Genomic DNA, 53,998 nt, shown 5'->3' with positions numbered 1-53,998 from the left:
TAATGTAATGTATTGCTTGCTTTTCCTATTGTTTTTACCGTTTTTTTTTGTGATGTTGAATTGTATGTTAGGTAAGCGCCCAGATCTTTGTTTTGAACTGATATTTAGTGACGTGCGAGGTCCTTTATAACGATTTAAGCGCGCCTCAGTGGACAAGTATTTGCAACACTGTGTTATGAGTTGTGAAGTTTTTATGGTGTTTTAATGAGTTTATGAGTACGGATTATGATGGGAGGAATGATGCCCCCACGAGTTTTTCAGAGTTTTGAGATTTGTCGAGTACAGTGATACCGACGTTTTAAGAGTTGTTTTTGTTTATGTGTTGTTTCCGGAATACTTCTGACGCTTTTTGAGTTGAGAGCACTTTGTAACGTTTTTTAATGTCTTTTTGGGATGAGTTTGGTGCGCTTATATATGTATTGTTTGATAACGCAAGCTTTTGTTCATGATTGACAGGATTATATGTAACTTAGTAGTTTCTATCGTTTTGCCTTTTCCGTCTTTTTGCCAGAGGAGTTATGTGTTATGAAAGCGAATTTGTCTTTGCATTCTGTTTCCACGCCGTATGACTTGTGTCTAGATTGACGAATTGTGAGTTCAGTTGAAGTTTATAAGCGTATATGACAGGAGTTTGATTAATAGCTTTTTATTCATTGTTTATTAGTTACCGCTTTGCAATGCTTTAACCAGAGACGCATCCCTGGTAATCACGTGATCACGCTGTCGACTGCAGCGATTGGCTGATCGCATGGTTACACCGCCACGCCTTAGTTTTTTGACCTTTTGATATAGAGTTTGTAACCTTAGTAACGGAGAAAGTGAAGCGACGGGTTACCTCAGCGAACCGTTTTGAGAAAAGTGAGTCGATTGGTAGCCTTTCCCTTGTTTTTGATTTATAACCGTTGATGTTTGTGACTTTATAACCATTGTATTTAGACTTTATAATCATTGTACTTAATTAGTGTGTTTTACTCTTATTGATTTATACCTTTTATTATTAGTATTGTATTTAACCCGTATGACGATGAGTGGCTGACGGTATCTTTGATTTATGAACGTATTATGCCGAGAGGCATATCTCAGTTTGGGTGAAGGGATGTGTCATGAATTTGTTTTCGCGTATCTGTTGACCGACTTAATTAGTTGATTATTAGCGAATTGCTGTGTTATGTCTGTCATCGTTCAGGTCTATTTGAAGTTTTGGACGGAACTTGGCTCAGTGATTTGGAACTAATTACGAGATATCCGTCGCGATTCTGACAGTTGGTATTCCACAGTTATTAATGTAGTGAACGATTAATCAAAAGATATGACGTATTCAGTACTTAGTGTGATTGGCTTTATGATTGAAGGTTACGCCCTAGAGTCTTTTTACTGTTTTGTAATTGGTTAGAGTTTTGAAAATGAATAAAGAGAGTTTGAGTTGGTCTTGGCGAATACTCTACGATAGACGCAGTAGAGAGAGAAGGCAGTCCTGGGCAGTCGAGTCCAGTCCAGGGGCGAGCCTTGAGGCAGTCCAGTCTTGGGTGAGTCTTGGTTCAGCCTTGTGAGAGTCTTGGGGACTTTTCCCCAGAGCACTATGTCTTATAGAGTGCTCCAAAAGATCGACTAAGACGAGAGCTGAAACGTATTTCGTTGTGTGTGCCTTATTTGATTGTAAAGTTAAAGTGACTTTCCCGATCCCGTACCTCAAGGGGACGATATAGAGACGAGACGAGATTCCCCCCTGACAAGTGTGGAGATCCCCGAGAGAAAGAGATTTACCCCGTGATACGTGAGTGGAGATCCCGGGCAGGTGTTTAACACACATTGACATCCTGTGAAGAAAAGTGAAATGACGAAGATGTGTCTTTCTTGTGAACCGAACTAACTGGCTCCATGGCAGAGACGAAACCGCGCTTGACGACTAACACCGTTAACAGTATGGCACCGATGAACGACGCTGAAGAGATGAAGACCTCTGAACCCCTTATGAAGGATGAGTACCGGATAGGACAGTATAATTAAGAATTGAGCGACATTAAAGACAAGAAGATGATGATAAAGAACGACCCGGACTAACGCGACAAGAGAAGAGACGCTTATAGACTTTGATTAGAACTTTAGCTATCTGTGAATTGCTTAGAGAACTGCTCGCTGGACACTGTAACTGACACTGTGTAACTCAGGACGTTGAACTCTTTTCCACAATCCTAACCCTATTGTTCAGTAATGTAATGTATTGCTTGCTTTTCCTATTGTTTTTACCGTTTTTTTTTGTGATGTTGAATTGTATGTTAGGTAAGCGCCCAGATCTTTGTTTTGAACTGATATTTAGTGACGTGCGAGGTCCTTTATAACGATTTAAGCGCGCCTCAGTGGACAAGTATTTGCAACACTGTGTTATGAGTTGTGAAGTTTTTATGGTGTTTTAATGAGTTTATGAGTACGGATTCCCCCCTGACAAGTGTGGAGAACCCCCGAGAGAGAGAAGATTTCCCCCTGATAGTAGAAGACAAGTGCTGTCGGGATAGTCAGTATTGTGGTAGTAGTGGATGATTCAAAAACATGAGTAGAAGTGGTCTGTGAGCTTGCATTATTTCTGTTTTTACTTGAGACACCAGTGTTATTCTTTGGTGCGCAGTTAATACCCTTCAGAATATTCAGAATTTGTGCTTGAGTATCTTGCACTTTGTTCACAAGCTTTCTTATCCCTGTTACTTCACTGTTGGTTTTATTTAGATCACCTTGAATTCTAGCAAGTGATGTTGCTATCTCATTCAGTGTTCTCCCCAGGGCCTTGAAGGATCACGGTACCGTGACGCTTGGTCTCTCGCCCGTGATCCTTGACGGCTGGCCGTGACGCATGAAAAACACTCCTTCCCCCAAAAAAACAATAGCAAGGCACGCGACTGGCATCACTGTCGTGTGCATTTCCGTTGTGAAAACAAAGAGTTGATGTACAAGTATCGGAGACATGTTAACGAGTTGTCTGCAGGCAACCTATCACGTAATCTTACTGGTCAAGTGCTATCATGGTGTCTCATTAGGTGCGAAGTGACCCAGTGTTCGTTGGAGCTCGTGTATTGTCATGGGTCAGACAAAACAAGATTTTCTGTCTGGAAATAGGCATAAAAGTAGCCTGGCTAACAGGTACTCTCAGTTTTTGCCGTCGATCGCCTTGAGAAGACATCACCATGCATCGTCGTGACATCGCTAGTTGGTTTTCTCCACGCCCGCCGCTGCAGGCTGTTGTTGTGTCTACCGATAACACTGTTGAAGTTGGTCCGGTTGTTGATCGTGATGTGATCTTATCCACCGCTGCACAGAAACGTAAATGGTGTAATGAAGCTTCGAGAGATTCGCAGAAGAAACGTAGAACTGGTATCGACCCACAGTGGTTTAAAAAATATTCATGGTTAAAAGAAACTCCAGATAGCAAAGGTTTGTACAAATATTTTTGCCGGGTATTTTTGTTGACGTTTCATAGCGGGTCAAGAGGTTATCTGAACACGAGGTCACGTACTGTGGATCTCCCGGGGTCACTCTAGGTTTATAATTTTCCAATGCTATCAATCATTTATCATTAATTTTCTTTCGAATTATGCACAATCTGTTGTTATCTTCACATTGTTTATACTTGTTCGAAGAAATGATTGTTTTCTTTTTTTTTGATTTGCGACTACCTCCCGTGACGCAATTCGGTTCAAAAAAACCGGTAAACAATGAGAGGTCAGCCTTGTATGTTGGTCTCGTGTACGTCAACAAACTATTTCCGTGTCGTTTGTAAGCTGTTTAATGTTTTCAAGATAATTCAGTATATTAATTTTATTTTTAATAGGAATGTTGTGCAAAGTTTGTGGTCGTTTTAACTTAACGGCACAGAGTGGATCTAAAGTCTGGAGCTCCGTCCCGTGTACGACGTTACGGAAGGCCAGTCTCGATAAACATGCAAAATCGGATATGCACAAGACTGCACTGGGGTTAGAATGTGATGCTATTGAGAACACTACAGTTGATGAGATATTCAATGTCCAGAAAAGCATGCAAAGGATGGCACTTGAAGGAGCACTAAAATGTATTTATTGGTTAGCCAAAAATGAGATTGCGCACACAACTAACTACAGTTCACTGATGGAGTTGATGAAAGGCATGGGTTGCTCATACTTGCAACATTTAGACCAGGTAATTGTTTTCACAATTATAATTCCACTTATTATTAAACTATGCTAGTGTACATTTTGTTGGAATTTTAAATTTAATTTACATGCCATTAATATTGAATGTTTCTATATAGGGTGGTAATGCAAACTACACCTCAGAGAGAGTTCTTCAAGAATTCTTGGATGCAATTTCTGAAGTGGTCAAACAAGAAATATTTGATGATATAAGACGCAGTCCTTGTTTCAGTATACTCATGGATGAAACTACAGATATAGCTATATTAAAACAGCTCATTACCTATTGTAGATATGTCAAGATAACTGGAAACCATTGTGAAGTAAGTATTCTTAAGCATTTTTTATTTATTTATTTTTTATTTCTCAGTGATTTTATTAATGAAAACATAAATTTATATATTTTATTTTATTGTTAGGTAAAGACATCATTCATTGATATTGATGATTTACCAGATGGCAAGGCAGAAACTATTGTGCAAAGTACTGAGAGAATGTTTGGTGCCAATGATTTAAACTTCAACCAGTGTGCAACCTTAGGCTCAGATGGGGCAGCAGTGATGGTTGGAAAAAGGTCTGGTGTAAGTATTCAGTAGGCTTTAAATACAAACAAAAGAAATGATCAATTGATGCCAAAATTATTTGGCAACTCTAAAAATTAGCCATGTTTTAGAAAATTACAATCCACTCACAATAATAAATATGGTTTTTTTAACAGGTTGGTCAGAGATTGAGAGAAAAAAATGAGAAATTGTTAAATATTCACTGTGTCGCCCACCGATTAGCACTGGCAGCAGCTCAAGCTATGCGGGACATACCGTACATGAAAAGATTTAGTAACACATTGCAACAGCTTTATAAATACTATCAGAATTCATCTGTACGTATGGCAGGCCTCACTGAGATTCAGGTTGGTTTTATATAATGTTTCAGTAAAATTTTCTTGTATTTAACAGTTTATTGTTGTAAATGAATTGAAGGTATAATTTTTTTTTTATGAGCAGATGTAAGTATTTGTTTTATTTTTTGTAGAAAATATTGGGTGATCCAGAACTATGACTCAAAGAAGCAAAGGCTGTGAGATGGCTTTCACATCACAGAGCAGTGGAAGCCATAAGGAAGTGTTTTCCATCCCTTATTTTAAGTTTAGACAGAGAAGCCTCAGAAAGAGATGATCCAACAGCTGCTGGTTTGCTATCTTTTGTGAAGAATTACAAGTTCATATCTACATTATACATGCTGTGTGACATTTTACCACATTTGTCAAGACTGTCACTTGTATTTCAGGTAAGAACTAATTTGTGATATATTAACTCAGCTTTGCTTATTCAATTAAATGATTTAGAATCTCTGTATCCTAGTGTTGCACTATGGCTGTTTATTTATGTATTTTTATTTTATTTTGCCTTCAGAGAAAAAACATTGACCTGTCTCTTTTGGAAACTATGCTCAGCAGTACAATATTCACAATCAAACAGCTTTTGACACATGATGGACAACATATGCAGAGTCTTGACAATGTAGTGGAGGCTGAGAATATCAATGTACCTAGACAAGGAAAAGAAGATTTTAGAAGTCAGGTTAGTATATTGTTGTTAATTGTACCTTTGATTTTAATTGACAGGACAATCAAAGATCTTGGTGAAATGTTGTGCAACAATTTTCTTAAAATTAATATTTTTATTTTATTCAGATATACAACAAATACATGGAGAATGTTTGTTCTAATCTGAGTGAAAGGTTTCCAAACATGAATGTAGTCTCATCATTGAACTTTTTTGACCCAAGCTCAATTGATGTTGAAAATGGTGTTGTATTAGATGCTTCACACAGAGAAAAACTTGAGGTAAGTATTCATTGTTTATTTACTAAACTGGTTTACATGATGTGCATATAGGTTGTGAACTATACTAAATGGTTGTTTAATTACTTTTTTCTCTCAGGTATTATCTGCTCACTATGAGATGGATGAGGACATTGTATTTTCTGAGTGGGATATTCTCAAGAATGTCATCACTACAGCCTATAAAGATCTAGATTATAGGTCCATGCTAGATGTTATTATCACCAAATATAGAGATATAACTCCAAATATGTTTGAGCTGGCATGTGTTGCAGTCACACTACCACTATCTACTGCAGGTAAGTCAAATTACTAAATCACAGTGCACTGTCTGGTGATTGCTACCATCCTAAATGTGATTATAAAAAAAAAAATATTGTCCTAATTTCCCCTAATCTTTGTTGTCAACAGACTGTGAGAGAGGCTTTTCAGCTGTTGCAAGGATAAAGACTATATTAAGGAACAGACTCAGTGAAAAGACCCTCAAACAGCTTTTATTCATTAGTGTGGAAGAACAGAGTGTAATGGACTTCAACTTCAGTAAAGCTGCAGATATATGGGCTGCAAAGAAGAGAAGATTGGAGTGCTGAGGTGTGATCATGAAATCCAGAAGTCATATAAATATAATTGTAAATAAAAGATCACTGCTTGATATGTACATAACAGAATTTGGAATAAAAATAGATTTTGTTTCTTTGAAATCGGTAGTCTTTTTTTTTATTGTTAATCAACTAATTTGCATATGCAAATTTTATGCAAATTAATTATGCAAATTTTCCGTGATGCTTGGCATAATTCCTGGGGAGAACACTGTCATTTGTAAATAAATCTTGGCAATTTGCAGCCAGTTTAGTTTGATTATTTACCTGTGTCTGTATATCCAGTTTATCCCGATGCATGAAGTCCAGTTTGCTGTTAATGTCGATGTATTTCGATTCTATTTCTAATATTGCGTCCATGAAGCTTGATTCTTTGTGCAACATAATATTACGTGCTTTGTTGAGGAAAGATGACTTCATTAGTAGCGGGCTTTCTGTGGAACCTGAGTTGATCGGGGGACTTTGATTAGGGCTGTTATTTTTAGCCGGGATGCCTATAATCTGAGTTGTCTGTACTTCTTTTAGTGTATTCCCTGTCGTCGTTGACATACATGTATCACGTGAATAGTGGACGCCGCCATCTTGCTTTGTTTGCTTACATACTTCCGGTTGTTAGTTATTGGCGACTTTCACTGCGGGTTTCAAGCACGAGTTATCAATTTTCGATTTCAGAGCTTGGAATTCTCTATCTGCCCACTGACGTATATATTTTCCTTGAATAAATATAACTGTTGTAATAGAAACTGACAGTGACTTGTTTGCTGTAGTCGTCGTCTCGTAGACGGCCAATCCATTTCATTTGAATACCTCCGTGATATCACACCACTGCACGTTAATATTTTTATCGTCTAGAAAAGACTTATCGTACCTTTGTTTCGCTGCATCTATCCAGGTTTTAATCCTTATTGGGGTTGTTCTGTAGCATATGTCGTTTATATCATGTAGTTGACCTTGTTTACCATGCCTCCAGTGTGGGTGTAACACAGTCAACCTCGTTCAAAACGAGGTCCCTGGTTTTGCGTTGTTGTTGAGGCAATGGAGGGAATTCTTCTTCTTCATAACTGTCACATTGATTTTTTCCAGTATCATACTACTTGAAGCTATCGTCTTTGGTGGAACGAACAATACGTTTCTTGTTCTGGTTCAATGCATTTCCTTTGTCTTCAATGGCGTCGATTTCTTTGCTGCCATTTTTAGTCACTGAGGTCAGTCGTGGGAGACAACCAAAAGTGTCAAAAATCTCTACGTAAACGTAATAATATAGGTACCTGGAGTTATCCGTGTCATCAGATGTACTTTATAGATGTATAGATAATGTTTTAGACCTAGGTTGGTATCCAAAACGCAGAATTTGATTACTCAAAACAGAGCGATGAATGACCGTGTGCTTTCATTACGTAATTTGCATAACATATGTAAATGGCGTAAATGGCGGCGCACATACGAATGATTTCGAGCGTTCCATTTGAAATCAAGGGAGGTCCTAGTGTTACAAGAGCCCACTTAGCAACTACTGCAGATCAAATGGAGTTGTGGATTACTCACGACTTGACGCCAAAATTCCTGCGTCCCACAGGACGCACTGCTGATTTTTATGAGGGTCATACGGTCATAATTATGCGTCAATGTCGCAATATTGCGTCATGTAAAACCCTGGATGCATTCGATAAATTACCTTTTCTGTTATAATTACCCCCCCCCCACTTGGTTGAATATATGGGTACCTTTAATAACTTACAACGTTGTGTGAATTCAGAGTGTAAACATTAGATTACTCACGGTATTACGACCTATCAGGCCACGTCACGTGAGACGTACTTTGCATTCTGGGACACTTCCTGACACCTCGTCTAAACTCATTTTGTTGGTTTAACTTGTTTGCAGTTGAATACAGAATAAGAATTATCAATCCAGTTGTTAGTTTAACTCACAAAATTGTTAAAGTATACTACAGCATATCCTAGTTAGTACATATACTTTCTTCAGCGCTTATCGGTGTAGAAAGCCCTAACCCTACTTTTCAACTACGGACGGAGGGGACGTTCACTGCATGCAAATTATTGACGCGTGACGGTGCCATATACCAGTATTCACCTCACTATTACATACAACACTGCCAGTTCGTAATAAAATGAACAATGAATATATTTCGCTGTCCCGTTATCGTTCAGAATATCTGTACTCAGTATCTTCCTATATGTAATTCATAATCGATACTAAAAACTCAACCTACCGCAATAAATCGTCATATTCATACGAACAAGCAGAGTCCGTAGAAATACGTGGTACAGTGGTGCGCGTCTTGGCAACGTGGAACGTATTGTGACGTAGCTCCACCCCCGAGGATAGGGGCACCCCCCCCCCCTAATAGCCTTCCTATCTAAATGTGATTTCACACAAACTACACTATATCGCTATATTCTGAAAACTTAGGTCGGGAAAAACATACAATTCAAGGAAACGTATAACGCAAAAACAGACAACTGTCATGGCCACTTAAATTGGCGGCTACAGTTGAGGTGAATTAAATAAATAGAAGGTATGACATACTCAGAAATTCTTAGTAATGACGTGGTAATTCTGGCGAATTCACAACGTGATTCTAAGTAACATTGTATAAAGTGAACTTTGACCTCGGTAGTCAAACAAATAATTCAGTAATATACTGTTCGCTGCTGCAGTTAGCATGGGGTTCGCAAATATACTGTCACTCGGGCTGATCGTGACTGTTTTATACATGGCTAGCGGTGAGTACCACGTACGCATTGATTATATAGGAACCACGCTATCAGTTCCATCAATTAGTTTATATATATTCAGCGGTAAAATGTATGCCCCAAGCTGTGAGTTATGACTAATGTTTCAGCCTTATGTGACCGTCGATAGCAAGCGCGGTTTTCAACACGATTCTTTCTAACAGTCAGTGGCGGATCCAGGGGGCGGGGGTTGCACTTTGATCACCACTTTGGTCGGGAATCATAATAAAATATGATCGCAATTGGAAACAGGTTTTACTGGTTATCCCTTGTTTTGCGAACCCGCCGAATGAACAGTAGCCGAAAATGAAATAAAAATAAAATTTTATTTCTCGCGTCCAAGCATTTTTGTGGGAGTACCATGACCAACGTACCGAAGTCACGTGCAGATCTATACTTTATGTGCGTTGGCTGACAGTGAATCTCAGGTATTGACTACTCTGAGGGGTGTACCTGGTACAGTGTAAACACACAACACATTATACTGGTGTGCCTGGTACAGTGTAAACACACCACACATTATACTGGTGTGCCTGGTACAGTGTAAACACACCACACATTATACGCGTGTACCTGGTACTGTGTAAACACACAACACATTATACTGGTGTACCTGGTACTGTGTAAAAACGCAACACATCATACTGGTGTACCTGGTACAATGTAAACACAACACATTATACTGGTGTGCCTGGTACAGTGTAAACACACCACACATTATACTGGTGTACCTGGTACTGTGTAAACACACCACACATTATATGGGTGTACCTGGTACAGTGTAAACACACAACACATTATACTGGTGTGCCTGGTACAGTGTAAACACACCACACATTATACTGGTGTGCCTGGTACAGTGTAAACACACCACACATTATACTGGTGTACCTGGTACAGTGTAAAAACACCACACATTATACTGGTGTGCCTGGTACAGTGTAAATACACCACACATTATACGCGTGTACCTGGTACTGTGTAAACACACAACACATTATACTGGTGTACCTGGTACTGTGTTAATACACCACACAATATATGGGTGTACCTGGTACTGTGTAAACACACCACATATTATACTGGTGTAGCTGGTACTGTGTAAACACACCACACATTATACTGGTGTACCTGGTACAGTGTAAACACACCACACATTATACTGGTGTACCTGGTACTGTGTAAACACACCACACATTATATGGGTGTACCTGATACTGTGTAAACACACCACACATTATATGGGTGTACCTGGTACTGTTTAAAAAGGCAACACATCACACTGGTGTACCTGGTACAGTGTAAACACACAACACATTATACTGGTGTGCCTGGTACAGTGTAAACACACCACACATTATACTGGTGTACCTGGTACTATGTAAACACACAACACATTATACGGGTGTACCTGGTACTGTGTAAACACACCGCACATTATACGTGTGTACCTGGTACTGTGTAGTCACACCACTCAATATACTGGTGTACCTGGTAATGTGTAAATACACACCACAATATACTGGTCACTTATTTTGAACAGTGAGGGGGAAGTTGCACTCTACACTCGAATAAAATAAAAAAGCAATTCGCTTACTGGTAAATGCGAACACCGTGAACGGACATTATTCAGTACAAAGAAACCAGTAACCGCGGAATTCATTTAACAAAAAAGTGTACTTTTCTAGTAAAAAGCTGACAAAGATAAAATTTCCTCTAACACAGGTAAACACCATGCAGACAACAATGGGCTTGTGGCAGAGAGTCGTATAAATTCTAGATATGGATACATAACTTTCTTTTATTACTTTATTGCTGTAGACTGATAGAAAGATTGTATTTCTAAGGATGCAATAAAGATTATTATTGTTTAATATGCTTGCCTTGTTACTTAAACATATGATATGAATATGTTATGTTTTTGTCTACTTTTCTTAGTAACCGTGGTCATCAAAGATCAAGGAGTAGAAAACGTTCACAAAGTAACCTCAACGACACGGTTTGCCGGTCACCTAAACTATTGTCATAAATTCACGTAAAATCCTGTGCATATATTTTACTTCACATTGACATTATGATTCGTAATGACTTAGCGTTAAAATCGTGACCGAATGTTTGTTTTTCGAGCACAATTGCGCTTTAACCAATCACGCCTTGCAAGTCGGATAATGTTCTTTGGTAGATTAGGTACTCCGTTCACATTATTGACGTCCATGTTTTTATGTGTTTCTAGATGTGCTGACACTCGACTGTCCTGAAAACTACCCCTTCCCGAGTTGTCCCCGCCCTAATGTGACAACAGACACGGACAAAGACACTATGTGTTGCGAAACCGAGGAAGCAGGATTCCACTGTTGCCGTAAGTTCTCAGTTATTTGTCACCATGAAGGTGGTAAAAGATAACAAATGTTGTCTTGAAATTATAGTCAATTGTTGGGCCTTGTGATTAGCTTTTTAAAATACACTTGACTTTTCGGCAATGAAACAACACTTAATTTGTAAAACTCAGTTGCCTCAAACAATAATATATATACTAGTATAGTAACGTGATTTTAACACCATCGAAGGTTATTGTTTTTTTCTTTCCATTCTGTGTATTTTTTTTCATGATTGATTTCAGAGCCTAGCTGTCCGGAACCGTTCCCATTCCCATCATGCCCTCGTCCTGACGTAATGGATGACGATGACAGCGACACAGTATGTTGTTACACGGAGAACCAGGGGTACTACTGTTGCACAGAATATTTAGGGTAAGTAACCAAAATATATGGAGAGTGTTTGGTTGCAGTTTGCAAAATTGGGAGGTGGAGTATTGTTATGTCTCAGCTGCATGTACATGTACTGTGGTAAGTCATATATTTAACGTGCTACGAATTGCATTTCCAATGGCGTAGAGCACAAAACAGAGTGATTATGCATATATACATTACTTAAACAATAATAACGACCCGCCAACCCATAATGGGCGGAAGCCCACTGTGTGCAACATATATGGGTGAGGCAAGAGACGAGTACATATATGGGCATAAAGTGTGCTTGAGTCCATTATGGGTTGCCGGGTCGTTCATTATTGTTATTATTTTTTAGCGTTGTCAATACAAGTGAATTTGCCACCACTAAAAAGGGGGAAACTTGGAGATAAATCCACAATGTACAAGACAGTTCCTCAGTCACAGGCCCGTGAATCTGTATAATTTAAAATCTTTCTGGAAATTGTTTCCACTATCTCATATGACCAACTAAGAAAGAATTAAACTAGTTTTAATTCATCAAATATTATTTTACATGTATTTAAATCTTTTACATTGCGAGTGGACGAGTGACTGTAGTGATCGCCCGAGCGAACATCACAACGTGACTGGTATGCCGTTTCGGTGTCCGACGCGGTTGTGGGCTAAGGTATGCTAGATCGCCACTGCGATCGACTGTATGTAGTCATATCGTTACCCCTTCACTAAAGTGTTTTCAAATCATCAAGGTAGATGTTATTGACACCTATCCTGTCTGTGTGATAGTTATTTTCAAATTCTACGAGAGGCAAATGAATTTAGAGGCGTAGCGAGAGAACAAATATGGCTGGAAACCTCGTGGGTGTTAGCCATTCTAGAAGTAGAAACAACAGTTGTTTTAATATGACTGTATAAATTAAAAAACACACCTGAGAACATTGATACCTTCATTTGTTTATTCAAACGCTGAGGAAATACAAGTCACGTCAGCCTTTCTTCGATCTCGTTTTGCAAATGGTGTAGTAACTACTTGTTAGGCTTTAAACTTCAGTGTTAGTGAAAGACGGTATCTTATTGGTCCATGAGTTTTTGTAAGTTCACTTTTTGCATTTGCGCTTAATAAATGAGGGAAAATGCCTGTATCCCGTTAACCGTCAAGACGGCTCGTGTTTTTGTTTTAGAGTATCCTCTTCTTATTCCCCCCATCGACGCGAGTAACTTCGTGAATAACCAAGTATAAGTAGCTCAACAGGGTATGGGCCCAGGCATTGACTCCTTTTTGATGGGGATGAACGAAAAAACGAACTTGGGGGGTAAAAAGTTTGTCACTTGTTTTTCGAGACGCTAAATACGATGGACGTAAAGCCCTAAGAATACTTCGTGAACACTATCTGTCGAAAGGTAAGCCTAGAATAAATGCCTTGTACACGGAATTGACATCGTTGGTGAAAGACCCATCGGAGTGCATTACTGACTATATGTTACTTGCAGAAACTGCAGCAGCATCCTTGAATGATGTAGACGAAACCATTAGTGACGGTTTACTCGTAGCCATGGCATTGAAGGGATTACGAGCAGAGTTCAAACACGTTACAACTGTGATAACTCAAAGGGAAAATGCATTAACTTTCTCGGATTTTAAAGTGTTGTTGCGAAACTTAGAGAACACTGAGAAAGCTGGGAGCTGGAGAGAGTACTGGTAGTATTTCAGTAATAAAAATGAACAGCACGAGTTCAAAGGGCAATAGATACCGAAGAAAGCAAAATGATAATCATACAGCTCGATTCCACGGGAAATGTTTCTTATGCGAAGGACACAAATCTTCTTTTGCAGGAAGTTAAAGTCAAGGGACACTGTAAAATTTGTTGACCATAGCGAAACAGAACTTTCTCCACATCCGGACATTGATGCTAGTGAAAATCATTTAATTGTTTCAAAATAGGTGAGGTAGAATTGAGTTGACTACCATTGCCGATGTGATTGGGTTGCTAGTTGATTGCGGCGCAACTACTCACATCGTAAATGATGAGTTAAAGTTTGTTAGATTCGATAGTGGTTTTGATGCTTCACATCATTTTATTGATCTTGTCGATGGCAGCAGGCCAAATGGTCTTGCACTTAAGCGAGGTGATGCATGTGTCAGTTTAATAGATTCAAAGGGTGATAGTCAGAGTGTCATTCTTCAAGGTACTTTGTATGTGCCTACTTTTGCTCAGAATATTTTTTTCTGTTCAAGCAGCAGCTTGTGTTGAGTTTGGACCAAATTCTGCGGAATTACGTGCAAAAGGCACAATATTCGCAAAAGAGAGAATTTTTAAGCTCGTCATTCACTAGGAGAGTGGCATAAAATTATGGGCCATTGTCATGTTAAAAATGTTTTGAAATTAGAAAGTGTAGTTGAAGAAATGGAAATACTTGAATGATAGAAAACAGTTGTGGAGTGTGTGCGCAGGGTAAAATTATCCAGTATAGAAACCAAAAACCGGACAAACGAGCTACATCAGCAGTAGATCTGGTTCATTTCGATTTTGCAGGCCCCATTGAGCCAACTGCAAAAGATGGTTTGCGATATGCATTGAGTTGTGTTGATGACTATTCAGGTGTCAATATAATTTACCTTTTGAAGCATAAAAGCGACACAATACGAGCAACTGAGAAGTTTTTTTGCGGATGTAAGCCCGTTTGGAACAGTGAAATGTATTAGAAGTGGTCAGGGAGGGGAGTTTATGTCTGACGCGTTTGAGTCTTTCCTAATAAGCAATCACATGAAACATGAGCAATCTGCTCCATGTTCTCCTCACCTATACAGTGCAGTGTTGTTACAATCGGGGTTACCATAAGTGTTGTGGTCCTATGCAGTTATTATGGATTCAGCCTATACTCTAAATCATTGTTACAACCCAAGAACAGAGAGAACCCCATTTCAGTCATTTGCAGATACATTTACCTAATGCCACCACCGCTCTCTGGCGTTCATGGGACTCCGACGGGGCAAGGCAGATGATGAAACTTCCGTTCACCAGTCTAAATAATCTTCGCAGGATACCGCTAGTAGTCAGAGAGAGACAGAGACAGGTATACTGTCGATTTAATACAATAACGTCAATATGAACCTCACCACATAACACAATGAATTACAGCCTACTATTAAGTAGTATACAATATTAACCTGACAGAACCTGACAATTAAACCAGGTCAGTGATCCAAATAAATCAACTGGAAAAATTAAATTACTTAAGATTAACCTGCCAGGAACTTGCCTAGTGATTAATCATATTAACCTGACAGTACCTAATGTAAGCTACACACACAGTAACGGTAGGATACAAGTGATATTTCGGGGCAGTGGGCTAAATGCGGTCGTGGGGACTCGGGTTCGATAACAAAATACCCAGCTCGGTGTTGCATGTAAAGTTAGAATGTTGTATTAACGCATAACAAGCAAAAACACAATTGTAATGATCGCTACATGGATACAGTAATACACAGTAATGTGTCACGTAACGCAGTTATTTCTCAATAAAAGTCTCAATAAAAAGTAGAAAATACAATTACAAGTATTCTATGCTATGAAAATGTATTACAAGATACTACTCATTACGTGGTTACTATAATGACTAACAGGAATATCTATGCTCAGTACTGTATAGTACCACTAACTGCTACAACCATATAGGCCAACACATCAGTACAGAGTACTGAAGAGAATGTATGGCATACACAGTAATCCTAACTTACTCAATACAAATGGCTACCACATACACAATACAGTATTTACTAACTAGAAACACTAAATGCAGGTAGATACTACGTAATAGCATGGAAGGTACTAACGAAAGGAGCCACAACGCTATTGTTTTAGCTTTACCCCATGATCGTTTGTGAATGTTTGTTCACAAACATTGCTCTTGTTAGCTTTTAACACCTTCGTACAATTGGTTATGCTAATCTCGAGCATTCGGTAATATTCGGAGCATGTTCGGAAGCGATAGTCGTACCTCGCATGTACAATATTGAAAATGGCGAACTTTAATGGAAAATTGTCAGATATAACATTGATTGAAGAAACTCTGATGAAATATCGTGAATTTTGTAATGGTAATGAGAGTTAATCAATGATTGCTTGTGACGATTGCATTATTCAATGGTACCATTGTCAGTGCGTGGGTTTGGCGCCCGAAACTGTCGAAATTTTTTACCACCGGACATCGGCGAACACCAACAGAAAAGATAGTATCGAAAGAAGAGCATGCCTCGACACATTCTCTGTGATAATATTTCTTAGGAGTCCTTAGGAATTGTTGTTGTATGCATTCGAAATCTTGTTCTAGTTGCAGTTGCTAATATTTAAAACATGGGAAATTTGTGAAGTCAAACGTTCATCAGTTGAATTTCCGGTTGTGAAATACGTATTTTGACCTTTTACACCTAAACAAACCCAGTGCGCATGTGTGATGACCGTAGTTTCTTAATGCGCATATATTTTATAGTCACATTAAAAAAATGGCGGGGTTGTATCATACTCCGCTAACTCGTTACTTGTGTAAACAATCGCAAACTATCATGGACATCAAAGATGAGCTAGACAATGGCCTTATCAGGATTAATTTGGGTTGAAACAAAAGGAAATAAGCCAGTTAAGAGGCTTAAGTGGCCACTTGATTGGCGTCGTGGCTCCTTCCGTTAGTACCTTCCATGGTAATAGGTACTATGGCAATGAATGACTGAGTATTCCCTCGGTACATAGAAGTATATGCTAGTAACAACAGAGATCAGCACTCAGATACTAAATACAAGTAAAATAAAAGGAAAATACTTCAAAGTTACTATAATTGAAAAGATTACTTATCTAGTCTTATAGTATTAGTAACAAAGGCGTACTAAATACAACAGTATGCATTAGCTTAACTGTAAAATACTAAGACTATCGTAATGCAACGTATGCTCAAATAATACACAACCAATGCAGTCATCTACAAGACCGTAACAGTAGGGAAGTACAAATAATTCCTACACGATCACTGAAATAGTATATTCACAGGTTTATATAAACAGAAAATAGTTAAGTAGTCAATAATAAAATATTGTTTGAGTTCAACTACTGAATACTAAAGACATCCAAAATACAAAATGTTTTAAACATGCAAAGCAGACCAAAGTTCCAAATTATGCATGTAACACTACAAGTATCAACTATAACAATAGGATACCTCAGAAATAGTTTGGTTTAAGTGAATACCAAAATGACACAATTTAAGGTAATTATTCAGTAATATCACTCACCAGAATGGTAGTCACAATATGTATGTATAGTAAAATACACAATCCAGGTAAAGTACTCTAGACTAAATAAATGTATACGACACAAAATAATTATCGGTAAAGAAATATCATGCAAAATGCAAACTACACACTGGCTTACGCAATGCAGGCGAATTACACTAAATGCAGACTAACGTTATAGAAAATAATAAGTTTGATCACAACGTAGATCCGGGAAATGCACAACAGTAAAATGTCACAGTCAATTCATGCACTTTCTACTTGATGCTGAATGTCCCACGAATCAAAGTTTGGTAGATGTCTGGGACGGTAAACAAGTCAGTCCGACTGGATGTCGACAACAGAAAGTCACGTGATACGAATGGCGGGAATTTCCACAACGAAGAACAGTCTTTACTTTAGTTGAAATCTCGACGAGACAACATAATTGGTCGAGTCGATCTACTGGAAACAGCACAGGGAGCCCAGGAACTATAATCAACTGTAATATGCAGTCTCTATGAGCGGGGGGGGGGGGTATCGGCTGGTATCTAGTGTAAGAAATAGACAAATGCTGAACAGGCCACGCCTCCAACTGTGTCATGCGTTCGGACTAACCGTTAGGAATTCCTAAATGGAGTCAATTTGTGTAGTTTTCTTGATTTATTCTGCAGATATCGGTAAAATATAGGTAAGGCTTTGGCGAAATTCGAAGGAGCAACTAATATTCTTCAACCTGGTATTTTTTTTAGATTTTATTTTTTATTTTTTTCGTCTGTTTTTTCGAGTTTAAAAAATGTGAGCTGGCTGGAGCCTTCATCCCTTGTCTATTTCTTACACTAGATACCAGCCGATACCCCCCCCCCCCCGCTCATAGAGACTGCGTATTACAGTTGATTATAGTTCCTGGGCTCCCTGTGGAAACAGTTAATACTGGCGTACAGAACTCAAAATGTCAACGATTGTACTCACAGGAACCTGGATACTTGGTTCAACCACGGTTTCGTTCGACACAATGGCAACAGCAGACCACAGGGAGCCCAGGAACTATAATCAACTGTAATACGCAGTCTCTATGAGCTGAGGGGGGAGGAGGTATCGGCTGGTATCTAGTGTAAGAAATAGACAAGGGATGAAGGCTCCAACCAGCTCACATTTTTTAAACTCGAAAAAACAGACGAAAAGAATGAAAAATAAAATCTAAAAAAAATACCAGGTTGAAGAATATTAGTTGCTCCTTCGAATTTCGCCAAAGCCTTACCTACATTTTACCGATATCTGCAGAATAAATCAAGAAAACTACACAAATTGACTCCATTTAGGAATTCCTAACGGTTAGTCCGAACGCATGACACAGTTGGAGGCGTGGCCTGTTAAGCATTTGTCAACAACCAATCACAAGACTGGTTACGAATCAGTTGAGCAAGGCTAACCGAGTCGTGACCTCGATGTGACTACGGAGCAGACGACGCTGTCTTCACAAAATTGTCGGGATTCAATATTGAAATCCTTTGTTATTGGCAATGGACCATTTTATTTGATGCCGATTTTAGTATTAAAAACTTGTAATCTAACAATTTCTCTTCTGTTCAGATAATTTCACCTTTATTCGTTTTCGAAAACAACATTGTATTCATAATCATGGTACGGGGCCTTGATGCTCATTAACGGGATACATTGTCGCGAATAATCTGCTGCAATGACATCATAAAATTCACTGGTATTGATAATGCTAAAATATAATATAATTTGGCATATTTCATATTGAATGTTACATCTCTCTGAATACAAAATCTTGGTTTTAAAACAAAATATATCATTTTATACGTGACCATGTATTAATAATATTTATTTTTTGGAACAGTTTCAGCGACTGGGTTAAAGTGATTATCATCGCAGCAGCTTCAGTTGCGGGCATCATTTTGTGCTGTTGTATCTGTTGTGTGTGTCGTTATTGTAGCTGCATCCACGTCGGCACGTGCTGCAGGAACCGGTATTCACGGATATGAAGCAACCTTATCCTGAAACGTGGTGTATAGTTTATCATCTCTTTTAACATAAACAATGAATTTCTTTTAAATTATTAAATGTAAATATTATATTATGATAAAAGAAAGGCGTTTCAGAATGCATTGACACTTATTACATAAATGCTGATTCGTGTAGATATTTTTTTAGCTTATTTACCTGTTAAATTTTAATAATAATAATAATAATAATAAATCTTAACAACAGTTTGCTCAAACTTACTTAGCTAATTTGCATAATAATCAACCTTTGTTGTATATTTATTTACAGCACTAAAACGCTGTTCGATGTTTGTGTTGAAGAATATCCGATACGAGTGTGTTACGCATAATAAGTCCAGCATTGTAAACCTTTTGTTATGAGGAAATACTTTATGTAACATAATATTGTCTAATCAAGTAAAATATACGTTTTATAGAGCATCACATATCTCTAGGTTCTTGTGTAATATACACTATGTATAGGTTAGATCACGGTCCGAGATGACTATGAGAATTTGAACGAGGGGTGTAGGCCTGAGTTATAATTCTCATAGTCACCGAGGGGCGCGATCTAACCGACTTCACTGGCCAATCAGCCCGAGAAAATATTCGTATTAGCCAATCAAATGATGACATTTTGACAGCAATCAGACTTGTGAAATAACAGTTTAGTACAATTTGTCAAAATGTTGCAACGATGGCGTACGTGCTGCCAGTAGTGTCAGTTGAATCGAGCGTAACTCAATGGATACGTTGTATCTGATATTGGTGTTATAAATAAATTGTTGCAATGAAAATCCTTTGTTTGCAGCCGTGATCTAAGTGAATTCGTGGTGAAATAGAACCACACTTTATCGCGACTCTGATTGGTTGAGGGGTGTTGACCATGTGCTAATTATTTGTATAACATTCATGCATATGCAGCCACCGGTCATGGGTTAAAATCCATGCAATAATCAACTGCGAGCTTTGGGAAATAGTTGAATAGTTACAATATAATCACGACAATTCTTTGATATTTCACACCAACTCTACCATGCAAAATATGTCCGAGAAACTATTATATTTTTATGATAAAAACCTATGATCAATGAATCACTTATCCTACTAAAATAACGCACTATGTTGGGATTAGTTTATTATATTATATTTTGCAGCATTTTTAAACAATATTATTTTTTACGTATGCCTAAGCAAAAGGTAGGTGGTTCAACTATGCAATATACGGATTATAGCGCGTTCTATTTTTCATCTCCGTTCGTAATATGGTAGCGAAAAAGGTGTCGTACCTTCATATCACAGAATTCCCTGTATGTTATCTCATTTAAAACTACCGTTTACCATGTATTGTTTGAAAGCTAGCTATTTTACTACATATTCACACATAGTTTTTGTGATTGCATTTCAGTCATTTCTGCCCTGATACATTTTGTGTCACTAAATAGACTTGCGTAACAAAATGTGTGACACCAAATAGCATAATGACGTCAATTAACATAGTAATTTTGTCCTCGTTCGACCCCAAGAAAATAGCTGTCACTAGAGTATGGTTTATGAAATCGATAATTGTTGTCATTGTTTTTGCGCCTATTATCGATAGATAATAGTTTTTGTTGCGTGCTATATGAAAATGGTGTACTTTACTAATAGCCACGCCCGATTGATCATAACTTTTGCGACTGATCGATCACCTGACCTCTCGGCTATTTGGGTCATTTGAATTCTATTTGAATTGGCGGCCATTTAAAGTTTGGAATGTTTCAAAATTGCATTCGTTTCTACTTGTGTCTTTCGTAAGTTGACCTGTGACCTCTACGTGATGCAACAGACAGTACGATAATAATCGGCCATTTACGACATATTTATTTACTTTTTCGAACGTTTAATGATGGGTCTCGATAATATAATAACATAGGTCACATTTCCATGTAAATTTTACAACTTTGCAATCACTTTTCATAACTTTGTAAGCAGTTTGTTTATCATTTTACGCTTTGATGAAGGTATAATCTGCTAATATAAGGAGCTTTTCCAACACATTTAATCATTTGTTTCTATATTTTTAACTGCGGGATCGAAATAACAATGACTCAGTCGAATACATTAGCAAACCCACCAACTTTTCATCAAAGGCTTTTAATTTAATTTTAGGCTGTTTTAGAATAAGTTACGGTCAGCTCATATGACACTCTGCTACTGTGCGGGACTTTCACTTGCATTTTTATCATTTTTCCTACTTTATAACTTCACGGTTAGATATTACAACAACTTAGTTCAAATATAAACGCAAATCTACCAACTTTGCACTCACTTTGCACAACTTTGCACGTGGTTTTATCAGCTTACATCCACTATGTGCTGACCACAAAAACTATTTGTACATTGAAAATACGTACAAATTTTAAAACATTCTGTAAACTTAAAATATCAAACGAATCAGCACGACTTTCTAATGTAAGATGAGATAGCAATAGATACACATGACGCACATATACACACAAATCAATGGGTCCTGAATCTCTTACAAGCACATATATCCAACAGTGAGATATATACTGAATACACATAGACAGACATATTTATTCATAGTCTTTCACCTATCTCAGCATGATCCCACCTGTGCCGCTGAAAGGGGTGAGCCAAGCCTTTGGGGGTAGTCTTTCAGTTCCCCCAGCTGTGCTGAGAATGGGGCGCCAAAATGGGTGAGGCAGGTCCTAAGAGACGTGGTAAAATTCCCACATTATATATACTGCTACATACTTTTTGACTTATTTACACATTAATTTTGAATTCACAGCTAGCATTCATAAATTTGATCGTATTTTTTAAACATTCCTTCTAACCTTTGCAATGCAACATATTTTTCAGACAACTTTTTTGACTTTCAACGTTACATTCACAACACAATGGTTAACACATTTGTGTTTTCTACTTTTTCAGCTAACTTCGTTATATTATATGTATTTGTCGATACTCTACTCTGTCGCTTTGACTCCTTATTTAAATTTACGAATGTTGAAACATGCTTATCGAGCTCCTACAGGAATTCTTCGACTTTCCAATTAACTTTCGCAACATTAAAACTTATTTTGCAACATTTTAAAGCCAATTTCTATGACCTTGCAACTAATGCATCATTTTTTGAAATTCCCAGCAAACTTTAACAACTGTACAATATTTTTTTTACCTTTTCCACTACATTTTATTCCCAAACATGGTTTTCAAGTTACTCAAGTGACTTTGTAACATATTTGTTGACTTTTCCGACTTTCCCGCCATTTTTCACAGCATTGCACATATTGCACACACCGCCCAACTTTTTTCAACTTTCTATTTAAATTAACACAACTTTGCAATGCACGTTTTTGTTTTTCTGCAGAACGTTTTGAAACGTCATCTAACGTTTTGAACTTTGCACGTATTTTTCGACATTCCACCAAAATCTTTTGACTTTTGTCAAATATTTGTTGAATAAGCTATTTTCAGAGTATGCTGTACCACTAGGTGGTAACATGTTTTTCAGAAATCGCGTTTTTGGTATGAATTAGAGACAGGACTTCCGGAGTGCACTTCCTTGTAAAGTTATCGATAAACCAGACCAGCACGGGAATGTATACACTATTCAACCATGGAATGGAGACAGGAGAATTCGTAATATAAATTACAGTGAGTAATTTGAGAGCAAAGAACTACTAGAAGATGCAATAATAGAAAAATTGTTACCTAGTAATGTTGATTTGCCCAATGTCAGTGGCATTAGCAGTGATAGGAAGGATGACACGTATGTTATATATTTCTATTCCACCTGCACAACCTATAGTGACCTATAGGGAGTGACCCGTACCTATTTCACCTACTATATCAGAGCCCCTAAACCAATTAGGAACTACTGGAAGGTACCCTCAAGCAGTTCACATATATAGCTGGTAAACACTGTATAATCATTCTCTTACCACGTTCAGGTTGACCAGCAACAGGTCATAGCTTCTCAAACAACTCATAGTCTGATTGGAGGTTTGGGGCACGCAATTTCTAGTCTCAGCTCAACCTTGAGACTTGGCACTAAGAAGTCAGTTTTGATCAGTAAACACTATTGGACTCGATCATGAATCATCCAGAGTTTGTTCTGTGGATGTTTTCAGTCCAGTTCTTTTGAACTTATTGTGTTCAATACACTAGTACAGTTTGCGACTTCTGCAAACCAGACTAGTTTTGACCAACTTACGGGGTATGTACATTTGCTTTTGTTCTAACAAACGCTCCAAATGTCCGTGTAATTCATTGTTCACGATATATGTGCTTTGCTGATTTATTCTTTTGTTCACTTTCATTGAGATGTCAAACTTATTCGTGTGAATCACGATTCTAATTCAAATTTTTCACAGTGTAATTTATTGTATTTTCATATCGCTTCAGGTTTTAAGTTCTTGTAATTGTGTAGTGAGTTTACAGTCTCCTTCTCCCATGTAAACCCGATGCTATGCCACATTTTTATTAAACTCAGTACGGAAATTTATTGTACAGTTTCAATGGACGTCCTACTTCATTTCCCTTTAGTCACACCACAAACAAAGATTTAGAACACATCTTGTGGGAATGTGAGGAGGGGCAGAATTACTGGCATGGCATTAAACAGATATGAAAAAACATTTTCCGAAAACATCAACACCAGTATGAAGGATGTAGTGCTTAATATTGAAGATAAAGTTTATTGTCAAGGCTTGTGGAAGTACATAATGTTCAACCATGGAGCTAAAGCTCCATGGTTCAACCAAACTTATTCGTTGCAAGAGTAAAACTATTCACCTGAAAAAAGTATTGCTGAACAAAACAATAAATACGATTTTTACCATGTAATGAAGTTTGTTTTCATAATATAGTTATATTTAATACACAGATAATAAGCATTAGAATATCATGTGATGAAATGTATGTATATTATTTATTTATTACATAAGCACCCCTATACCACGAAAACAAACTTGTATTATGTTATTTGCAAGGGCGTGGGCGTTTATTTAACCAAGGTGTTTGTTGGGAACCACCCACCAACATCCATTGATTTATATGAAAAGTTTTCACCTCTGGGAACAAAAATCCCATTGAACTGCTGAAACAAATTTACATACCAAATTTAATTAATGCTGGATGCCATATCTCAAATTGTTGGCTGCTATACTAAGGTGACAAACATGACTATCCTCGGGGGCGGACATCCGGGCATTTTCACCGCCTGGCAACCTGCGGCGGTGAAAACAAAGACCCAAAACTCGCAGAAAACGGTACTTTGGGATAACTGTTGAGACTCCTCTGAACAGTGTAACAAGATTAGCCCTACGTGTGTAACATATATAAGTTTGGTTGTTTGGGATTACTTCAAAGTTGAGTTTGTGTTGTTTTTTTCGAATTTTCACCGGCTCGACCGGCGTTCCACAGCAGCGCGCACAGATCCCAGAGAAATGCATGTACAGTGGTGCGCGTCGTAGCAACGTGGAACGTCTTGTGACGTAGCTCCGCCCCCGAGGATACATCTAAATATAATACAGACAAAATACCGTTTTCTGTTACCATATACCCATTGAACACTGCCGCGTGACACCTGATCGGATTTCTTAAAACGTGGGTTAATAAAAATAAAAGCAGTTCTAATCTCTGACACCACTAAATCAGGGCGCCCTTCAAAGATCAACTCTATTTTCAAACCATATTTTTGTGATGCAAATATTACGTTACAAGCATAGATCATTGGGTGCATGATGCAAAATGAACAATTCGACCTTGGTTACTCCTCCACGGTTTGGAACAAAAAACTAAACAACGAACAAAAGTTTGCTACCCGAAGTGTTATTTCTATGGGAAAATAACAATATTTATTTGTAAGAATGAAATGCCCATTGGACTTAATTCTGACCGGTATTCGTTTAAAAAAACACAGCATTGATTGCATTGTAAACTGTCTAATCTGTATAATATACTTAAGCAATAACCCCCGCCGAAGGCGGGTTTACCACGAGATATTGCACAATTCACGACATATATGCACGAGCCGCAGGCGAGTGCATATATGGAGTGAATTGTGCAATATCAAGTGGTATACCCAACTTCGGCGGGGGTTATTGCTATTATATTATACCAGTATATTGACAATTCGATAAAACTTGTAAAAAAAGAGTTTACTTTCATCTACTAAAAGGTCATGATTATGGCCCTTGAACATGAATATTTATAAGAATAGTATGTAGTTGTACGCTGAATGCAAACAAAAATTACATGCGCAACACAGTTCAAATTGAATACAAACTAATTTTTATTCCACATGAAAAAGAAACATATCCACGTTGAATAGAGAAGCGTAAACACATACATTAGCATAACAAAGGATGACCTTTCTGACCTTTTACTGACGCACAACGCGATTTGAAATACAGGGTCGTGTACAGTTTGGATCATTTAAACAACGGATTTTCCACATTTTAATTCCGGTTTTTGTACAATTTGAACTGTAATTTGCCCATTGAAAGTACAGTTGTGAAATAAACCGGTTTTGTGACTCATCATACTACTTGTAACTGTGGATATTTGACGTTCAGCGGTACTTGGTTCGACCGAAATTTGAGACGCGGCGGGACGCGGTGTATCATGTACGGCGACCGGCACAGCGACCTTAGTTCCAACATCTGACCTGGATTCCTTTGGTATAACCAAAGTTTTGTGACAGTATGATTGACAAGTTTTGTCGTTGTTCTGGGGTAAGTTTGATGGTGTAAGATCGGATTTTCGCATGGATCCCACCATTAACAAAAAGCAATATTATAGTTATATAACTTTTCAGATGTTTTTAATTCAGTATTTTTTTCAATATTCTTCCAAAATTCAACCACTATATTCCCTAAAAATCAAATAATACCGGTTTTATGTATTTCCGTATTAAACCTGTAGTCAATTCATGTTCCAGGGCCACTTGGTTTAGCCGTGCATTGTCAGCCAATATACCATGGATTGCATATGCAAATTTTGTGTTTGGACCAATCAAATCAATGGATTAACACCATCAATATACTGGTATAATATAATATTGAATAAATATTTATTTCCGATATCCAGCAGAACCTAAACCATCACGCTCACAACCAAGCACCAGATCCGTCACCACCCACTTGAAAACAGAAATATGTTGCAATTGTGGAGTAGTATTATTCATAGCAAATCAAATAAACGCTCATAGAATGTATATATTAATGAGAGTTGTATGTGACAAAGGTATATACCAATTCCTCCTTGTATGACTACGTCACAAGACGTTCCACGTTGCTAAGACGCGCACCACTGTACACGTATTTCTATGGGCTCTTGCAAGGGCGGAAGGCGAAAGTGCCTGGGTTAACAGAATACTAGAAATAATACATGAATATTTTGCTCCTTGAAAGTTATTAGCTACATTCTAGAAATGAAAAAAAAAACAGTACTACGAGCAATACCGTGGTTTTGACTCCGAACTCGTACATGTATTCGTTTTGCGTCTTGCTCAGACTCTGAGTTTTAGAAAACTCACGTCGAGCGCATACAAGACATGGCCGCGCGCTTTTTGAAAACGTTCGAATGTAGGACGCTTTTACAGCACTCTTTATAATAATATTATAGTTTCGCTAAATATTTCTTTTTTATGGCGGAAACCACAGGGAGTTGGTCAAACTTGTGTATTTTAATAAATTATTAAATAATAAAATGTTACATAACTTTTCTTTTACCTCCCCCCCTTCCTGGTATCGATTTCAAGTAATCACTATCCTTTGTTCATAACACTCTTTCCTTTATCACAATCTTTGTTACGCGCTAATGTTATATGCAAATTTATATTATAGTAAGATATATTCCCTGTGCGGAAACCAAGGAAACGAGGAATCCCGCGAGAAATGTGCACGCGATTGTGAAGCCAAAAACGAAATCGTTCTTTTTGAATATTTGCCAAAACGAAAAAAATTCCGGTGGTGGCGCTGTTCAATACTTCTTATGCTACTAATTCATAACTTACGGCTCGAAGGATAACAATATAATGCGTTTCAAATCGAATGTGGAATTAAATAATATAAGCGAATGGTACAGCCATGTACATATATAAGGTACATTTAGACATAGTTATTCAAAGTAAATGTTTTTATTATCATTATTCAAACAAATCAGCAACATTTAAAAATTGTCATCCATCCTGGCTGATCTTACACTTATGCCGGTTATTATTATTATTATTATTATTACGCTCCCAATCCAGTACCTCTCACAACCCGGTACTAACCCGCTCAAACCTAGCCACAACACGTTCACGACCAATAACCAACCCACTTTAATTCAACGGGCTCACAACATGATATACCAACCCAAACCTGCTGACATCCAAACACTAACTTGCTTACGACCCAACACTAATCGAGCCAAATCCGAAAACCAACCTTATGTCAACCCAACAACGCTTTTAATAATACCCATTAAATCTCAAACTTCATTGTAATTTTTCAATTCAACTATGAGGGGGAGGGGGGGATAATATACCTCACCGCGAAACATAAACAAATGCATTCGTATCATATTGTAATTCATCAAATAATACCATATGTAAAACTCTAAATACTCTCCATCAAAACCAGTCCAAATATATCAGATTCATCGCTCCACTTCTTCTGCAAACAAAGTCCCCCTTTAGCCATAGTATCTTCAAATTGGTCCCATGTCCACTTTAAACTTAGACTTTCTAATTCATGCACATACATCAACTCATCAGCTTCAAAACTCATATGTAAACCTAGTTTTTCTGTAATGGAAATACAATAAAAATGATATCAATTCTTATCAATTATCGATGTTCATCGGATTAAACTAAAAGCAATAATTATTTTTATAATAATTATTGCTGTGATAAATACATATAATACTATGACGAATGAATTCTCTTTAAACCATTTGACATCTGGAGGACTGAAGGATTTTAAAACAATAAAACAATACTTATACTTTTGTAATACTTATTACAATAGAAATATGTTCTCTCAACAGAAGTTTAGTAACAAACTTTTATTGGGAGAAAAAAAATAATGTTCATACATGCTCTCTGCAAAACAAGATAGTGTGTAAGAAGTATTTTACCATTATTTTCGACCCACTCGTTATAACAACCACTGTGCCATTTTGGGGGAGGTGTCGATTGTATGGGAGATAGTGTGCGACCAAAATTGCCATATTGAAAGAAAAGTCGATTCTAAGTCAGACAGTATTCTTCCTACAGCGACATATTGGAGGAAGAGTTGATTCTAAGCGAGATATTGTAAGTGCCACAGCGTCATATTGGATAAGAAACCGATTCTATGTGAAATAGTGTACGACCCACTGTTCAATATTGGATAAGCAGCTGATTCTGTGGGAAGTGGTGTGCGACCCATTGTGCAATATTGGATAAGAAGCTGATTCCGTGGGAAATGGTGTGCGACCCATTGTGCAATATTGGAGTAGGAGTCGATTCCATGGAAAATAATGTGCGACCCACAGTGCAATATTGGAGAAGTCGATTATATTTATGATTATATGCGACCCACTGTGTCATATTCGAGGAAGAGATATTTGTGAAGAAGACGATCATATGTGAGATAGTTTGGGACCCACAGTGCAATATTGGAGAAGTCGATACCATGTAAGATTTTATGCGACTCACTGTACGATGATAAGTTGATTATATGAGAGATTTAGATAGTTAGCCAAAGCATGGCCAAAGCGATCACAGTGGCGTATATTCGTCTTTTAATCCAACATGACATTGTGGTTGAGCTTAATAATGTTATCATATTATTAGGGGGAAATTCTTTTTCTCTGGGTTCTCCACACGTGCCAGGGGGGAATCTCGTCTCGTCTCTCTATCGCGTCCCCTTGAGGTATGGGATCGGGAAAGTCACTTATACTTTACAGTCAAATAAGACACACACAATGAAATACGTTTCAACTCTCGTCTTAGTCGGCCAGTCCAGCACTCTATAAGACACAGCGTCATGGGGAAAAGTCCCCAAGACTATCGCAAGGCTGACCCAAGACTCTCCTAGACTCTAGACTGCCCCATGACTCTCTAAGACTCTCAAAGAGTGCGTCTCTCGTGGTGTACTCGCCAAGACCAACTCAAAACTCTCTTTATTCATTTTCAAAACTCTAACCAATTACAAAGCAGTAAAATGACTCTAGGGCGTAACCTTCAATCGTACAGCCAATCACACTAAGTACTGAATACGTCATATCTTTTGATTGATCGTTCACTACATTAATAATTGCGAATACTAACTGTCAGAAATAGTAGTCCGAATAGCGACGGTTATCTCGTAATTAGTTCCAAATAACTGAGCCAAGTTCCGTCCAGGACCTCGCTTGCCTAAACGATGACAGACATAACACAGCAATTCGCTAGTAATCAACTAAATAAGTCGGTCAACAGATACGGGAAAAACAAATTCATCATAATATACCATCGTAGTGCTATTACATGTTTTGGTTCTTTTTACGTCCAAAACCTGATTCTGATGCGCCAGCTGCTGTGTAGTATTACATGTCCTACTTCGAATCACGCCGTCGATCATAAACTAATATTTAATGTTAACACATCCCTACATGTGAAGGGCTTTATTTTACTTGACGTAACGAAATGACCAAATATGGGCATTGATATGTTACTCACCTAAATTTACATCTTGTTTACATGTACTTTTAAGTGCTATCTGAATATATCGTGGATTGTCAACCATATCTACTGCACCATCGCGTACCACCAACTCGAGGTTTAAGCGGAACATTTCTAGTTTGAAGTTAGCCTCGAATTCACGATTTAAGCGGGTTAGACAATTCAGAGCAAACGGTACAGAAGTATGTGGGTCGGTATACATAGCACGGAGTGTATCTTCATCTTGTGTGGTGTCAATACCAGCTAGGAATCTACCATTGTCACCTGTGAATTCAATTATTGTCAAATGGATATAACATACATATATAACTAATCTTAGTTTTTTTCTACACCGCCACATTTCAAGATTGCCAGACTTCTATTTTAATACGGACATTGTAAAATGCCACAACACGTATATGTATATTTAAATCGTAAAAAGCAACACTTGTTTTATGTGGAGATTGCAGACTGTCGCATGTGTATTCATACGAGTATTTTAAACCACCATACTTCGTATGGAGAATGTGAATTGTCACGTGTGTGTTCCTGTGCACATTTGCATTCATATAGAGATTGTAAACTGCCAGTCACACCTGTACTCAATTGGTGATTGTAAACTGCAACCCTTCTATTCACAAACACATTGTAAACTGCCACATTTGCATTCATATAGAGATTGTAAACTGCCACATTTGCATTCATATAGAGATTGTAAACTGCCACATTTGCATTCATATAGAGATTGTAAACTGCCACATTTGCATTCATATAGAGAATGTAAACAGCCATATTTGCATTCATATAGAGATTGTAAACTGCCACATTTGCATTCATATCGAGATTGTAAACTGCCATATTTGCATTCATATAGAGATTGTAAACTGCCACATTTGCATTCATATCGAGATTGTAAACTGTCACATTTGCATTCATATAGAGATTGTAAACTGTCACATTTGCATTCATATAGAGATTGTAAACTGCTACATTTACATTCACATACAGATTGTAAACGTACACATTTGCATTCATATAGAGATTGTAAACTGCTACATTTGCATTCACATACAGATTGTAAACTGCCACATTTGCATTCATATAGAGATTGTAAACTGCCACATTTGCATTCATATCGAGATTGTAAACTGTCACATTTGCATTCATATAGAGATTGTAAACTGTCACATTTGCATTCATATAGAGATTGTAAACTGCTACATTTACATTCACATACAGATTGTAAACGTACACATTTGCATTCATATAGAGATTGTAAACTGCCACATTTACATTCACATACAGATTGTAAACGTACACATTTGCATTCATATAGAGATTGTAAACTGCCACATTTGCATTCATATCGAGATTGTAAACTGTCACATTTGCATTCATATAGAGATTGTAAACTGTCACATTTGCATTCATATAGAGATTGTAAACTGTCACATTTGCATTCATATAGAAGTTGTAAACTGCTAAATTTACATTCATATAGAGATTGTAAACGTACACATTTGCATTCATATAGATATTGTAAACTGTCACATTTGCATTCATATAGAGATTGTAAACTGTCACATTTACATTCATATAGAGATTGTAAACTGCCACATTTGCATTCATATAGAGATTGTAAACTGCCACATTTGCATTCATATAGAGATTGTAAACTGCCACATTTGCATTCATATAGAGAATGTAAACAGCCATATTTGCATTCATATAGAGATTGTAAACTGCCACATTTGCATTCATATCGAGATTGTAAACTGCCATATTTGCATTCATATAGAGATTGTAAACTGCCACATTTGCATTCATATCGAGATTGTAAACTGTCACATTTGCATTCATATAGAGATTGTAAACTGCCACATTTGCATTCATATAGAGATTGTAAACTGCCACATTTGCATTCATATAGAGATTGTAAACTGCCACATTTTCATTCATATAGAGAATGTAAACAGCCATATTTGCATTCATATAGAGATTGTAAACTGCCACATTTGCATTCATATCGAGATTGTAAACTGCCATATTTGCATTCATATAGAGATTGTAAACTGCCACATTTGCATTCATATCGAGATTGTAAACTGTCACATTTGCATTCATATAGAGATTGTAAACTGTCACATTTGCATTCATATAGAGATTGTAAACTGCTACATTTGCATTCACATACAGATTGTAAACTGCCACATTTGCATTCATATCGAGATTGTAAACTGTCACATTTGCATTCATATAGAGATTGTAAACTGTCACATTTGCATTCATATAGAGATTGTAAACTGTCACATTTGCATTCATATAGAAGTTGTAAACTGCTAAATTTACATTCATATAGAGATTGTAAACGTACACATTTGCATTCATATAGAGATTGTAAACTGTCACATTTGCATTCATATAGAGATTGTAAACTGTCACATTTGCATTCATATAGAGATTGTAAACTGCCACATTTGCATTCATATAGAAGTTGTAAACTGCTAAATTTACATTCATATAGAGATGGTAAACTGGTACATTTACATTCATATAGAGATTGTAAACTGCCACATTAACATTCATGTAGATTGTAAACTGCCACATTTACATTCATATAGAGATTGTAAACTGCCACATTTACATTCATATAGAGATTGTAAACTGCCACATTTACATTCATATAGAGATTGTAAACTGCCACATTTACATTCATATAGAGATTGTAAACTGCCACATTTGCATTCATATAGAGATTGTAAACTGCCACATTTGCATTCATATAGAGATTGTAAACTGCCACATTTGCATTCATATAGAGAATGTAAACAGCCATATTTGCATTCATATAGAGATTGTAAACTGCCACATTTGCATTCATATCGAGATTGTAAACTGCCATATTTGCATTCATATAGAGATTGTAAACTGCCACATTTGCATTCATATCGAGATTGTAAACTGTCACATTTGCATTCATATAGAGATTGTAAACTGTCACATTTGCATTCATATAGAGATTGTAAACTGCTACATTTACATTCACATACAGATTGTAAACGTACACATTTGCATTCATATAGAGATTGTAAACTGCTACATTTGCATTCACATACAGATTGTAAACTGCCACATTTGCATTCATATAGAGATTGTAAACTGCCACATTTGCATTCATATCGAGATTGTAAACTGTCACATTTGCATTCATATAGAGATTGTAAACTGTCACATTTGCATTCATATAGAGATTGTAAACTGCTACATTTACATTCACATACAGATTGTAAACGTACACATTTGCATTCATATAGAGATTGTAAACTGCCACATTTACATTCACATACAGATTGTAAACGTACACATTTGCATTCATATAGAGATTGTAAACTGCCACATTTGCATTCATATCGAGATTGTAAACTGTCACATTTGCATTCATATAGAGATTGTAAACTGTCACATTTGCATTCATATAGAGATTGTAAACTGTCACATTTGCATTCATATAGAAGTTGTAAACTGCTAAATTTACATTCATATAGAGATTGTAAACGTACACATTTGCATTCATATAGATATTGTAAACTGTCACATTTGCATTCATATAGAGATTGTAAACTGTCACATTTACATTCATATAGAGATTGTAAACTGCCACATTTGCATTCATATAGAGATTGTAAACTGCCACATTTGCATTCATATAGAGATTGTAAACTGCCACATTTGCATTCATATAGAGAATGTAAACAGCCATATTTGCATTCATATAGAGATTGTAAACTGCCACATTTGCATTCATATCGAGATTGTAAACTGTCATATTTGCATTCATATAGAGATTGTAAACTGCCACATTTGCATTCATATCGAGATTGTAAACTGTCACATTTGCATTCATATAGAGATTGTAAACTGTCACATTTGCATTCATATAGAGATTGTAAACTGCTACATTTACATTCACATACAGATTGTAAACGTACACATTTGCATTCATATAGAGATTGTAAACTGCTACATTTGCATTCACATACAGATTGTAAACTGCCACATTTGCATTCATATAGAGATTGTAAACTGCCACATTTGCATTCATATCGAGATTGTAAACTGTCACATTTGCATTCATATAGAGATTGTAAACTGTCACATTTGCATTCATATAGAGATTGTAAACTGCTACATTTACATTCACATACAGATTGTAAACGTACACATTTGCATTCATATAGAGATTGTAAACTGCCACATTTACATTCACATACAGATTGTAAACGTACACATTTGCATTCATATAGAGATTGTAAACTGCCACATTTGCATTCATATCGAGATTGTAAACTGTCACATTTGCATTCATATAGAGATTGTAAACTGTCACATTTGCATTCATATAGAGATTGTAAACTGTCACATTTGCATTCATATAGAAGTTGTAAACTGCTAAATTTACATTCATATAGAGATTGTAAACGTACACATTTGCATTCATATAGAGATTGTAAACTGTCACATTTGCATTCATATAGAGATTGTAAACTGTCACATTTGCATTCATATAGAGATTGTAAACTGCCACATTTGCATTCATATAGAAGTTGTAAACTGCTAAATTTACATTCATATAGAGATGGTAAACTGCCACATTAACATTCATGTAGATTGTAAACTGCCACATTTACATTCATATAGAGATTGTAAACTGCCACATTTACATTCATATAGAGATTGTAAACTGCCACATTAACATTCATGTAGATTGTAAACTGCCACATTTACATTCATATAGAGATTGTAAACTGCCACATTTACATTCATATAGAGATTGTAAACTGCCACATTTACATTCATATAGAGATTGTAAACTGCCACATTTACATTCATATAGAGATTGTAAACTGCCACATTTACATTCATATAGAGATTGTAAACTGCCACATTTACATTCATATAGAGATTGTAAACTGCCACATTTACATTCATATAGAGATTGTAAACTGCCACATTTACATTCATATAGAGATTGTAAACTGCTACATTTACATTCATATAGAGATTGTAAACTGCCACATTTACATTCATATAGATTGTAAACTGCTACATTTACATTCATATAGAGATTGTAAACTGTCACATTTACATTCATATATGGATTGTAAACTGCCACATTTACATTCATATAGAGATTGTAAATTGCCACATTTACATTCATATAGAGATTGTAAACTGCCACATTTGCATTCATATAGAGATTGTAAACTGTCACATTTGCATTCATATAGAGATTTTAAACTGCCACATTTACATTCATATCGAGATTGTAAACTGTCACATTTGCATTCATATCGAGATTGTAAACTGTCACATTTGCATTCATATAGAGATTGTAAACTGTCACATTTACATTCATATAGAGATTGTAAACTGTCACATTTGCATTCATATAGAGATTGTAAACTGCCATATTTGCATTCATATAGAGATTGTAAACTGTCACATTTGCATTCATATAGAGATTGTAAACTGCTACATTTGCATTCATATATAGTGTAAACTGCCACATTTACATTCATATAGATTGTAAACTGCCACATTTACATTCATATTGAGATTGTAATCTGTTACATTTGCATTCATATGGAGATTGTATACTGCTACATTTGCATTCGTATAGAGATTGTAAACTGTCACATTTACATTCATATAGATTGTAAAATGCTACATTTGCATTTATATAGAGATTGTAAACTGCTACATTTGCATTCATATAGAGATTGTAAACTGCCACATTTGCATTCGTATGGAGATTGTAAACTGACATATTTGCATTCATACAGAGATTATAAACTGCTACATTTGCATTCATATAGAGATTGTAAACTGCCACATTTGCATTCATATAGAGATTGTAAACTGCCACATTTGCATTCATAAAGAGATTCTTAACTGCCACATTTGCATTCATATAGAGATTATAAACTGCCACTTTTACATTCACATAGATTGTAAACTGTCACATTTTCATTCATACAGAGATTGTAAACTGTCACATTTGCATTCATATAGATTGTAAACTGTCACATTTGCATTCATATAGAGATTGTAAACACCCAAATCAGCATTCATATAGAGATTGTAAACTGTCACATTTGCATTCATATAGAGATTGTAAACTGCCATGTTTACATTCATATAGATATTGTAAACTGTCACATTTGCATTCATATAGAGATTGTAAACTGCTACATTTACATTCACATACAGATTGTAAACGTACACATTTGCATTCATATAGAGATTGTAAACTGCCACATTTACATTCACATACAGATTGTAAACGTACACATTTGCATTCATATAGAGATTGTAAACTGCCACATTTGCATTCATATCGAGATTGTAAACTGTCACATTTGCATTCATATAGAGATTGTAAACTGTCACATTTGCATTCATATAGAGATTGTAAACTGTCACATTTGCATTCATATAGAAGTTGTAAACTGCTAAATTTACATTCATATAGAGATTGTAAACGTACACATTTGCATTCATATAGATATTGTAAACTGTCACATTTGCATTCATATAGAGATTGTAAACTGTCACATTTACATTCATATAGAGATTGTAAACTGCCACATTTGCATTCATATAGAGATTGTAAACTGCCACATTTGCATTCATATAGAGATTGTAAACTGCCACATTTGCATTCATATAGAGAATGTAAACAGCCATATTTGCATTCATATAGAGATTGTAAACTGCCACATTTGCATTCATATCGAGATTGTAAACTGTCATATTTGCATTCATATAGAGATTGTAAACTGCCACATTTGCATTCATATCGAGATTGTAAACTGTCACATTTGCATTCATATAGAGATTGTAAACTGTCACATTTGCATTCATATAGAGATTGTAAACTGCTACATTTACATTCACATACAGATTGTAAACGTACACATTTGCATTCATATAGAGATTGTAAACTGCTACATTTGCATTCACATACAGATTGTAAACTGCCACATTTGCATTCATATAGAGATTGTAAACTGCCACATTTGCATTCATATCGAGATTGTAAACTGTCACATTTGCATTCATATAGAGATTGTAAACTGTCACATTTGCATTCATATAGAGATTGTAAACTGCTACATTTACATTCACATACAGATTGTAAACGTACACATTTGCATTCATATAGAGATTGTAAACTGCCACATTTACATTCACATACAGATTGTAAACGTACACATTTGCATTCATATAGAGATTGTAAACTGCCACATTTGCATTCATATCGAGATTGTAAACTGTCACATTTGCATTCATATAGAGATTGTAAACTGTCACATTTGCATTCATATAGAGATTGTAAACTGTCACATTTGCATTCATATAGAAGTTGTAAACTGCTAAATTTACATTCATATAGAGATTGTAAACGTACACATTTGCATTCATATAGAGATTGTAAACTGTCACATTTGCATTCATATAGAGATTGTAAACTGTCACATTTGCATTCATATAGAGATTGTAAACTGCCACATTTGCATTCATATAGAAGTTGTAAACTGCTAAATTTACATTCATATAGAGATGGTAAACTGCCACATTAACATTCATGTAGATTGTAAACTGCCACATTTACATTCATATAGAGATTGTAAACTGCCACATTTACATTCATATAGAGATTGTAAACTGCCACATTAACATTCATGTAGATTGTAAACTGCCACATTTACATTCATATAGAGATTGTAAACTGCCACATTTACATTCATATAGAGATTGTAAACTGCCACATTTACATTCATATAGAGATTGTAAACTGCCACATTTACATTCATATAGAGATTGTAAACTGCCACATTTACATTCATATAGAGATTGTAAACTGCCACATTTACATTCATATAGAGATTGTAAACTGCCACATTTACATTCATATAGAGATTGTAAACTGCCACATTTACATTCATATAGAGATTGTAAACTGCTACATTTACATTCATATAGAGATTGTAAACTGCCACATTTACATTCATATAGATTGTAAACTGCTACATTTACATTCATATAGAGATTGTAAACTGTCACATTTACATTCATATATGGATTGTAAACTGCCACATTTACATTCATATAGAGATTGTAAATTGCCACATTTACATTCATATAGAGATTGTAAACTGCCACATTTGCATTCATATAGAGATTGTAAACTGTCACATTTGCATTCATATAGAGATTTTAAACTGCCACATTTACATTCATATCGAGATTGTAAACTGTCACATTTGCATTCATATCGAGATTGTAAACTGTCACATTTGCATTCATATAGAGATTGTAAACTGTCACATTTACATTCATATAGAGATTGTAAACTGTCACATTTGCATTCATATAGAGATTGTAAACTGCCATATTTGCATTCATATAGAGATTGTAAACTGTCACATTTGCATTCATATAGAGATTGTAAACTGCTACATTTGCATTCATATATAGTGTAAACTGCCACATTTACATTCATATAGATTGTAAACTGCCACATTTACATTCATATTGAGATTGTAATCTGTTACATTTGCATTCATATGGAGATTGTATACTGCTACATTTGCATTCGTATAGAGATTGTAAACTGTCACATTTACATTCATATAGATTGTAAAATGCTACATTTGCATTTATATAGAGATTGTAAACTGCTACATTTGCATTCATATAGAGATTGTAAACTGCCACATTTGCATTCGTATGGAGATTGTAAACTGACATATTTGCATTCATACAGAGATTATAAACTGCTACATTTGCATTCATATAGAGATTGTAAACTGCCACATTTGCATTCATATAGAGATTGTAAACTGCCACATTTGCATTCATAAAGAGATTCTTAACTGCCACATTTGCATTCATATAGAGATTATAAACTGCCACTTTTACATTCACATAGATTGTAAACTGTCACATTTTCATTCATACAGAGATTGTAAACTGTCACATTTGCATTCATATAGATTGTAAACTGTCACATTTGCATTCATATAGAGATTGTAAACACCCAAATCAGCATTCATATAGAGATTGTAAACTGTCACATTTGCATTCATATAGAGATTGTAAACTGCCATGTTTACATTCATATAGATATTGTAAACTGTCACATTTGCATTCATATAGAGATTGTAAACTGCCATATTTGCATTCATATAGAGATTGTAAACTGCCACATTTGCATTCATATAGAGATTGTAAACTGTCACATTTGCATTCATATAGAAGTTGTAAACTGCTAAATTTACATTCATATAGAGATTGTAAACGTACACATTTGCATTCATATAGATATTGTAAACTGTCACATTTGCATTCATATAGAGATTGTAAACTGTCACATTTACATTCATATAGAGATTGTAAACTGCCACATTTGCATTCATATAGAGATTGTAAACTGCCACATTTGCATTCATATAGAGATTGTAAACTGCCACATTTGCATTCATATAGAGAATGTAAACAGCCATATTTGCATTCATATAGAGATTGTAAACTGCCACATTTGCATTCATATCGAGATTGTAAACTGCCATATTTGCATTCATATAGAGATTGTAAACTGCCACATTTGCATTCATATCGAGATTGTAAACTGTCACATTTGCATTCATATAGAGATTGTAAACTGCCACATTTGCATTCATATAGAGATTGTAAACTGCCACATTTGCATTCATATAGAGATTGTAAACTGCCACATTTGCATTCATATAGAGAATGTAAACAGCCATATTTGCATTCATATAGAGATTGTAAACTGCCACATTTGCATTCATATCGAGATTGTAAACTGCCATATTTGCATTCATATAGAGATTGTAAACTGCCACATTTGCATTCATATCGAGATTGTAAACTGTCACATTTGCATTCATATAGAGATTGTAAACTGTCACATTTGCATTCATATAGAGATTGTAAACTGCTACATTTACATTCACATACAGATTGTAAACGTACACATTTGCATTCATATAGAGATTGTAAACTGCTACATTTGCATTCACATACAGATTGTAAACTGCCACATTTGCATTCATATCGAGATTGTAAACTGTCACATTTGCATTCATATAGAGATTGTAAACTGTCACATTTGCATTCATATAGAGATTGTAAACTGTCACATTTGCATTCATATAGAAGTTGTAAACTGCTAAATTTACATTCATATAGAGATTGTAAACGTACACATTTGCATTCATATAGAGATTGTAAACTGTCACATTTGCATTCATATAGAGATTGTAAACTGTCACATTTGCATTCATATAGAGATTGTAAACTGCCACATTTGCATTCATATAGAAGTTGTAAACTGCTAAATTTACATTCATATAGAGATGGTAAACTGGTACATTTACATTCATATAGAGATTGTAAACTGCCACATTAACATTCATGTAGATTGTAAACTGCCACATTTACATTCATATAGAGATTGTAAACTGCCACATTTACATTCATATAGAGATTGTAAACTGCCACATTTACATTCATATAGAGATTGTAAACTGCCACATTTACATTCATATAGAGATTGTAAACTGCCACATTTGCATTCATATAGAGATTGTAAACTGCCACATTTGCATTCATATAGAGATTGTAAACTGCCACATTTGCATTCATATAGAGAATGTAAACAGCCATATTTGCATTCATATAGAGATTGTAAACTGCCACATTTGCATTCATATCGAGATTGTAAACTGCCATATTTGCATTCATATAGAGATTGTAAACTGCCACATTTGCATTCATATCGAGATTGTAAACTGTCACATTTGCATTCATATAGAGATTGTAAACTGTCACATTTGCATTCATATAGAGATTGTAAACTGCTACATTTACATTCACATACAGATTGTAAACGTACACATTTGCATTCATATAGAGATTGTAAACTGCTACATTTGCATTCACATACAGATTGTAAACTGCCACATTTGCATTCATATAGAGATTGTAAACTGCCACATTTGCATTCATATCGAGATTGTAAACTGTCACATTTGCATTCATATAGAGATTGTAAACTGTCACATTTGCATTCATATAGAGATTGTAAACTGCTACATTTACATTCACATACAGATTGTAAACGTACACATTTGCATTCATATAGAGATTGTAAACTGCCACATTTACATTCACATACAGATTGTAAACGTACACATTTGCATTCATATAGAGATTGTAAACTGCCACATTTGCATTCATATCGAGATTGTAAACTGTCACATTTGCATTCATATAGAGATTGTAAACTGTCACATTTGCATTCATATAGAGATTGTAAACTGTCACATTTGCATTCATATAGAAGTTGTAAACTGCTAAATTTACATTCATATAGAGATTGTAAACGTACACATTTGCATTCATATAGATATTGTAAACTGTCACATTTGCATTCATATAGAGATTGTAAACTGTCACATTTACATTCATATAGAGATTGTAAACTGCCACATTTGCATTCATATAGAGATTGTAAACTGCCACATTTGCATTCATATAGAGATTGTAAACTGCCACATTTGCATTCATATAGAGAATGTAAACAGCCATATTTGCATTCATATAGAGATTGTAAACTGCCACATTTGCATTCATATCGAGATTGTAAACTGCCATATTTGCATTCATATAGAGATTGTAAACTGCCACATTTGCATTCATATCGAGATTGTAAACTGTCACATTTGCATTCATATAGAGATTGTAAACTGTCACATTTGCATTCATATAGAGATTGTAAACTGCTACATTTACATTCACATACAGATTGTAAACGTACACATTTGCATTCATATAGAGATTGTAAACTGCTACATTTGCATTCACATACAGATTGTAAACTGCCACATTTGCATTCATATAGAGATTGTAAACTGCCACATTTGCATTCATATCGAGATTGTAAACTGTAACATTTGCATTCATATAGAGATTGTAAACTGTCACATTTGCATTCATATAGAGATTGTAAACTGCTACATTTACATTCACATACAGATTGTAAACGTACACATTTGCATTCATATAGAGATTGTAAACTGCCACATTTACATTCACATACAGATTGTAAACGTACACATTTGCATTCATATAGAGATTGTAAACTGCCACATTTGCATTCATATCGAGATTGTAAACTGTCACATTTGCATTCATATAGAGATTGTAAACTGTCACATTTGCATTCATATAGAGATTGTAAACTGTCACATTTGCATTCATATAGAAGTTGTAAACTGCTAAATTTACATTCATATAGAGATTGTAAACGTACACATTTGCATTCATATAGAGATTGTAAACTGTCACATTTGCATTCATATAGAGATTGTAAACTGTCACATTTGCATTCATATAGAGATTGTAAACTGCCACATTTGCATTCATATAGAAGTTGTAAACTGCTAAATTTACATTCATATAGAGATGGTAAACTGCCACATTAACATTCATGTAGATTGTAAACTGCCACATTTACATTCATATAGAGATTGTAAACTGCCACATTTACATTCATATAGAGATTGTAAACTGCCACATTAACATTCATGTAGATTGTAAACTGCCACATTTACATTCATATAGAGATTGTAAACTGCCACATTTACATTCATATAGAGATTGTAAACTGCCACATTTACATTCATATAGAGATTGTAAACTGCCACATTTACATTCATATAGAGATTGTAAACTGCCACATTTACATTCATATAGAGATTGTAAACTGCCACATTTACATTCATATAGAGATTGTAAACTGCCACATTTACATTCATATAGAGATTGTAAACTGCTACATTTACATTCATATAGAGATTGTAAACTGCCACATTTACATTCATATAGATTGTAAACTGCTACATTTACATTCATATAGAGATTGTAAACTGTCACATTTACATTCATATATGGATTGTAAACTGCCACATTTACATTCATATAGAGATTGTAAATTGCCACATTTACATTCATATAGAGATTGTAAACTGCCACATTTGCATTCATATAGAGATTGTAAACTGTCACATTTGCATTCATATAGAGATTTTAAACTGCCACATTTACATTCATATCGAGATTGTAAACTGTCACATTTGCATTCATATCGAGATTGTAAACTGTCACATTTGCATTCATATAGAGATTGTAAACTGTCACATTTACATTCATATAGAGATTGTAAACTGTCACATTTGCATTCATATAGAGATTGTAAACTGCCATATTTGCATTCATATAGAGATTGTAAACTGTCACATTTGCATTCATATAGAGATTGTAAACTGCTACATTTGCATTCATATATAGTGTAAACTGCCACATTTACATTCATATAGATTGTAAACTGCCACATTTACATTCATATTGAGATTGTAATCTGTTACATTTGCATTCATATGGAGATTGTATACTGCTACATTTGCATTCGTATAGAGATTGTAAACTGTCACATTTACATTCATATAGATTGTAAAATGCTACATTTGCATTTATATAGAGATTGTAAACTGCTACATTTGCATTCATATAGAGATTGTAAACTGCCACATTTGCATTCGTATGGAGATTGTAAACTGACATATTTGCATTCATACAGAGATTATAAACTGCTACATTTGCATTCATATAGAGATTGTAAACTGCCACATTTGCATTCATATAGAGATTGTAAACTGCCACATTTGCATTCATAAAGAGATTCTTAACTGCCACATTTGCATTCATATAGAGATTATAAACTGCCACTTTTACATTCACATAGATTGTAAACTGTCACATTTTCATTCATACAGAGATTGTAAACTGTCACATTTGCATTCATATAGATTGTAAACTGTCACATTTGCATTCATATAGAGATTGTAAACACCCAAATCAGCATTCATATAGAGATTGTAAACTGTCACATTTGCATTCATATAGAGATTGTAAACTGCCATGTTTACATTCATATAGATATTGTAAACTGTCACATTTGCATTCATATAGAGATTGTAAACTGCCATATTTGCATTCATATAGAGATTGTAAACTGCCACATTTGCATTCATATAGATTGTAAATCTGTCACATTTGCATTCATATAGAGATTGTAAACTGCCATATTTCCATTCATATAGAGATTGTAAACTGTCACATTTGCATTCATATAGATTGAAAATCTGTCACATTTACATTCATATAGAGATTGTAAACTGTCACATTTGCATTCATATTGAGTTTGTAAACTGCCACATTTACATTCATATAGATTGTAAACTGCCACATTTACATTCATATAGAGATTGTAAACTGCCACATTTACATTCATATAGAGATTGTAAACTGCCACATTTACATTCATATAGAGATTGTAAACTGCCACATTTACATTCATATAGAGATTGTAAACTGCCACATTTACATTCATATAGAGATTGTAAACTGCCACATTTCCATTCATATAGAGATTGTAAACTGCTACATTTACATTCATATAGAGATTGTAAACTGCCACATTTACATTCATATAGATTGTAAACTGCTACATTTACATTCATACAGAGATTGTAAACTGTCACATTTACATTCATATATGGATTGTAAACTGCCACATTTACATTCATATAGAGATTGTAAATTGCCACATTTACATTCATATAGAGATTGTAAACTGCCACATTTGCATTCATATAGAGATTGTAAACTGTCACATTTGCATTCATATAGAGATTTTAAACTGCCACATTTACATTCATATCGAGATTGTAAACTGTCACATTTGCATTCATATCGAGATTGTAAACTGTCACATTTGCATTCATATAGAGATTGTAAACTGTCACATTTACATTTATATAGAGATTGTAAACTGTCACATTTGCATTCATATAGAGATTGTAAACTGCCATATTTGCATTCATATAGAGATTGTAAACTGTCACATTTGCATTCATATAGAGATTGTAAACTGCCACATTTGCATTCGTATGGAGATTGTAAACTGACATATTTGCATTCATATAGAGATTGTAAACTGCCACATTTGCATTCATATAGAGATTGTAAACTGCCACATTTGCATTCATATAGAGATTGTAAACTGTCACATTTGCATTCATGTCGAGATTGTAAACTGCCACATTTACATTCATATAGAGATTGTAAACTGTCACATTTGCATTCATATCGAGATTGTAACATGCCACATTTGCATTCACATAGAGATTGTAAACTGCCACATTTGCATTCATATAGAAGTTGTAAACTGCTAAATTTACATTCATATAGAGATGGTAAACTGCCACATTAACATTCATGTAGATTGTAAACTGCCACATTTACATTCATATAGAGATTGTAAACTGCCACATTTACATTCATATAGAGATTGTAAACTGCCACATTAACATTCATGTAGATTGTAAACTGCCACATTTACATTCATATAGAGATTGTAAACTGCCACATTTACATTCATATAGAGATTGTAAACTGCCACATTTACATTCATATAGAGATTGTAAACTGCCACATTTACATTCATATAGAGATTGTAAACTGCCACATTTACATTCATATAGAGATTGTAAACTGCCACATTTACATTCATATAGAGATTGTAAACTGCCACATTTACATTCATATAGAGATTGTAAACTGCCACATTTACATTCATATAGAGATTGTAAACTGCTACATTTACATTCATATAGAGATTGTAAACTGCCACATTTACATTCATATAGATTGTAAACTGCTACATTTACATTCATATAGAGATTGTAAACTGTCACATTTACATTCATATATGGATTGTAAACTGCCACATTTACATTCATATAGAGATTGTAAATTGCCACATTTACATTCATATAGAGATTGTAAACTGCCACATTTGCATTCATATAGAGATTGTAAACTGTCACATTTGCATTCATATAGAGATTTTAAACTGCCACATTTACATTCATATCGAGATTGTAAACTGTCACATTTGCATTCATATCGAGATTGTAAACTGTCACATTTGCATTCATATAGAGATTGTAAACTGTCACATTTACATTCATATAGAGATTGTAAACTGTCACATTTGCATTCATATAGAGATTGTAAACTGCCATATTTGCATTCATATAGAGATTGTAAACTGTCACATTTGCATTCATATAGAGATTGTAAACTGCTACATTTGCATTCATATATAGTGTAAACTGCCACATTTACATTCATATAGATTGTAAACTGCCACATTTACATTCATATTGAGATTGTAATCTGTTACATTTGCATTCATATGGAGATTGTATACTGCTACATTTGCATTCGTATAGAGATTGTAAACTGTCACATTTACATTCATATAGATTGTAAAATGCTACATTTGCATTTATATAGAGATTGTAAACTGCTACATTTGCATTCATATAGAGATTGTAAACTGCCACATTTGCATTCGTATGGAGATTGTAAACTGACATATTTGCATTCATACAGAGATTATAAACTGCTACATTTGCATTCATATAGAGATTGTAAACTGCCACATTTGCATTCATATAGAGATTGTAAACTGCCACATTTGCATTCATAAAGAGATTCTTAACTGCCACATTTGCATTCATATAGAGATTATAAACTGCCACTTTTACATTCACATAGATTGTAAACTGTCACATTTTCATTCATACAGAGATTGTAAACTGTCACATTTGCATTCATATAGATTGTAAACTGTCACATTTGCATTCATATAGAGATTGTAAACACCCAAATCAGCATTCATATAGAGATTGTAAACTGTCACATTTGCATTCATATAGAGATTGTAAACTGCCATGTTTACATTCATATAGATATTGTAAACTGTCACATTTGCATTCATATAGAGATTGTAAACTGCCATATTTGCATTCATATAGAGATTGTAAACTGCCACATTTGCATTCATATAGATTGTAAATCTGTCACATTTGCATTCATATAGAGATTGTAAACTGCCATATTTCCATTCATATAGAGATTGTAAACTGTCACATTTGCATTCATATAGATTGAAAATCTGTCACATTTACATTCATATAGAGATTGTAAACTGTCACATTTGCATTCATATTGAGTTTGTAAACTGCCACATTTACATTCATATAGATTGTAAACTGCCACATTTACATTCATATAGAGATTGTAAACTGCCACATTTACATTCATATAGAGATTGTAAACTGCCACATTTACATTCATATAGAGATTGTAAACTGCCACATTTACATTCATATAGAGATTGTAAACTGCCACATTTACATTCATATAGAGATTGTAAACTGCCACATTTCCATTCATATAGAGATTGTAAACTGCTACATTTACATTCATATAGAGATTGTAAACTGCCACATTTACATTCATATAGATTGTAAACTGCTACATTTACATTCATACAGAGATTGTAAACTGTCACATTTACATTCATATATGGATTGTAAACTGCCACATTTACATTCATATAGAGATTGTAAATTGCCACATTTACATTCATATAGAGATTGTAAACTGCCACATTTGCATTCATATAGAGATTGTAAACTGTCACATTTGCATTCATATAGAGATTTTAAACTGCCACATTTACATTCATATCGAGATTGTAAACTGTCACATTTGCATTCATATCGAGATTGTAAACTGTCACATTTGCATTCATATAGAGATTGTAAACTGTCACATTTACATTTATATAGAGATTGTAAACTGTCACATTTGCATTCATATAGAGATTGTAAACTGCCATATTTGCATTCATATAGAGATTGTAAACTGTCACATTTGCATTCATATAGAGATTGTAAACTGCCACATTTGCATTCGTATGGAGATTGTAAACTGACATATTTGCATTCATATAGAGATTGTAAACTGCCACATTTGCATTCATATAGAGATTGTAAACTGCCACATTTGCATTCATATAGAGATTGTAAACTGTCACATTTGCATTCATGTCGAGATTGTAAACTGCCACATTTACATTCATATAGAGATTGTAAACTGTCACATTTGCATTCATATCGAGATTGTAACATGCCACATTTGCATTCACATAGAGATTGTAAACTGCCACATTTACATTCATATAGAGATTGTAAACTGCCACATTTGCATTCATATAGAAATTGTAAACTGCCACATTTGCGTTCATATAGAGATTGTAAACTGCCACATTTGCATTCATATAGAGATTGTAAACTGTCACATTTGCATTCATATCGAAATTGTAAACTGCCGTATTTGCATTCATAGAGATTGTAAATTGCCACATTTACATTCATATAGAGATTGTAAACTGCCATATTGCATTCATATAGAGATTTTAAACTGCCACATTTACATTCATATAGAGATTGTAGACTGTCACATTTGCATTCGTATAGAGATTGTAAACTGCCACATTTGCATTCATATAGAGATTGTAAACTGTCACATTTGCATTCATATAGAGATTGTAAACTGTCACATTTACATTCATATAGAGATTGTAAACTGCCACATTTGCATTCATATAGAGATTGTAAACTGTCACATTTACATTCATATAGAGATTGTAAACTGCCACATTTCCATTCATATAGAGATTGTAAACTGCTACATTTACATTCATATAGAGATTGTAAACTGTCACATTTGCATTCATATAGAGATTGTAAACTGCCACATTTACATTCATATAGAGATTGTAAACTGCTACATTTACATTCATATAGAGATTGTAAACTGCCACATTTACATTCATATAGATTGTAAACTGCTACATTTACATTCATATAGAGATTGTAAACTGTCACATTTACATTCATATATGGATTGTAAACTGCCACATTTACATTCATATAGAGATTGTAAATTGCCACATTTACATTCATATAGAGATTGTAAACTGCCACATTTGCATTCATATAGAGATTGTAAACTGCCACATTTGCATTCATATAGATATTGTAAACTGCCACATTTGCATTCATATAGATATTGTAAACTGTCACATTTGCATTCATATAGAGATTGTAAACTGCCATATTTGCATTCATATAGAGATTGTAAACTGCCACATTTGCATTCATATAGATTGTAAATCTGTCACATTTGCATTCATATAGAGATTGTAAACTGCTACATTTGCATTCATATAGAGATTGTAAACTGCTACATTTGCATTCATATAGAGATTGTAAACTGTCACATTTGCATTCATATAGAGAATGTAAACAGCCACATTTACATTCATATAGACATTGTAAACTGACAGTCACCTGTACTCATTTTGAGACTTTAACAACTGTCGCACGTGTACTCTTAGCACAGAATTTAAAACGAGACAGTTTATATTACAACTGCAATTCGAAACTGTTGACGAAAATTCTTTAACTTGTGTTAATACATTGTAATGCAGGGTACGTGGGAATAAGTATAATCAGAGGTACATTACTTGGGGTTTGCAACTCGCATAGTACTGTATGGTGACATCATGTCAAGATCCCATTCAAGTCTCTTCTCGTAGATAGCGAGACTGAGGCTACGACCTTCTGACATGACGCATATCAATGTTCAAGGTTTGTAATGAAAAAAATAAACTTTTCTTGTCACTATCATAGTGAAAAATGTAATACATCGAAAATGTACAGAAAATATAGTTCTCGTAATCCGTCATATCGTGGGCAGCTATTTTGATCCACCTGGACATCCCAGTATCCTAGTTACCTCGGGCATGCGCATTCGCATTTTTTCTGAGTTGGAACGCTTATGCGAGAGCGAGATTGTGACGGGATCTTGGTATCATGTCACCGTAGTTACAAACCCCAAGTAATGTACCTCTGGTATAATTTAGGGTATTAGTATTTCAATTTGAAAGCACACATAGAACAATGTTTACAGTATGGTTACAACAATTATTTAAAAAAAAAGATCAAACATGTAATTTCACTACACTGCATTCCATACACACACTCCCGTATATACATATACTTCCAAATGAGATTCAAGTGGGAGAGCTTCAATAAGGCAGGGCTCAGATAATGTGGAAGCTGCAGATGTCTAAAATGAGATTTGCTAGCTGATCGGGAGTTGAATTCCTTCCATCGTGTTCACTCATGGCCATAGTAACATGACACTGCAGGCAGTGATTCGACTGACAATATGTAATTATTACATTACATTTACATTTTAGGATAGGGTAAGATATGCAGTTGAACGTCTCTATTATAAAAAAAAAACACATGTAGCTGGTATCATAAGAGTAGGAATGTAAAGACTATGACTGGAATCACATAGACAAGCACCAATAAATAATAGATTTAATGGTCTATTATACTCCACCAACAAAAACGAATACATTTGGCCGTTCTCAATGTCACCGTTCACTTCAGATGGTGAGCATTAATACATGGAAAGGAGTAACAATTTGTCATGTGACCTGTGCTACTAAATAGGAAGATGGACGTGCCCTAATACATTTCCCCAATTTTGGAAAACGTTTAACATAATATACGTACCCATTGCATCTTTAAGATGTGATAAAAATGACCTCATTTCATGTAATGGTATATTACTGAAACTATTGCCGAGAAAAATTATCAACTTTTCTTTTCTGATAGTCTTCAAATGGCATAAACCTTCAATATAATTCCCTGCAAATGGTTTGACTTCTAAACCATTATTGAACTGCGCAAGTAATCCTCTAGACGTATCCTCTACAAACTCTTTGAAATAAAAATAACAATGCTATTAATAAAATATACGTCTCCAGTTAGAACCACTTGCAATCAGCGACATAATGGACGAAAATACCAAACTAAACCAGTTATTTCACACAATGGTATAAATAAAACAAGCAAACATTCTCGGATGATTAAAAATTTTGCGTCAGATGGCCATAGCGTGTCAGTGATTACAAATAAGCGTGTACCCATGAGCCTTTGCGTTTTTAGCGTGTGTTGTTATTGTCGCTTAAGGTAGAAGCCTACTCATAAATTAAAAAACCCAGAATTTATTCATTTTGCAATAAATTGTACTCCAATGCAATATAAGGATATTGACCTAAAAAAAGTTGTATTTTAGTGGAAAGTCGCCATTTTGACACAATTATAACACTTTTACCACAGGTTCCTATGGCAGAGATATTATGCAATATCTCAAAATGTAGCCTGGTGACATAGGCTGAAAAAAATCGTATATTGTTAATGATGGAGTACCTTTTGTTGTTCTGAATTATTAAAAAAATCTGGGTTTTAAACAGTGTCAAAAAATCCATTTTTTCTTTAACATTATGTTCTATGGAACTGTTCTAAAAATAGCAATTTTTAAGAAATATTGGAACACGTTTCCAAGAAGCATAACTGTAACACACAAAATAATGCTATTTCATTATACCATGGAACATTAGCTTCATGATTGTACATAATAAACTAATGAACATTGTCATGCGATTTGTGACCAATTTTGTCAAAAATTATGACTAGGCTTCTACCTTAATACTCAATTCCTGCGCGTGCGCAGGTGACGTCCCTACCGCGTTAAACGGCGGTGGTTTTCGCTACGCGTGTTGTTCGTTACGAGACTCATAAAGACGTACAGAACGCGTGAATAAAATACTACTACGTTGTTTGTTGACATGAAATTCGAACACGCGCTGCGAGATTATCCCAGCCCTTTGAGGTTTATCAATACAGTTTCATGTCAGCTTTTTGCTTAGTTAGTTCGAATTAGTCACAGTTTATGGTTCAACTCCGATCCAGGATTCAGTTGTCCGTAACCGCAATTCTGTTTTCACATGTAACCTTGTATATAGTCAGTAATCTATTGTATCAGCTATTAAAGTGGGAGGGTCGTCACCTGCGCACGCGCGGGAATTGAGTCCCAAGCGACGATAACAACACACGCTAAAACGCAAAAGATTGTGGGTAGACGCTTGTTTGTAAACAATAACACACTATGGCCATCTGACGCATGCGCAGGTGACGACTCCCCCCGCTTTAAGACATTCACGAAACTGTAGCCACATACGAACCTTTAGCCACGTCTATTGGTATATATGTCAATTGTTTGTTCTTCTGCAACAGTGCTGATATTATATGTGTAGTCTTGGTTGAACTTCCTGCACCAAGTTCACATAACACAACTTCATTTCCCACATTAGAGATGATTTCAACTGCAAAGAAAATGACAATTATAGTCAAGATCAGTGAATAACATTACGCCTGTTCGTTTTCGACATTATGAAAACAATTTCTAGTGTTCATGTTGGAAAGTGCAGTATAACAGTTAACAAGTAGAATCACATTTAGGTTGGTGTTTAAATATTAGTTGTTGAACTAGCTATATATTTTGTAATTTCATTCAGCTGCTTTCAGTCACAATTCAAAATAAATAATAAGTTCAATAATGAGTGAATATTTTGTTCAGTACTATAATACTAACTGGTGGGATATATCGGGATTAAGTCAGGACCAATTCCTCTTACAAAAATACTTTGCTTATGTATGCATACTAATGGAAATAAAAAAAAGTAGAATCTGCGGGTAGGAAATGAAGAAAAAAAACGTAAGAGAATATCCTAGTTAACATGCTGCGATCAGAACAGGGTGTCGGCCGCTGGTTTGATATGTTCATAAAATTACCCTTTCAATATTTGGTACGCTTTCTGTTTACTCTGTTTTATTACAGATAGAAATACTTGTATGGGGAGTGGCAATGTCAAAACAACTGAACAAACTGATTTCGCTGCCATTGTGATAAAAACGTTATTTGTCACCACGTGCCGCTGTATTCTCCTCCCAATACAATTATTGTTCGGGAAATGTTAGTTTGTTTTTCTTTTCCATAAGTACCATCAGATAGATTCCTTTGACCCCGGTGACCCCACTCTGACCGAGTATCAATCAATCTTTGTCTACAGCGAAAAAAAGTCACTATGAAAGCAGTTAAGATATAGAAATACGTTCAGATAAGACAAGAATTCTAGGAATTAATCTCACTTCTAAATAAGAATCACTCAGTCTGTTAGTTGTCGGTGACTAATCCTAAACTTCCTAGACGTCATTTCCGTTTAGCGAAGACAAGGGTGTGATTGTTTACTTACTCGCACGTTTACTAGTGTGTTTTCATACTAGTTTTTATGTTAATGAGCAGAATGACAGACAAGAACGTTATCCAATCAAACTAAATCGACCTTTAAACTATATCTAGTTAACTTTTGTACCTGAAGACTTCACTTTTCTCCAAGTTCTCGATCGTCAATCATAACAAACGAATTACTATTTATAACGTTCCGTACAAATTATTCTAATAGTGAGAAGTAGCCAGCGTGTAGCCTTATGTCTCCTGGGTTACAGTGAAGTGCGATCTGATGTTACCTCATTATGCAGCACGCACGCCCCCACTCCTTTTCTGTATGCGTTCAGTGATGTCACTGCACATCATGAATAAATAATAGCAACAGATTCGCTGCAAATAAGACCAGTCTGTGGTGGTTTCGCGTTCATCCCACCTTTTGCAAAACTATTTTTTCTAATTTGTTTAACTGAAAAAAAAATCACCACAGCTGGGCCAGTCTAGCCTCTACATTATACCGTGTGGGATCGCATAGGCTAATTGCGTATCTTAAGCAGTGAGATCTGATTGGGCGCGCCTCGAAACAAGGCGCCCAATCAGCTTGGACGTACCTAATCATAAAAAAAATTCCACTTTCTGTTTTTGTCGCTATGAAGACATCCTTCCCACACAAAACTGCGTCGATTGCCTGTACCTGATGGGGCTTGAGGGCACCAACACCGAAAACTTTCGCAATT

General features: G+C 35.3%; 3 protein-coding genes across 5 annotated transcripts; 2 read left to right on the top strand and 1 right to left on the bottom strand.

Annotated features, from left to right (window-relative positions):
* The first annotated feature begins 4,023 nt into the window (after positions 1 to 4,023).
* On the top strand, positions 4,024 to 5,216 carry LOC144343786 (zinc finger protein 862-like). The gene is made up of 5 exons (XM_085495061.1): positions 4,024 to 4,164; positions 4,277 to 4,480; positions 4,577 to 4,738; positions 4,876 to 5,067; positions 5,190 to 5,216. Exons 1-5 carry the CDS (start codon positions 4,024 to 4,026, stop codon positions 5,214 to 5,216), a joined length of 726 nt encoding a protein of 241 aa, XP_085351187.1.
* A 296-nt stretch (positions 5,217 to 5,512) lies between these two features.
* Positions 5,513 to 7,695, bottom strand: LOC144343794 (uncharacterized). 2 transcript variants are annotated; one of them, XM_078006203.2, is made up of 2 exons: positions 6,867 to 7,695; positions 5,513 to 5,705 (listed from the first exon to the last, which is right to left on the bottom strand). In XM_078006203.2, the coding sequence occupies exons 1-2, from the start codon at positions 7,146 to 7,148 to the stop codon at positions 5,697 to 5,699; spliced, it is 291 nt and encodes a 96-aa protein (XP_077862329.1). In that variant the 5' UTR covers positions 7,149 to 7,695; the 3' UTR covers positions 5,513 to 5,696. The 2 variants fall into 2 exon arrangements, with proteins under 2 accessions (XP_077862329.1, XP_077862328.1); XM_078006202.2 differs by lacking the exon at positions 5,513 to 5,705 and adding an exon at positions 6,479 to 6,561.
* A 1,557-nt stretch (positions 7,696 to 9,252) lies between these two features.
* LOC144343788 (uncharacterized) lies at positions 9,253 to 19,798 on the top strand. Of its 2 annotated transcripts, none has more exons than XM_078006198.2 (5): positions 9,253 to 9,346; positions 11,589 to 11,714; positions 11,976 to 12,105; positions 19,213 to 19,376; positions 19,647 to 19,798. In XM_078006198.2, exons 1-4 carry the CDS (start codon positions 9,286 to 9,288, stop codon positions 19,355 to 19,357), a joined length of 462 nt encoding a protein of 153 aa, XP_077862324.1. In that variant the 5' UTR covers positions 9,253 to 9,285; the 3' UTR covers positions 19,358 to 19,376; positions 19,647 to 19,798. The 2 variants fall into 2 exon arrangements, with proteins under 2 accessions (XP_077862324.1, XP_077862325.1); XM_078006199.2 differs by having other exon boundaries at positions 19,213 to 19,381.
* The last annotated feature ends 34,200 nt before the right edge of the window (positions 19,799 to 53,998 follow it).

Source organism: Saccoglossus kowalevskii, chromosome 21 (assembly GCF_978046115.1).
Source record: "Saccoglossus kowalevskii chromosome 21, keSacKowa6.1, whole genome shotgun sequence".
Classification (NCBI taxonomy): Eukaryota; Metazoa; Hemichordata; class Enteropneusta; family Harrimaniidae; genus Saccoglossus; species Saccoglossus kowalevskii.
The sequence above is the reverse complement of the archived record's forward strand: the minus strand, read 5'-3'. Positions and strand labels throughout refer to the sequence as shown.

Coding starts and splice junctions, on each gene's coding strand:
- LOC144343786 (XM_085495061.1), top strand. CDS start 4,024: ATGCAAAGGATGGCACTTGAAGGAGCACTAAAATGTATTTATTGGTTA. Junction 4,739..4,875: donor TGGTTGGAAAAAGGTCTGGT/GTAAGTATTCAG, acceptor TTTTTTTAACAG/GTTGGTCAGAGATTGAGAGA. Junction 5,068..5,189: donor CAGGCCTCACTGAGATTCAG/GTTGGTTTTATA, acceptor TATTTTTTGTAG/AAAATATTGGGTGATCCAGA.
- LOC144343794 (XM_078006202.2), bottom strand. CDS start 7,148: ATGTCAACGACGACAGGGAATACACTAAAAGAAGTACAGACAACTCAG. Junction 6,562..6,866: donor AACTGGATATACAGACACAG/GTAAATAATCAA, acceptor TCTTCTTTGCAG/CCCATATATCTGCAGCTTTA.
- LOC144343788 (XM_078006198.2), top strand. CDS start 9,286: ATGGGGTTCGCAAATATACTGTCACTCGGGCTGATCGTGACTGTTTTA. Junction 9,347..11,588: donor TGTTTTATACATGGCTAGCG/GTGAGTACCACG, acceptor ATGTGTTTCTAG/ATGTGCTGACACTCGACTGT. Junction 12,106..19,212: donor TGTTGCACAGAATATTTAGG/GTAAGTAACCAA, acceptor TTTTTGGAACAG/TTTCAGCGACTGGGTTAAAG.